The 70,512-nt window shown below is 40.1% G+C and overlaps 5 protein-coding genes and 1 pseudogene across 8 annotated transcripts; 3 read left to right on the top strand and 3 right to left on the bottom strand.

Moving 5' to 3' along the window:
* Window positions 1-21,108: 21,108 nt before the first annotated feature.
* LOC103409640 (recQ-mediated genome instability protein 1) lies at window positions 21,109-25,130 on the bottom strand. Of its 3 annotated transcripts, none has more exons than XM_008348445.4 (8): window positions 24,422-25,130; window positions 24,157-24,327; window positions 23,889-24,034; window positions 23,171-23,307; window positions 22,318-22,967; window positions 22,126-22,233; window positions 21,917-22,036; window positions 21,109-21,851 (listed from the first exon to the last, which is right to left on the bottom strand). In XM_008348445.4, exons 1-8 carry the CDS (start codon window positions 25,052-25,054, stop codon window positions 21,594-21,596), a joined length of 2,223 nt encoding a protein of 740 aa, XP_008346667.3. In that variant the 5' UTR covers window positions 25,055-25,130; the 3' UTR covers window positions 21,109-21,593. The 3 variants fall into 3 exon arrangements, with proteins under 3 accessions (XP_008346667.3, XP_008346666.3, XP_008346668.3); XM_008348444.4 differs by having other exon boundaries at window positions 21,917-22,045; window positions 24,422-25,129; XM_008348446.4 differs by having other exon boundaries at window positions 21,109-21,827; window positions 21,917-22,045; window positions 24,422-25,129.
* Window positions 25,131-25,446: 316 nt separating this feature from the next.
* Window positions 25,447-28,509, bottom strand: LOC103409642 (SWI/SNF complex subunit SWI3A-like). Its single transcript, XM_008348449.4, has 7 exons — window positions 28,289-28,509; window positions 27,534-28,081; window positions 26,943-27,437; window positions 26,522-26,691; window positions 26,359-26,405; window positions 25,937-26,100; window positions 25,447-25,822 (listed from the first exon to the last, which is right to left on the bottom strand). Exons 1-7 carry the CDS (start codon window positions 28,374-28,376, stop codon window positions 25,643-25,645), a joined length of 1,692 nt encoding a protein of 563 aa, XP_008346671.3. The 5' UTR covers window positions 28,377-28,509; the 3' UTR covers window positions 25,447-25,642.
* A 1,771-nt stretch (window positions 28,510-30,280) lies between these two features.
* On the bottom strand, window positions 30,281-33,001 carry LOC103409643 (large ribosomal subunit protein eL8y-like). Its single transcript, XM_029092736.2, has 7 exons — window positions 32,730-33,001; window positions 32,049-32,096; window positions 31,755-31,956; window positions 31,125-31,294; window positions 30,895-31,023; window positions 30,709-30,801; window positions 30,281-30,601 (listed from the first exon to the last, which is right to left on the bottom strand). The coding sequence occupies exons 1-7, from the start codon at window positions 32,730-32,732 to the stop codon at window positions 30,470-30,472; spliced, it is 777 nt and encodes a 258-aa protein (XP_028948569.1). The 5' UTR covers window positions 32,733-33,001; the 3' UTR covers window positions 30,281-30,469.
* Window positions 33,002-33,771: 770 nt separating this feature from the next.
* LOC114820997 (DEK domain-containing chromatin-associated protein 1-like) lies at window positions 33,772-38,730 on the top strand. Of its 2 annotated transcripts, none has more exons than XM_070812204.1 (11): window positions 33,772-34,722; window positions 34,814-34,847; window positions 36,033-36,112; window positions 36,235-36,294; window positions 36,418-36,528; window positions 36,626-36,706; window positions 36,793-36,873; window positions 37,300-37,798; window positions 37,926-38,023; window positions 38,113-38,143; window positions 38,243-38,730. In XM_070812204.1, the coding sequence occupies exons 1-11, from the start codon at window positions 34,234-34,236 to the stop codon at window positions 38,431-38,433; spliced, it is 1,755 nt and encodes a 584-aa protein (XP_070668305.1). In that variant the 5' UTR covers window positions 33,772-34,233; the 3' UTR covers window positions 38,434-38,730. The 2 variants fall into 2 exon arrangements, with proteins under 2 accessions (XP_070668305.1, XP_070668306.1); XM_070812205.1 differs by having other exon boundaries at window positions 33,897-34,722; window positions 36,421-36,528.
* Window positions 38,731-52,268: 13,538 nt separating this feature from the next.
* Window positions 52,269-54,484, top strand: LOC114821057 (omega-hydroxypalmitate O-feruloyl transferase-like; annotated as a pseudogene).
* A 3,933-nt stretch (window positions 54,485-58,417) lies between these two features.
* LOC103409669 (protein WHAT'S THIS FACTOR 1 homolog, chloroplastic) lies at window positions 58,418-60,281 on the top strand. Its single transcript, XM_029093151.2, has one exon. It carries the CDS (start codon window positions 58,683-58,685, stop codon window positions 59,976-59,978), a length of 1,296 nt encoding a protein of 431 aa, XP_028948984.2. The 5' UTR covers window positions 58,418-58,682; the 3' UTR covers window positions 59,979-60,281.
* Window positions 60,282-70,512: the final 10,231 nt, after the last annotated feature.

Raw genomic sequence — 70,512 nt, 5'->3', positions numbered from 1 at the left:
TCCATCACCAATAATTGTCTTTTCAGATTTTATGACATGTGGAACAACGAGAACGATTAAAAATCTTATCTGAAATTACAAATAAAATTATTTTGTATTATTTTATAACTTTTCAGATAATGCCACGTGGTGCAACGAGAACGATTAAAAATCTTATTCGAAATTACAAATAAAATTATTTTGTATTATTTTTGTAGACATCGAAATTTCGGTAAATAAATGTTGATCGATAAATCAAAGTTTCAACGCTCATGTATTACATAAATTTTACACGTAGCGTGTGACTCGACGAAAAATTGAAATGAGTTGGAAAAGTCATCAAACAGGACACGTGTCAACACCTGGCAGAAACGACTTATTTCATCTGGAATATTATATTCAAAATTAGGCATTGGAAATTTCTATAAATAGAAGGCTAATTCATTCATTTGAGAGGAACCAAAATCATTAGGCAAAATTCTTGAAGCTCTGAAGCTCTGTAACTCCGAAGCTCTCAAGCATCCAGGTTCCCGAAGAATCAAGAAAGCTCTCTTCGTTCTTCGTTCATCGTTCATCCTAAGATCAAGCCCAAACGGCCATTTGGATCAACAATCATCCACCAATTCAAGATCAAGCCCCGACGGCCCTTGAAGAAAGTGTTCTTCGTTCATCGTTCTTTCAAGATCAAGCCCCGACGGCCCTTGAAGAAAGTGTTCTTCGTTCCTCATTCATCGTTCTTTCAAGATCAAGCCCCAAAGGCCCTTGAAGAACTTCCACCAATTCAAGATCAAGCCCCGACGACCCTTGAAGAAAGCACCATCGTTCATCATCCGTTCATCCAAGATCAAGCCCCAACGGCCCTTTGGATCAACAACGTCGACAAATCCACACATCCAACCGTTCTTCAAGATTAAGCCCAAAAGCCCTTGAAGATCCGTTCATCACTGTTTTTCAAGATCAAGCCCAAAAGCCCTTGAAGACCCGTTCATCACCGTTATTCAAGATCAAGCCTCAAACGGCCCTTGAAGAAACATTCATCCTCAAGATCAAGCCCCAACGGCTCCTTGAAGATCCGCTCAAATCCACTTTCAAAGATCAAGCCCACGGCCCTTAAAGAACGTTCATCCAAGATCAAGCCTCAACGGCCCTTGGATCAATCACACATCCACAAATACACACCTTACGGAGATCGAATTTGAGAGAGATTGTAACCCAAAATCATCAAATACAAATATTTGTTTGTGCACGTTGTTCTTGTCTCTTTCGTTTCAGGAAATTTCCGTGTTCACAAATTGGCACGCCCGGTGGGACAATCTCTACCTCTCATCTCTTTCTCTGTTCAAGAAATTCAAGCACACTTCCAAAATCAATGGCATCAAGCAAAGGACAAGCCGTTCTCACAAAGGGAAGAAGCCTGAGCACTTCCACCATGAACGGAGCATCCATTGGCGCCACAACCGCTCCTTAACATGCCACTTCAAAGTTGGTGCCGCTAAAGAAGCAAGGGGAGCATCAAAGACACGAGTCCGTCATCAACCTGACCTCGCTGGGGACACCGAAGCATGATGCTGAGGCACACAAGATGACGTCCCAAAGCAGCCAACGACGTTCTTCGTCAGCATCCTGGATGTCTAAAGGAAAATCACGTCTATTGGTTGCACAAGTCATGACTATCGGCGTTACCTCCATCGAAGAACAACTGGCTCAAATGAATGAAGCGATTGCAAGGCTAACACAGATTGTAGAAGAAAAAGACTTGCAAATCGCTGCACTCGTCAGCCGACTGGAGCCATAGGACGGCGAAAACCCCAAACCAGAAGATGATCCACCAAAAAGAGGAGCTGACGAAGAAGATGAGCCTCCGGTGGAGAGAATCGATGTAAAGCTGGAGCCAGACCAAGCAACGGCACACATGGGATCTCTTTCTATCCAGCAGCTGCAAGAGATAATCACCAACACTATCAAGGCACAGTACGAAGGGAGCTCAAATACCTCCGGGTTGTACTCGAAGTCGTATTCAAAGAAGATTGGCGCCTTAAGGATACCGAGGGGTTATCAACCGCCAAAGTTCATGCAATTCGATGGAAAGGGAAACCCGAAACAACATGTTGCCCACTTTGTTGAAACTTGCAACAACGCAGGAACCGAAGGGGACTACCTTGCCAAGCAGTTTGTGCGCTCGCTGAAAGGAAACGCCTTTGAGTGGTACACGGACCTAGAGCCTGAGTCCATCAACAGCTGGGAGCAATTAGAGCGTGAATTCCTCAACCGCTTCTATAGCACCCGCCGTACTGTGAGCATGCTAGAGCTAACAAGCACAAAGTAGTGGAAGGACGAGCCAGTCATTGACTACATCAACAGATGGCGCACTCTAAGCCTCGACTGTAAAGACAGGCTCTCGGAAACCTCTTCAATCGAGATGTGCATCCAAGGCATGCAATGGGGTTTGCAATACATCCTTCAAGGCATTAAACCATGGACATTCGAGGAATTGGCCATTCGCGCCCATGACATGGAGTTGAGCATCGCTCATCATGAGAAGAAAGAACCGATCACCGACTACAAGAACGACAAAGTCCTTGGGCCAAAGTTGGAGAAGACTGCGTGGAAACCCACCAAGGAAGCAATGACGGTCAACACAGCTCCTGTCAAAATCTCTACACGAGGCAAGGCGATTCAAACCGAAGTTTTTCATGATCAAGAGATGCGTAGACGCACTTTGAAGGAGCTTGAAAAGAAAACTTATCCATTCCCCGACTCTGATGTGGTTGCCATGTTAGAAGACTTGCTGGAAAAGAAGGTGATCGGCTTGCCTGAGTGCAGACGGCCAGAAGAGATGAATCGCACTGACAGTCCAAGGTACTGTAAATTCCACCGCTTTATCAGTCATCCGACAGAAAAGTGCTTCGTGCTGAAAGATCTCATCGTGAAGCTGGCTCAGAAAGGAATCATCAAGCTAGATCTTGACGATGTGGTGAAGTCAAACTATACCACCATCACTTCTGGCTCTTCCGACTCAAAGTTTTTACCTCAACCGCCAGGGGCATCCTCCAAGACAAGCAAAGTTGAAGGATGGACTCAAGTCACTCCTAAGAAGTTGCACAAGAAGCATACGTCTCATCCACAAGTCCGCCAATCGGAAAGGGGGCAAAGCAGCTCTTATCAACCTTCAAAGCAACGTGAACGTGTTGAAGATGATGAAATATCGACACATAGATCGTCCATCCCCATCACAATGCGCGATTTCTTTCCTGAAGACTTCTTCAATCACTCGGTCAAGACTCCTTGCTATGAAAATTGCAAGGAATGCCTCTCCAGGATTGCTTGACAAATTCTCCAAAGCTCCTCGCCTGCATAAGCCTAAACTGTACATGGCACCAATGCTCCTCGTTCGCACGAGCCTAAACTGCACGAACTAATGCTCCTTGTTCGCACGAGCCTAAACTGCACGAACCAAAGCTCCTTGTCCGCACGAGCTTAAACTGTAGGACACGAGGCTCCTCGCCTGCACGAGCCTAAACTGCATGGCACAACGCTCCTGATCCGCACGAGCATAAAAGGCGACACCAACGCTCCTGGTCTGCACGAGCATAAAATGCAACACCAAACGCTCCTTGCCTGCACGAGCTGAAACTGCAACACGGCACCAAATGCTCCTTGTCTGCACGAGTTGAAACTGCAAACGAAACCAACACTCTTTGCCTGCATGAGTTAAAACTGCAAACAGCACAAAAAGAAAATACCAAAAAATATGTATGTATTTAAACTACGTTTTGACTTGATCTCTTTCTTTGGAAGGGTACGTAGGCAACTCGAATATTCAAAATTTGAGTTCAGTCACACCCAAAATAAGGAATAAAGATTTAATTAAAAGTTTTGATGCTATTACAATTTCTTTGTACAAAAAAAAAAAGAGAAAAAAAAGAGAGAGAGATACATGTTTTATGTATTTACGTAAAAAAAAAAAAAAAAAAGAAAGGAACATATTCCTTATACATATATATATATATATATATATATATATATATGTGTGTGTGTATGTATGTCCTCTATCTAGCAGCAATAGGCCCTTCAAAACCATAGACCAAATCCAGGCCCATCTCCTTCCTTGTCCACCAATTACAAATCCAGGCCCAGCTCCACAAAGCCTTCAGATGCAATGGTTCAGGATTAGGGTTCAAAGGTGCTGGGATCAAATAGATTTGCAAAGCTTCAGAGGAAATGGTAGATCTGCTCTCGTCTTCTCTCGCCAGCCCTCATCTTCCCCCGCGACGCAACTGCAGCTCAGCAGTAACCTCTGCCATACGCTCCACAGACCTGTCGCTGCAACGCCCGCGCCTCCCATGCTAGCTTCCTCGTCGCCCAACTCCACCAGCCACCAAACTCTCTTGCTTTCACGCAACCATCGAAATGAAGACAACGAACAGTGAAGAAACAGTGACTAAGTATGTCTTGGACTGGGCCGATTTGACCTAGGAGCGCCTGATCAATATCTTGGGACGGCTCACCCTGGAGCAACGATAGATAGGGCCGATGCTGGTCTGCAAGCTGTGGCTGCCGGTGTGCAAAGAGCTCTGCCTCAACTCCAACACCCCCAAGGCCGTCACTCTGCGACGCCGTCTTCTCCACCATCCCCAACAACCACAGTTCTCCCGCACCTCTGCTGCGACTCCTCCACCTTAACAGCTCTTCCATCAGGCGTCATCTCCTCCTTCAAATCACCGCCAGATCTTCAATAGTCTCCTGGTTAAAGTCCTCAGCTCCGAAAGTGTTCGAGGGTTGATGTCATGGGTTTGGTTCTATCCCCCGTCACTCTCACTAACTCCAAACGAGGCAGTAACAGCTCGCCGCCACAGGTTAAACCCGTAGAGCTTCAACCCAAGGAAGCTCCTGACGTCACCACTGCCTGTCTCTCTCTACAGCGTCAACAATAACATGTCCAAGATCATGCAATTGGAGCAACGATGGCGTGTTAGGAGCTTAATCAATCTCTGAAACTCATCCAAATCCCCGTACATAGCCACGACGTCCACGTCGTCACTAGAGCTTCTGTCTTCATCCTCCACCACATTCTTCATGCTCCAATTCTCTCCGCCACATATTGTCCTAAAACATCGACACATGTACGGTTTCAGCTGATTCGCCGTGTCGAGAATGGACAAGGCGTCATTGCTGTCCAATGCCGTTTCGTACATTAACATGCTGAAAAGCCAGGTGGACGAGCTGGAGTCGCAGGTGCAGAGAGAGTCCAAGAAAGTGAAAATCGAGACCGGCGACAACCTGGATAATCAGAGCACCACGACGTCGTTGGAGCAAACACGGTCGCCCAACTCGTCGGCGAATGGGTCTACGGGGTTCGAGATAGAGGTGAAAATAGTAGGTTCGGACACCATGATTGGGGTTCAGTCCGCGAATGTGAACTACCCATCAGCTAGGTTAATGACAGCACTGCGTGACTTGAGTTTGAGATCCACCATGCGAGCTTGTCGTGCATGAACGAGCTCATGCTGCAACACGTTGTGGTGAAGGTGCCTGACAACATGAGAAGTAAAGAGAGTATCAAAGCTACAGCTCAGCAGGCACACCTTCGAGCGCACAAGGCCTCCACGCCAGCCCATATCCTCCGCTCCTCCACGCCACCTTCCTCCTTCTTCCTTCTCCAAGCTTCTATCCCGCACCCTATATATATATGTATGTATATGTATGTACGTATGTATGTGTATGTGTGCATGAAAAAATAAATTTTGGTGCACCCGGCACTGAAAGCGAAAAAAAAATAAAAAAAATAAAATAATAAATAAATATAAAAAAATAATGATGGTGTCAGCTACCACCCTAAAATATACATATATATAATAAAATAAAATAAAAAAGGGATGGTGCGGATTGCACCATCTGAAAAGACAAAAAAAAATAATAATACTAATAATATATGTATATATATAAAAAAATTAAAAAAAAATAAAAAGGATGGTGCGGATTGCACCATATGAAAAAAAAGAAAAAAAGAATATATAAAGTAATGGGGGGATGGTGCGGATTGCACCACATGAAAAAAAAAAACAAATGCATTGAGAAAAATAAAGTCTATTTCATTGATTTCTCTGGAAAATTACAGAGAGAACATTTACATGCCAAAAACAAAAAAAAAATGTGCAAACAAACAAAAGCCTTCATTGATCAGGTGGCGCCTCAGTACTCGGCGGAGCCCCAGATCGGAGAGGCACCAGAAGGTGATTATTCAGAGCCTCAGTACTAGGTAGAACTCCAGGAAGAAGAGGAGCCAGAGGTTGATCATTTGGAGCTTCATTACGCGGTAAGCCTCAGAAGACGAAGGCAAATGTTGTTGGAACAAACCCACAAACCTCTGATGATCAAGTAAAATCTGACCATCAGATTCCTGCATCTGGTCAATCTTCCTCTTCATGTTTGTAGCATAGTTATGTGCGAGCCTGTGCAACTGTTTATTCTCATGCTTGAGCCCTCTAATCTCCTGTTTGAGACTCATCACTTCAGCCGCCAATGATTCAACTTGACGAGTTCGAGCAAATAGACGTTGGACCATATTAGACACAGAACCTGCACACTGCACACTGAGGGCCAGAGAATCCTTAACAGCTAACTCATCAGACCGTTTGGAAAGTAGTCTGTTATCTCTGGGAGTGACAAGGTTCCGGGCCACCACCGCAGCGGTCATATCATTCTTCATCATCGAATCCCCAACGGTAAGAGGACCAGTAGGGGATATGAAGGATGGGCGCCATATGTTGTCTGGAGAAGAAGGGACTACCTCTTCACCAAGGTTCAAATCAAAACGATGGTCGGAGGGTCCAGACATTTTCAAAGGTGTTGAAGAAAGAAGAGGTCAGACAAATCAAGATCTTAAAAGTGCAAGAAGGGAGTTTCTACAAGCGAAAATTCAAGTGTGCTTTGAAACGAACTGCGTGCCTCTATAAAAATCAACATTCGACAGGATTTCAGAGATCGAAGAGGCGAGCTCAGAATTCGAAAAGGCCGATTCAAAAATCAAAGAGGCAAGCTCAGAAATCGGAGAAGCATCTTGCTTTTCCAGACGCGTCAGCACCCATCACACGTAAACTCAGCTTTGCGGAAATCACGGGTAATTTGTTGAAGCGCCGATCCCAGATATCGAAGAGGTGCCAGTCTTTTTCAGCCTCGTCAACACCTGTCACATGCACACTCAGCTTGACGAAAATTACGGACAATTTGTAGAAGATTTCTGATAAAGAAGAAAGCACGTGAAGCCATACTGATCAATCACGCATTGGTTGCCGACACGAGTAAAAGAATAGTACCTCTACAGGTACTAAAGAATTTCCTATAACTGTCCACCTTCACCCTCCATAGCAAGGCAGACATACATAACCTTTCTTCATCTCCGATAACCTTTCTTCATCTCCGAGAATGCCTTCCCAACGAAGCCTCTCGAGTCACTCAGTGTTTCTTATTCCTTGGGGTACCTCTGTAAACAAATGACACCAAAGCAAAAGTATCTCATATCACCAAGGTAGAAAGCAAGAGTATCTCATATCATGCGTTCTCCCTGTCCTTTCCTTTGTCCTTGTTCTTACCTACAAAGACAAGGATAAAGAAAACAATATGCCGGAACCTCCACTCAAACTCGGGTAAGGAACCGACTGCTTGGAACCCTTCCCTGATTGCCTACCTAGCACTACTCTCGAGTACTCGTCCCCACTGCTGCTGTACTTCCAAAGAAGCTGCCACATCTGCCTGAAGAACAGATAAGGCAAGTGAAAATGGTACCTTGCAGCATATAGAGACAACGTGCAGAAGAAACAAGCAGAGAAAAATGCAGCCTGCACAGTCAACTCAGCAGAAGGAGTCTGAGATGAGGAACTCGAGAAGATGCCATATCTGCCTGAGGAACAGATAAAGGAAATGAAAATGATACCTTGAAGCATGTGGAGACAAGTGCAACAAAGCACGTGCTGATTCATCCGCTACTTCTTCAAAATCAAAAGTATCTCATATCATCAAGGTTGCAATCACTCTAGACGGTGAACTCGTTTTGACCCTCAAATTCTTGGGTCGACTTACTAGGCGTTGTGGACTGCATGTGCCGTTTCACCACCCTTGAATCAAATCCTTAAAGATCAAGTCACCAACTGGAAGAAGAGCCCATCAATCTTGAAGATCATACCGTTGACCAAAATGCTCAGGTGTGAATAAGAAAGATTGAACAGAGCAACAAGTCGTCACCTTCACCTCGTGCCTGCTTGTCATGTGTTCGAGTCAACCTTCAAGAATCAAGCATTAACGGCCCTTGAAGAAGCTTCCAACCAAATTCAAGATCAAGCATCGACGGCCCTTGAGGAAATCACAAGTCCGATTCAAGATCAAGTGTCTACCACCCTTGAATCAAAACCAGTTCAAGAATAAGCTGTGGAAAGTCAACAATTGGAGGAATCCAGAAAATCCTCCAACCTAGTTCAAGATCAAAGCTGTGGAAAGTCAACAAAGCGCAAAAACAAATACGTGCCGATTCATCCACTACCAAAGCCAAAGATCATCTACCACATGAAGCTCCTTGTGGTCCAATTTCAACCTTCAAGATCAAGCCTCGACGGCCCTTGAAGAAATCTCAAACAAAGTCCAAGAACAAGCCTCAACGGCCCTTGAAGAAATCTCCAGCCCAATTCAAGATCAAGCCTCGACGGCCCTTGGATCGACATCTACATTAAGGGACTTCAAAAACGCATCTCCTACACGCGACAAGCACATGTATACGACGCGCCTTGAAGTGGGGGCATTGTAGACATCGAAATTTTGGTAAATAAATGTTGATCGATAAATCAAAGTTTCAACTCTCATGTATTACATAAATTTTACACGTAGCGTGTGACTCGACGAAAAATTGAAATGAGTTGGAAAAGTCATCAAACAGGACACGTGTCAACACCTGGCAGAAACGACTTATTTCATCTGGAATATTATATTCAAAATTAGGCCTTGGAAATTTTTATAAATAGAAGGCTAATTCATTCATTTGAGAGGAACCAAAATCATTAGGCAAAATTCTTGAAGCTCTGAAGCTCTGAAACTCCGAAGCTCTCAAGCATCCAGGTTCCCGAAGAATCAAGAAAGCTCTCTTCGTTCTTCATTCATCGTTCATCCTAAGATCAAGCCCAAACGGCCCTTTGGATCAACAATCATCCACCAATTCAAGATCAAGCCCCGACGACCCTTGAAGAAAGTGTTCTTCGTTCTTCGTTCATCGTTCTTTCAAGATCAAGCCCCGACGGCCCTTGAAGGCCCTTGAAGAAAGTGTTCTTCGTTCCTCATTCATCTTTCTTTCAAGATCAAGCCCCAAAGGCCCTTGAAGAACTTCCACCAATTCAAGATCAAGCCCCGACGGCCCTTGAAGAAAGCACCATCGTTCATCATCCGTTCATCCAAGATCAAGCCCCAACGGCCCTTTGGATCAACAACGTCGACAAATCCACACATCCAACCATTCTTCAAGATTAAGCCCAAAAGCCCTTGAAGATCCGTTCATCACTGTTTTTCAAGATCAAGCCCAAAAGCCCTTGAAGACCCGTTCATCACCGTTATTCAAGATCAAGCCTCAAACGGCCCTTGAAGAAACACTCATCCTCAAGATCAAGCCCCAACGGCTCCTTGAAGATCCGCTCAAATCCACTTTCAAAGATTAAGCCCACGGCCCTTAAAGAACGTTCATCCAAGATCAAGCCTCGATGGCCCTTGGATCAATCACATATCCACAAATACACACCTTACGGAGATCGAATCAGAGGATCAAATTTGATAAAGATTGTAACCCAAAATCATCAAATACAAATATTTGTTTGTGCACGTTGTTCTTGTCTCTTTCGTTTCAGGAAATTTCCGTGTTCACAATTTTATAAATAAAAATAATAATAATATTTTATTGCCTATTGCCAGGGCTATTGAAGTGCAACGGTGGAGATGCAAAAGGCGATTACTGTTCATTAAGGGCAGTTACTGGTCACTAGGTGGATAATATAGTGTATTGCCTGGGGGGTTCCCACGTTGGAACTGCTCTTACACTAGGCTCTAGTCGATCAATAAAAAATAAATAAAAGAATATTGAGAGAATGGACGGACTTGGATTCGTCGTCGCCGGTGCCGGAAGGGTTTTATCCACCTGCCTCCCGACGGACCTACTCCCGATACCTTCGAACATGTCATTATCTGCCCAACCGCCTTTCTCAAAGCAGTTCCACGATGGGAAAGGTCCCCCAGGGCTATCCACTATTTAATCCACCTAGTGAACAGTAATTGTCTTTAATGAACAGTAATTGTCATTTGCATATCCACCCCTACACTTAAATAGCCCTAGCAATAGGTAAATAAAATAATAGTATTTTTTGCAACTTGCTCACGTCACTCCCTCTCTTTCCACTCATCTTTCTCACTTCTCTCCATTTTTCTGAAGTTCCTTTCCTCTCTAAGCTCTCGACACTCTCACTCTCTCTAGAGCTCCGAGAGCTCTCACCCACTTTCCTCTTCGAAAATTAAATAAATCAAACTCCAAAACCATGAAACCTTAATCTCTGGGACTAAATGATCCTAGCTATACCGTTACATGCATCATCAGATCATCACGATGTAAACCACCATTGAAGCCGAGAGCTTCAACATCTGAAACTCGAACCTAGGTGAGGTTCTCTATGCAAATCTTGTTTCATTATGTCTTAATGTTGTTTGGGACAAGATTTGTGGTGATTTTCCAATTCGAAACTAGAGGTTTAACCCCCTGCAATTTCTCTGAAACCTTGCCCAGTTTTTGGTCTCCTTATCGGAGCAAACTCCAACAAGTTTGTGGGTTCTGGAGCTTTTGCTCAATTCGGAAACTTTAAGCTGACTTCATCCTCTGCAGAGCAGTGGTACTCATACGCGAGCTTGAGGAACTCAAACCGCCGCAGAAGTAGGAGAACGAAGTCGCGGTCTTGGCGGTTACGTGATCCACTCTCCAAGGCGGCGATGGTCACGAGGCGGAGGCATTGAGGAGAGTCGTCGTCGCCGCCGCCCATCCATCGTGAGACGACGTCATTCAAGAACCATGAAGGTTGACATAGAGAAAAGGAAGTCCCACCACGTAGCTGACGTCGTTGTCATCCTGACGTCAGCCCATGTCAGACTACCTTCGGGAGCTCGGGCCGACACAAATTGACAGGCCTAGCGCTCGAGCCTGCTCAGGCTGTCTCACCAGCCAATACTAGGCTTCCTCCCTCAGACAATCAAGCCCTATTCCACAACATGTCCTTCGAGCACGAGTTTCCGCTGGAGCTGCTCTCAAGATGCTCGGCCACTGTACGTTAGAAAAAAATAATATCATTGAAATTATGCAATTCATAGTTTTTGGTTTTGTTTGAATTTAGAACGTATGTAATTTATTGATGGATATGTTGAAATGTAAATTGTTTTCCTGGTCTTCACCAAAAAATAATTGTTTTCTTGGTTGCTTTTTAAATTAAGTAAAAACAATAAATGTAAGGTTTGGATTCATTCCTACCATGAATGACTCATATGTCCTAGATGTTAGACAAATGTCATGTCTTTATAGATGGAAAAGGCTCCTCTCTGGATCCACTTTGTGGGGATCCTAGGGAGCCCCACATCCTAGCCGTTCATCATACATCGTGCGGTTATTTTTTGTTAGATATTATTTGTGTTTAATTTTAAATAATAAAAATCAAATGATTTATGACCGCACAATATACGATGAACAGCTAAGATGTGAGAATCCCTAGGATCCCCACAAGGTGGATCCAAATGGGATCTAATTCCCTTAGAGATGACCTAAGATGTAAGGCCTAGGTTGTTTTACAGGTCAGGTATATATATGGAATGTTAGCTGATGTGCTCTGCTATTGATATTGTGTGCCTCATTTTTTGCATAATGGGGCTTTATCTTCTATAAAGCTACTACATTTATAGCTTTAACGAGAAATTTCATCCTCAATGAGTAGGAAAATAGTACTAGACCCACCATTTGGGAATTAGGCTACATCTAGTCTAAAAAAACAGTGAGTCCCACGAAAAAAGTATCAGTCTATGTACGCCAAATTCTAACACCTCTCCCCACTTGTGAATATAGTTGTACTCACCTTTTCTTCCTTTTTTTAGTTCTTTTTTTACATGTTTTTTGTTCCCAAGGTCCTTCTCCATTTTATTTGTATGGTTACGCTTAAGACTTAAAATGATATAAGATGTTCTACTGCTTACTTTTATTAATTTCCAAATAAAACCACACAATGAAATTGAAAGTTTAGAGACATTAACTGAAAATATAAACAAACAACATACTTAAATTGCAAAGGCATTACAACTTAATTATAAGATGAAATTTTATCTTGTCTTATTTCAGAGAAACAAACCAACCCATTCACATCCCCGTCAGAGCTTTGAAGCTTTGAGCTCGCGTGGGCCGTGGCTGTGGTGATGAATCTGATACAAAGCGCGCGTGAAGTGTAAGGTGTTAAGAGTAGTGAAACATTTTGAATTTTTTTGCTCACCGATGCAAGTGGAAACGTTGGCTGTTAAAGATTAAAGTGTCCTTAAAAAAATACATATATATGTGGCGCAAGGAAATACATACATACATATATGTAGGGCATGCCCTAACAATATTGTAACGCCAAGTTGCCAACCCAATTTATCCAAGACCACACAAATTCTCTCTCTCTCTCTCTCTCTCTCTCTCTCTCTCTCTCTCTCTCTGTAGGTAAAACCGTAGAAAGTAGACTTGCTAGGTAGAGAAGAGAAGCCACAGGATTCGATTCACAAAGTGTTGAACGTAGTCGTCCCTCTAGTAACATTCATTGGATCCCTATTCTTTCTTCCATATTTTCTCGTTTACAAGCTTATTAGTTTCATATATCGATCGAAATCCACTGAAAACATAGTCGAAAAAGTGATCCTCATTGTTAAGATAGCTACAATGGCAGAATTAAGAGAGAGAAAGAGATCGAGATGATAGAGAGAGAAACGTATATCAGTGAAATGCTTTCTTCATTAGTTTGTAATATTTATAATGATCAACCTATATAGGTGTTTCAATGTCAAGCTTGCAGAGCAAGTATCTTCTTTTAACTACCTACCAACTAAGACCTAGTTTGGGAGTGAGGTGCTTAAAAAAAAAGCACCTATGAAAAAAAGCTGTGAGGGTTTTAGGTGTTTGGTAAACTGAAAAAAATGGCTTATTTTGGAAGCTGCTGTGAGAATAAGCTGAAATCAAAGGAAAAAGCTGAAGCTAATATTTGCAACTTTGGAAAACTGGCTTTTTTTCAAAGCACATGGAGCTACAGTGCTCCTTTAATGAAAAGACCCACTATCAGACTGCTTTTTTTTCCAAAAGCACTTTTACAAAAAAGTTTACCAAACGCTCTGCTGCTTTATTTCACAGCCGCTTATTCTCACAGCACAGCCGCTTATTCTCACAACAGCTTTTTTTCAAAGCACAGCAATACCAAACCAGCCTTAACTATATCTCTAACCACCAATATTCTAACTATCATAACAACCTATTTAATCTTTTGACAAATGGCTTTATTTTAGCCATTGATATCCTTCTCACTTGGATCATTGTTTTGTACTTCATTCTTCTTACATCCCCCTCAATCTGATGTTCGAAGGCACTAAGCATTAGATTGTCGCAATGTTGTTGAAACAAAGGTGTAGACAAGCCCTTTGTAAGTATGACAGCTGACTAATCTGTTGAAGACACATGTTGAACTTGAAGATCTCCTCAAGTGACTCTCTTCCGCATAAAATGATAGTTTATTTCAATATGTTTGGACTTAGCATGAAACACAGGATTTGTAGATAGTGCCATAGCTGAAACATTATCACAGTATATCATTGGAGATGAATGTAAAGATATATGCATATCATATAATAGTTGTCGAATCCATGCAAGTTCAACAGCAGTAATTGCTAAAGCTCGATACTCGGCTTCTGTGGATAAGCGAGACACCATGTGTTGTTTCTTAAACGCCCAAGAAATAGGATTTGACCCAAGGAATACCATAAAACCTAAAGTTGATCTCCTATCATTTGGATCACCTGCCCAATCTGCAGCATTATATGCTTGCAGATGCATTAGTCCTGGTTTGAAATGAATCTCATAAGCAGATGTTCCTTTGAGTTATAGAATGATTCTCTTGACTGCAATGACATGAGAGACCATAGTATTATGCATGAACTGACAAGCTTGATTGACTGCAAAGGTTATGTCAGGCCTTGTAAAAGTAAGGTACTAAAGTGCACTAACCACACTCATATATTGTTCAGGACTTTGATAAAGCTTCCCATCATCCTTGAGTAACCTATGATAAGGTAGACATGGTGTGTTACACGGTTTAAAGTCCTGTAAATCCACTTTATCGACTAACTCATTAATATACTTTGTCTGTGATACAAACAAGCTATCTGATGTATAACTGATCTGCAATCCCAAAAAGAAATGCAACTGTCCCAAATATTTCATTTCAAACTCTTCAGTGAGAGCTTGTATAACCTGGTTAATCAATTGTGAACTGTTACCTGTGAGAATCACATCATCCACATGCAATAGCAATAACACAGTCCCTTTTGAAGATTGTTGCAAAAACAAGGAAGGATCAGCTTGAGAAACTTGAAACCCCAAACTCGGCAAGAAACTGGTGAATCTTTCATTCCAAGCTCTAAGAGCCTGTTTTAACCCATATAATGATTTCTAAAGTTTGCACACATAGTTCGAGGGATGTGTTGCACTCTCAAATCCTGAAGGTTGTGCCATATAGACTTTTTCTTGAAGTATGCCATGTAGAAAGGCATTTTTAAGATCTAGCTGCCTAAGAGACCACCTGAATTAAGCAGCTAAAGCAAAGATGAGTCTTAGTTGTAGGTTTTACAATCGGACTCAACGTTTCCAGATAATCAACACCCTCTTCTTGGCTATACCCTTGTGTCACAAGTCATGCCTTATACCTTGCCACAAACCCATCTGCATTCTTCTTTATTTTGTAGATCTATTTACATCCAACTAAATTCTTATTAGGTGGTAATGGAACTAAAGACCAAGTCTTCTGAGAGTGAAGAGCATCTATTTCATCTTTCATTGCAACCTGCCATTCTGAAACTTGAGATGCAGTTTTGAATGTCTTGGGTTCTGAAGTGACAGTAGCAGTGAAAGCTTTCTTTTTGAACACCCCATTTTTAGATCTGGTTTGCATAGGATGTACATTCATTGGTATTGGTAGAACAACACTTAGTCGCTCATGTTGAAAGTCAGGATCCATAGGGATAGGGTGTTGTGTGATGGAGCTAGTTTAAGGCAACTGATGCATTTCAGAATCACAAGATTGGTATGTCCATTCCACAGAAACACACAAGTTGCAGTTTTAGGATGAAGTTAGAAGTATTGTAGGGTTTTAATAAGGGAAAACATGCACACCCAAACACCCTTAGATGTTTAATCTCTAGAACTGTGTTGTATAACTTTTGAAATGGTGACTGCATATGTAAAGAAGCACAGGGCATCCTATTAATCAAATAAAAAGTAGTTGCACATGCATGAAACCAGAATTGATTAGACAATTTTGCAATTTGGAAGTGTAATTGTTGTTTCTACAAGGTGTCGATGTTTTCTTTTTGCCAAACCATTTTGTTCAGGTGTGTAGGGGCAGGATTTCTGATGTAAAATTCCATGTTGTGATAGATATTGTTGAAACTTAGTACTTGTAAATTCCCCACCACCATCAGATTGGAATATTCCAACTATAGCAGAAAACTGAATACATAGATAGGCATGAAACTGAACAAAGGTTGCAAACACTTCTGATTTTATTTCTTAACGGAAAGATCCATGTGTATTGAGCACCGTCTATGAAGGTTACATAATACCTAAACCCTTCATATAATAGTAAGGGGGCATGTCCCTATACATCACTGTGTATTTTCTCTAAAGGTATTACAGATTTGGTTACAGGAAAAACAAATGGTAATTTTGTAAACTTTCCCTCTAAACATGGAGTACATATTGATGAACATGGATCTATTGATGTAGGAACTTGAGATTGATGTAGAATTGCAGAAGTGATTGCATTTGATGTGTGCCCTAGTCTTTTGTGCCATATGCTCGAATGAATTGGTTTTGCAAGGAATCAAGAATGCAATGCAGGTAGTGTGGGTGACTTCTTTTGTGAAATGTTGAATGGTATAAGGTAATAACTAACTCTACACAGCCTCTTAAGTAGTATCTTCCATGTGGATTTGTCCTGAACCCAGAAAGAAACATCATCACAAATAAATCTGCACCTATTGTCTTTGCAGAGTTGATAAATGGATAATAGATGCTGTGAAAGTTTTGGAACATGTAATACATTCTTAAGTGTGAGAGACTGATGTGGAACTACCAATTTAGAAGTACTAATATTGGAAATATGCAAAGCTGCATCGCTTGCAGTGGTAATAGTATATATTCCCTGATATGGTTTAGACATATCCAAATTTGCCAACTTAGATGTCATGTGTGCTATATCACCAGTGTCTGCAATCCAAAACTGATCAGATGGTGCTGATGGTTAGTAATTGGCATGCATAGCAGTGAGATTGACAGTTAGAGGCCTCCCTTGACAAGCAAAGTTACTTCTGTGGTAGCATTGGAGGGTTGAATGTCCATATTTCCAACATGTTAATTAAGGCAGTTGCAATGGCTATGCCAAACTACCGATGTCTTGTTTTAAGCTTTCGGTGACTACGTGCAAAGAGATGGAGCTAGAAATAGCGAGATTATGGTGGAGGGGAAATAAAAAAAAATCGGAATACCTTGGATTGCATGGGAAAAATTGAAGAAGAGTAAGGCGGGGGGCTAATTGAGGGGTTCAGGGACTTACAATGTTTCAACTTTGCGTTCTTGGCTAAAATTGGGTACTTACATATATACACACACACACACACACACACACACAAACACACACAAGAATATTAATTAACCTACAATCATGCATGATTCTTGTAATAGATTGACCGTCAAATAATTGGGAGACATCGCATATATTCATAAATAATATTGCCGTTAATATAAAAATACATGTTAAATGTACTTATAATGGTATTTAATTGTTAGAAAAAGAAAATTATGACAAATTTCTTTTTAATTTTCAAGTTGTTAAAAAAATGGGTAGACAAGTAAAAAAAGAGTAAACGGGTTAAAAACGGATAAACGGGTACGCGGTTATGGTTAAATGGGTATGCGGTTATGAGTAAATGGGTATGCGGTTATGGGTATAGTTAACCATTTATAAACGGTTATGGGTATAGGTATACCCGTTTATGTAAATACCCAACGGGTAAACGGTTATGCGGGTAAGAGCTTAAACGGTTATGGGTAAATAACCGTGGTTACCCGCCCGCCATAACCGTTATCCATCCCTACCCAAGACACCCTATTAACAAACAAACAAACAAACAAAAAAGGGTCCAAGACTAAAAAAAAACAAATAGAGAAAAGCCCACATAAACATTAAAGCCCAAAAAACTGCACTACAGTCGAGAAACCGAGAAGCTTCCACTGCCATTCCACCAATAGCATTCCAGTCTATCTAAGCAAAACCCAGTCCACTGCCGCCGAGCAATACCTCACCAAACGTCGTCTCTGAGCCCGAAAAGTTACTTGAGCATATCCATAAGCAGGGGATAGTTGACAACAAAGTGAGAGAAGCCAACTACCCGAGTGAAGCTTGTGGAAACCCACTAGCGATACTTCCGAAACCAGCAGATAACAAAGAGAAAGTGGTGGTGTTGGAAACACCCGAGCCGGAGTAAACCCCAAAACTCTACACACGATCTCAATAGGAAACATGACTGAAGATTGGACCATGGGATAGCCGGGATAAGGAATACCTTTTGGGATAAAAGAATTAGCCAGATCAGATTTAAGGAGAAATAACAGTAAAAGCAAAGAAAGAAGAAGGAAATGGGACAGAAGAGGACACAACAACCGACCCCAGCCGAAGCTAGGGTCGGTGCCTCTAGAGAAACTTAGGTTTAAAAGTCTCACACAAACAGTGAGAATGACTCTCAGTGTGGAGAGAAAATCTCCCACCCCAGAGAGAAAAATTCCAAAGAGTTAGCCTTTGGTCGATGAATCCAATATTTCCTTGGACCAAAAACTTCTCACTGAAGAAATACCTAATAAAGAAAAGAGGAATGAGGATCTTGGGGATCCTCAAATTGTGTCCGTTTATCGTATATCGTGCAGTTAGTTTTTGTTTGGTACTGTTCATGTTTAATTTTAAATAAAATTATTTAAAATGATTTCTGGCTGCACAATGCACAATGAATGAACATGATTTGAGGATCCCCAAGATCCTCACAAAGAGGATCCGGAGAGTAATGCTATGAAGACTAAATTTGTAGATAAAAATTGTAAACTAAATGATGTGTCACCAATAGAAAATAGCATGTTTAGCAACGTTTAAGTAATAATACAATCATCAACTTATATGTCATTTAGTTTTCAAAATTTAATCTACAAATTTAGTCTCTCTAACTTACCCCAAAGAAAAAGATAATTGAAAGTGAGTTTATATGCACGAGGAGAGCTTGACTCTTTAAGATTATGAAGAGTTCCCCTTTAATAGATTTTGTGATTATTTCACGAAATATTCCATATATAATGAGAGCACTATTCTAAAAATCTCCGTCTAGCGTTGCCTAGGCCCCTCCTAGGCGCTAGGTGGCTGGCTACCGCCACGATTAATGCCTAGGCGTTTGAAAATTAAGAAAGTGCTCCTAAACCTATTAAGGCGCCCGCCTAGGCACCTGCCTAGCCCACCCAAACCCATCTAGCCATCCGCCTAGGTTGCAACTCACTTAGACAGAAAATAGATTAACTTTTATTTTGCATTTTATTTTATTTTTGAAATAAATTGTAAGAGACTCGTTGCATACTTAAATGAACGCACATTATATTCTTGTTCCCCATGTTTCAATACTTCATAATATATTTGTCATTCTACTTTGTAGTTTATTATGAAATTATATATATATATATATATATATATAAGCAAGCATTTATTTATATGAAATATAATAGATTTAATTAAATCTGCCTAGGCCTGGCCTAACCGCTTAGGCGTTAGGCCCCAGGCCGCCGCCTGACTAACTCCTAACATCTTTTAGAATCTTAAATGAGAGCTGCTTGTATTATAAATTTCTCTACGAAAATGTTCTCTACAAAATTAATTAAATTAAATAGTTTAATAAATTAATTGTAATCGACAGATAGATGGTTCGTAATGCTTTTAGCATTTTTTACTTTTTTTTGTCTCTCATTCAATGATTCAATGAACTCATATTTTATTATTTTATTTTTTTTTGCAGAGATCATATTTAATCTTTACATAGTAATTTACAATAGGAATTTTTGTTGAAATGTCATATGAACTCATATGCCTTTTCAATTTGTTATATGAACTAAAATATTATAAGCAACTTGTTATACCAACTTTTTCAAATCATTAATTTGCCATTCACTTTGATTTTGTCAAGTTTTCCATCCAAAATAAGTTGTGTGCAAGGCATGTAACTTGTGTTCAAGGTTATTTCATACATTTCAACATCTTACTCCTAAAAAGTTGTCTTACACAAAAGAGGAACGACTTGCTCGCTTGTATGTGTTTTGAAGTGATGATAACTACAAAGTATACTCATTGCGGATCCTCCAAATCTGTGGTTAAAGTTGATAGATATTCTTTATGTTGAAGTGTACAAAATAACCTTAAATACAAGTGATGTGAAGCATGTAACTTATTTTGGATTAAAAATTAACGGAGTGCTCGTTAAATACAACCGATGGCTGGCCAGAGGGCTCGTTTTAGCCCTCTGGCCCTCCAAGATTCTCCAAGATATTAATATTTTAATGAACAGTACAGGGCCATATTTGCCTCCGTCTCCAACCGAGGGCCAGAGGGCTCGTTTTAGCCCTGTCACAAAAAACCGTCTCCAACCGAGGGCCAAAGGGCCATAGGGCCAAACATAATTTATTATTTAAAACCTACAATTTAATGTTGTATAAATGGCCTAGGAAGTTATACGAAAAAAATAGAATTGAAAAAAAATATGAAACAAATTTTGTGAAATAGAAGTTATAGGAAAAAAAATATGAAACAAAATTTGATTCATATGAAAAGGAAAAAAAAGGGAAAAAAAGAAGTTTAAATTCATTAAAAAGGGAAAAAAAGAAGTTTAAATTCATTAAAAAAAAAAGAAGTTTAAATTCATTAAAAAAAAAAAAAAAAAAAGAGGCCTAATAATCCAACGGCTACTAGCCGTTATATTCAAAAGCATTTCAAACTATTAGTGTCGGTTATAACCGACACTAATAGTAGAACTATTAAAAAAAAAAAGAATACCTTTAATGCTGTCGGTTATAACCGACAGCAATAGGAAATCATTAAAAAAAAAATAGCCAGCCCGGGGCTGGCTGGCTGGCCGAAAGCAGCTAGCCCTCCAGCCCTCTCCGATCCCGTGGGGCCCTCCCAGATTCCAGAGCCCTCTGGCCTAGCCCTCGGTTGGAGACGGTTTTAGGGCTATTTTCGGCCCTCTGGCCCTCTGGACCCTTCGGTTGGAGATGGCCTAAGGTAAGATGACAAATTAGTGATTTTAGAAGTTGATATGACAAATCGATTAACATTTTAGTTTATATGACTTGAAAAGGGTGTATAAGTTCATATGACATTTCAAAACTCTCATTATAATACGAAGAATTTCTATCACAAGCATGAAGTTCCATGAAAAATAATTTATGATATGAACAATTTCGATCATAAGCACGAAGTTTTGTGAACTCAATAACATGAGATTTTGAGGAGGAACGCCTCGTTCATTGAGGAGCCAAGTTAATTCCTTCAAGCACATTGCTTATACAGTGAAGCAAACAGATGTGAATAGCATGGAAGTAGCCAAATTAGATTTTGGAAAGTTAGTTTTCTCGTATATTCATTTTCTCTTTTTGCACACCTTTTTTCTATTTATGCTCTCTTATTTTCTTTGATTTATTAAGGAAGACGGAAATAAATTTGAAAACTCTGCCTTCATTCGAGGTTTTGAATTCGATTATCCGCAAATCACTCGCTATTGCATGTTTGAAAAAATGACATTGTCTGATTTTAGTCAAGTTTTTGGAGCACATGTGAGCTGTTAGGATTAGCTAATCCTATTCGAGTTTCCTTCCCAAATATCACTTGCAATCTTCACTCACTCACTCACTCTCTCACAATCTGCCGCCGAAGCATCCGCTAGTTCTAACGTGCAACTCCGTTTCATCTCTTTCGATCACCCTCATATTTCAGTAAGAGGAACTTCAACTGTAATAATTTGACTCCGCTATCGTTCATCGAGGCTTGTGTTCTTCAACTTGGAGATCTTTTAGACCATGAATCCACCTTCGAACAATTCCTTCTCCCAACTTCTTTCTCTGGACGCCATAACCGCAATTCTTGCAAGCAAGAGCATCATCGAACTAGGGAGTTTTTCCACGATGTAGCATTCCCATTGAGAACAAGGCCACACATAAACCATGAAATAGAATAAATCCAGAACTAGGGGGATATCTCAATGGGGTACGACTGCGAGGAGAGATGTTGTGGCGCTCGACCAGGAGGGGAAGCATGCCGTGATGTTGGAGCGGCAGCGGAGGCATGCTGTGATGTCCGAGCTGGAGAGGAGGCCTTTAGTCTCCTCAAAAGCAACCACGCATCAGATTCAGCACAACCCTGCGTCATCTCAATGGCAATTGGAAGATCATGCAATCTCATCTCTATAAGCATTATGCCCTGAAAACATAGAGGTCCATGATGCTGAAGGGATTCAATAGTAAAAATGACCTTTAAACGGTAAAAACTACAAATTGATTAGGTATTACCTCGAAATTCGTTAAGAATTTTTGAAACTGCCTCATTTTTGCCTTCATATTCCGAACTTCTGTATTGTCTGGAGAAGAAAGAGCAGCTCTGGCTTCCGCAGGAGAATGACCTATCGCATTCTGTACAACCTAAGGAGCATACAGCTAGTCAACATATCAAACTCCGATGAGTATGTTCATCATGGATAAAAAACTCAGCTCAAACTTACATTGTGATCAATGAGAATTTCAGAAATGAGAGTCCCATCATCAACATACGCTCCAAGCTCGTACATGTCACCTGTGTATTGGAACTTATTCACACCAGTCAAAACACACTGCAAAATTTGTTCACGTTTCAGTAATATGGTTATTATAAATCTATCATCTGATGGAAACAAATAACAGAATAGTGTGTTCACCTTAACCTTCCCCTGAATAGAACGAATGTTCATCGTAACCAACTTGGTTGACAAACTAGATAGGTAATCGAAAGGACGTTCGCGGTCTCCAGATAGTATTTCTGGGCGGTCGAATTCATTAACAACATCGGTGTCCTCATCATTCAAAACAGCGTCTGAGGATGCGCAAGCCCTATGAGTTTCATTCTCATCAATCATAGTGATATCCTCATCATTCAAAATTGAATCTCTGGTATGATTTTCTCCCCCAAAATGAACAGCATCCATTTCAATATCTTCAACAGCATCCTCAAAGGCTGGGTTAGGAATGGCATTTTCAGGTACTCGACTTTCCCTGCTATGACGAACACTAGACCGAACTGTATTTAAATGGAGATTCTCAACACCAAAATCATCCGATAATGGGTTAGGAATAGCATTTCTTCTGCTATAGGGAGTGGTATCCATAGGCATCTCGTCGACACCACGGCCACCAGTAGATGATGGGTTAACAACAGAATGTTGTCCACTGAGAGGAACAGTAGACTCTTCAGCAGTCACTGGGCTGCTATTTCTAGAACATACAGAGCTGGTAGTTCTACCAGATACAGAGATGGTGTTTCTAGAAGATACAGAGCTGGTATTTCTAGCAGATACAGAGAAAGTAGCACCTACATATAAAAAAAGGATGCAACAAAACTTAGAATAGAATGGAAAGACATAATATCATAAGCTATAGTTGTCAACAACTTCACAAGTAATGACAGGAACTAACTGCCATAGAAAGCGAGACAAGGAATTCAAAGAAACTAGACATGAGTTGCTTATGCTCTACAAAGCCCACAACAACACGCAAATGGAGTCATTGATATACCTTGGTTGGGTGCTTGAACGGAGGTCGGGGCTTCCATTGTTGAATTATCGGTGTGTCCAGCAGCATTAACAGTATTGGGAGGCCATGCAGCAAGAGCTAACCTAGTCGATAGAGGAGGAACTACTCCATTCCTGGTCCTGCATAACAATAACACATATTATCAAGTTCATCAGTTAAGTTAGTTAGCTTGTATAAAGTGTGTAAACTGTAATAAATGGTAATGTAATGACCTCCTGTAGTCCAGTATTCCCTTACTAAAAGAAATTATGAACCCGAAGAAAATTGGAAAAAATAACAACCAAGATTGACGAGCATATTTCCTAGCTTAAAACCTTAAACTGCAAGAAGAATAAATATTTGCATTCCAATTCGACAATCAAACTATTTTGATGTAAGTTAATCATCACCTAAGAAAAAAATCCATCTTGCAGTTCACCAACCATGCAGTCTGTTATCAGTTATCCAATATCATCCACCAAGCTTGTTTATCCAATACCACTATAAACTTATATGTTGCTAGAGCTTTTAAAGGCAGCAGTGTTTTTTATTTCTTTTTATTTCCATCTATAATAAGCTAAGGCAAAGTTAAATTCAAAGGCATATCTAGTCATGGTAAAATTTATAGCTTATACGTCTGAAAATTAATGGTCCGACATGAAAATCAGTAAGTTGTAAATCTTCAGCACTGACTACTATATCTTAGATACTTTATAGTTACCTGTTTCCTCTTGGAGGCTTATTTACTTCTTCAACAAGCCGTTGACGCGCAGCATCGAGTTCCTCAACTAATCCTCCTAGAACTTCAATACATTCAGGGACCAGCATAAGAAGCCCGTGGCGTATATGCACATTACATATAGCAATCTAGAGTTTAAGAGGATAATCTATGTTTGAGTCAGAAGAGCAAAATAAGCCTTATGGTGCAACGAAAAGGGTTGAACGACCCATCATTTTCCATTCAATAAGATAGCCAGAGAAAAACAAACCTTCAACCCAGCAGGAGCCAAAGCTTCTAGGGCCTGAATAGGCCTGTATTCCATAGCAATGACGCGTTGAACACCGTCTGTCAACGACAATTTGAGGCACCTCTTGAGCCCAACAGCAGTTTTCTGATACCTATTCTTCAGAGGATTGCTGATGTTAACAATCTCATCAACCTGCGAAAAGCTTCAAGCTTTATGCATAAGCATTACCAAATCAAATTCATTTCGAATGGTTTGGTTTAATTTGTGCAAAAGGTTCAATCTTTACCTGCAAAACATAGGGTCCAGGAAGATCAACGAGATGAAGAGAAGCTACATTTTCCGGAAGCACGCCGCCGCCAGTTCGATTCATATCCGAAACCAGAAACTGCTCGAAGCAGAGCTTCGCCTTCGTCTCCACATCGAAGTTTTGAAATCCCGGTACGAATTGCCGGAGTCCATGGACGCAAGCATCGAGCCACTCCCTCTTTAGCCTTAGCCCTAACCTCTGGAGATGTTCGCTTATTGGGCAGCCGTCGTATCTCTGTGGAGGTGGCCAATTTTGGGGTTCCGGTGCCTGAGCCATGGGAGGAGAATGTGACCGGGAAACAGGTTCAGGTGCCGGAGCCAGCGGAGGAGAATATTGCCTAGTATCGGGTTCGAGTACCGGAGCCGGCGGAGGTGACGGCGACGACAGATTGTCGGAGACATCGATGAATTCTTCGGAGGAGGAGGAGGAGGTGACTGGGAGTGGATCGGAGGGGTAAGGGCATGGCGTGTCTAGGGTAACGGGCGGGTGAGTGACAGTATGCGATTGTGGCCCAGGTTCTTCACTTTGCTGTTGTTGTGATGGCGGCGGCGGCGGTTGTTCTTCTTCGTCGGAAGAGTAGCTGAGGCGGAGGCGTCGTCTGAGCGTACTCATTTGGTGGCAAAATAATTTGGGGATTTTGGTGGGGTTTTAGAGAAGACGGTTTGCTTTTGCAGGGAAAGTCAGTTTGAACTTTTCAGTTTTGTTGGGCGGTAAAGAAACCGATTGGGCCGAACTCACCGGCCCAGCCCATCAAAGGCCCAATCCAGACTAAATGTGCCTTCTGGTATAACTTCCCTACATCTAGAATCCCCGGGGCAATATTACGGTGGCAGTATCGCAAACCAACCATACACTGCAGTTTGAAAAAGATAAAATGCATGACAGTATGTAATTAGTTTAAGATACTTGTCACTGTTTAACCACCGGCTCGCACTATCGTTAACCCGAAAGCATAAACGGACTCGACAATCATTCTGGAAACACCACAGAAGCAAGATACAGGATTTGCATGGAACCTTGGAACATAAGCATGTGAAGAAACGATAAGATCCCAATTGTACAAAGTTGTTCTGTTCCTCAACCCTAATCTGCTAACCAGCCTAACCTCATCAGCAAGAATTAGAAATCGCCTAAAGATACAAAGGAAACACATCCTGCTCTAATCTACTCTACTCTACAATTAACAATACAACAAGCGTTTCAAGATTTCATAGCGGGATGACCCCTCCATCTAGGTACACTGGAGTCGAATGTTCTTTGCAAGACATTAATCCGCTCTTGTACGAGAAAATCTTCTGCGTCTTCAATTTGAGCGTGTTCCTTCTTCATGATTTGCTCCAGATCTTTGACGTAATCCAGTTTGAAGTGCAGCTTTTTCATCTACGTAAACATTCATGACAAAAAGGGAAAAGGGATAGGTGTTTACACAGCAAGAATTGCAGCAACTGGGAAGAATGAAAAAGGAAGGGAGAAGAAAACAAAACTACTATATACCTGTGTCCCAATTATGGTTGCCATTAGATATTCAATCTGTCTATCCTCCTGATCAGCCAATAATTTTGAGTGAGCGGCAGCTGCTCCGAGAGTTGTTCCAATGGCAGCTTTAATTTGCAAAGTTGGAGGTATGTCATCTTTTCTGAAGAGTGCATCCTGACTCTCTGAGAAATATAAAAACGCAAATTCAAATAGAGATGGTTAGGACTGAAATCATGCAATAACTAATTAGCCAGCAAAATAATGAAGCAACTAAGTGAATACAGAAAGCTGTAATAGAAACCAACCACCAAAAAAGAGGAGTGAAACAACAATCACCAAATACTAACTTTAGTTATACAAACATCTCCATTATCATGTATTCCAATTGATTGTAGTAAACTGTAACAATCGTGTCTTGTAAATGGCTTTACTGCAAATACCTGATCCGGTTGGCTTTTCCTTCATTTCCAAATCCCCGTCTTGGACTCTGAAATTGATAACAAACAAGACATTTCAGAACTTTAATACCAAACATAATACAACAACAAAAAGATCTATATCTGAAGCATCAGTTGGAAAAGCATATTCCAGTGGATAAATAACCTCTCTGTCTCATAGTTTTTAGCAGGAGACCACACGCCATTAGTAAGAGAATCGTCATCAGTATCAAATATCTCCCTTGAACATGAGGTTTCCTCACAAATCACATTAACGGCCGCATCAGCTGCGGCAGCTGTGATTTGTGGACCAACCATGGTTGATATGGCAGCTACCTAAAGATGAAACAACATTAATATTTTGTAACAGAATAAAAGGCCATAGTTAGAATATGATAGCATGAAAAATAGTTATGAAAAACGTAAAGGAAGCAAAATAATGAAATCAATCTCCACATTTTTCTTTCCTCATTCATGTGTGAATGTACAAGTATGTTTCCAGCCTAGATATGTTGAAGCATTAGCAACTTAACTGGTGCCCTCATAACCATTTAGCCTAAACTTTATAGGGTTGGGAAGTTAGGTACCTGTTCAATCAGAGATGTACTAGCATCCGAAAGAGAAGCAATGCGCTGTCTTTTCAAAGGTGGACCTTCACTCAAAGTGTCTCCGTTCTGCTTGCCATCATCTGTCTGCTCATGCAACTGACCCTTGGTTATGATAGTCTCTTGACACCCTGTTGAAGATAACTGAACTTGCTTCGTAGAGTCCAAATTAGCACTAAAGCCATTAGAATTGTCTTTTCTGTAAGCAGAACCCAATACAAGCTCCCCAAAAGGCAGATCAATGAGCTTAGCAATACAATCAAATTTGGTCTTGGTCTGAACATTTTGAGCAACAAGCTCCCAATCATCCCCATACTTGAAAACAGATTCTAAAAGTAATAGGGTTTCTGATTCAGTCCATTCAACTCCATTAATCCTGCTATTTTCAACTGCCTCGTTGAACTTGAAATCATCCCTTAATTTGTTCTCCCCATAGTTTCCACTTTCAAAACACTTTACGCAAATCAGAAAATCACCCTGCCAATATAGTAGTTCAAACAGATACAGAAGTTACAAGTTTCATAACAAAAAGCTAGCGAAAAATTTATTACAGATAAATTGAACAAAAAATACCTTGCTATACTTGTAGTGTCCAGAATCGCAATGTCCACCACAGTTTCCACAAACCAACCCCTCCTTCTTCAAATCACCAAAAATATTAGAGTATGATGCCAACGGAGGAAACCCAACTCTACTCACACCTCCACCACCCCCAACCTCCCCAACTTTAGGTTGACCCGAAACCTGCGAAATGGGTTTAATGGAATTCGGCATTGCAGCCACCCGGATCCCATTGGGAACTCCATCCTCAACCTTAACCTTACACCTCTCATCACCCCCAGCAACAAAACCCCCTCCACCACCTGAATTCGCACCGAAATTAATCAACCCCCACTTCTCCAAGAAATTAAACACCTTATGAAGCAAAGTAACATCACCCACAAGCGACTTTCTAACCTCAGTGAATGTAAGCTTCCTAGAAGGATCTTCCCTGTACTTATTAATGATAAAATCCCTGTATTCCTTGTACGTTTTCGGCGTTCTCGATATCGAGCTCCCATCAAAATACTCTTTCAACGCAATTCTCTCAGTTTCATGAATCTCATCCCACAGAAACCAGCCTAAGAACAAACAAAACCAAAAAGCTCATACCTTTTTCTCAATCACACACTTTAACCAACAATTCAATAAAAAATTAACGGACCCAGTTGACAATTTGGGATGATTGCTTCATGGGGAGGAGCAATTAGGGTTTTGAAATGGGGATATGTTAGGGTTTTTGAAAAGATGAAAAAAAAGAGAAAGGGGGTGAGGATGCGGAAACTTACTAGAGTGGCGTGGGATTGAGTAGAGTTCGAGCTCTGGTTCGTCGGGTCGGAGCGGATTAGAACCCGGGTTGTGTGGAGCGAGTTCCATAACTTCGGACCAGGTAATTGAGCCGAGTCGTGTCGTTGAGTTGGGTCCGAATGAATTCTCTCTCGCTCGCTCTCTAATCTCAATAGTTTGTGCTTCGATCAATGGCTTGATCAGATACGGACCAATCGGATGTATATCCTGCCGCGGAGGTGTAGGCTATGTTGTGTAGGAATTATATGGGATCGGGCCTTTAGAGTCCACATGAGCTTCACGTGACAAAATGAAAAAATTATCTAAATTGCATATTAATAAAATTTTATTTGTTAATCAAAACTCCAGTAAATTACTACTTTAATTCTCTCATCAGAACTGAATAAAAATTTTAAAAAATGTGGACAATTTAGTAATTATGCTTAACACAAATTTCAATGTTTTTTTTTATACTAACATCACAACCATGTAAGTATATCATATTTTATTTAAAAATTAAAAAATAAGTAAATAAACCCTAATTTTCTCCTCCTTTTCCTCTCCTACATTTTCTCTTCCTTATGATTATGCTAAATAAGAAAATTGATTTTTTTTCCCTTAAATATTATGCAAACATGGTACTTTACAGTAGGCCTGTAAACGGGTCAGATCTATTGGGTTCGGGTCAGGTTCAATTCGACCCGTTAATTTAACGGGCCATCCAAACTTAACCTGTTAAGCTAACGGATCACCCAAACCTAACCCGTTAAGCTAACAGGTCTTAATGGGTCACCCGTTTCACCGTTTTTTTTTTTTTTTTTTTTTTTTTTGTATATAGACAGAACAAAATAGGTAAAGTTATAGAAGCTCATAGTGAATGCTCTCCTGGTTCCTCGACGCTCATGTCACTCTCCCTTTTCATTCATCATTCATTACTAACAATAATGGCCTACCAAGAAAACAAAACTCGAAACAAGCAAACATATAGACTTCTGAAGGAGACCCGTTGACCCAAAGATTCTTTCTTCAGGCAATCTTGTCTGCAGATTCATTTTTGCATCAGATTACTATAAATTTCACTGCGTTTAGGTGCGAGGCAACGAGACGAATGGATACTTTTGTTTCCAGGAAGAACGAAGAAGAAGAAATTTCACTACGTTTTGGTGCGAGGCTGCGAGAGAGAGTTAGGAACCTGAGGGTTTTGGATTAGGGCTGAAATTACACAAAAGTCCTTACAAACAGGTGTTAACGGGTGGTTAACAGGTTTCGCAGGTTCACCCAAACCGACCCGTTATTTAACGGATGATTAACAGGTTAACCCGTTAACCACCCACCCGAATACTAATTTTAACGGATCGGGTTAACGGGTTGGATTGTAAATGCCATGCCTACTTTACAGTAGTGACAAAAAAAAAAAAAAATCCTAATGCGGTTTGATCTCCACTGATTCTTCTACCTCCTAACAACTAAATAATTAACCTATTAACGGTATCGTTCTACGCAAAAACAAGACACTGTGTTGTCTTTGGTGGAATAACTTTAATTTGTTTTTCAGCCAATATTTCCTTGTTTTTGATCTATTCAACAATTTCAACCCATGAGTTTCATATGGAGAAGTGAACATTCATCGTCTCTCCAAGTGAAAATTGAAAACAATGTGCCTACTTTCTTTTAAGATAAGTACATGACCAATTGGTCAAAACGCGGCCTAATTTCCACTTGATTGTAAGCATTTTTGGTGAATTCAATGTTATAGCACAAAGTGGAGTGTAGGCTGATTAACCGGCATCTTACTATCATTGTACTCTAAACTTAAAGGTGGTTTGTTAAGATGGTTTGCTTAATTTACAAAGTTAAACCAGTGTAACCAGGTTAGGGGACACACACTATGAGCTCGTTTGAAAAAGGCTTTTAAATGAGTTATAACACTGCACTTCAAGTGCTTTTTGAACCCAAAATCATTTTATCTAAAAGCACTCAAAAGCAGACAAACATTGTGGTAATGGATGGAGAACATGAAGAGAAATATAGATGCTACAAATGTTTTAACAAAAAGCATATCCACACTCTAACCAGAGTGATATAAAGTTGAACTCGATTTGTAAGTGATTATACGGGGAACAGATTAGTCTCGAAAGGAAAATACAAAAGCAAGTAAAGAGCACCCTCGATGGACGACACTCTTAATTCAACCTCTGCGCAGCTTCCTTGGCTAAGAGCTTCTCCTTCGCCTTGGTCTTGGCCTGTGATTTGGCGCCCATGATACCGCCTCCCCACTTCTTTCTTAACTCTTCGTACTTATCATTGAAGTTGGCCTAAATCACATACAAGTAACGATGAGGAGCGGTAAATCAAGTGTTTACAATCTAACGGGTAAAATTGTCAAGCAAAGTAAAAAAAAAAAATCAATCTTTCAACATACCTTGATAGCCTCCAGAATTTTGCTGAACTCAAGCTTATCCTCATTCTTAACAGTTGTCAAACAAAGTGCAGCAGCTGTTTTCTTGTGGAGAAGCTGTCAGTGAGGCAAAAGATACATTAATACCTTCCAAAAGACGTAGAATCCATTGTTTGATTAAAAATAACAGACAAAATTACAGATCTATACCGCTCCAAGACGGGATTTCCCCTTCACAATGCAGTATGGGATCTCCATCTTCCTGCACAAGGCAGGAAGCCATACAACCAACTCGATAGGGTCCACATCATGAGCAATAACAACAAGCTGAGCCTTGTTCTGCGAAGGCAACATCTTACTAGTTAGCATAACTTACGACGTATGTCAAGGTTCATTCATTGAAACCTAGAAGGAACAAATCGATATGATGTATTACCAACCTGCTCAATCAGGTAGGTGACATGGTTAAGTCCATATTTCAGAACAATAGGCTTCTTTGTCTCAACGGTTTTTCCTTCAGATTCCTCTTGAGCTCGTTTCAGAAGACGTTCCCTCTTTGCAGCTTTGTCTTCGGGTCTGTACTTCAGAAGCAACTTGAAGAGACTTGTTGCTGCAAGTAGTGTTAGAAATATTATAATTGTTTGTGGGAGTAAAAATAATTTAATACTTCAGACCTCCTCTAAAACGACTCCACCTTCAATGTTTCATAAAATCAGACCATATAAGAACATGAATGGAATAGTCATTAACCACTCAAATCAGTAATTTTAAAGCTACAGATCCTAGAATCAACTATCAATACTATTATGTGACTATCCAATCAGATACAGGATGGGATGTTCATCAAGAAACACGACAAAGGGCGTAGAGGTAGAAATCCACAAGTGTTGGAAAACTTTTCCATTCCCAGACTAGTAAGCAGTAGGTAGTGAACGTATGCTCATCTAACCAACGATAAATTTTTTGTGATGGTAAGAATTTACATATACTTTTTCAAACAATTAACTTCAAATGATCCTAAACAATCACATTACTCAAGCAGCAAGAAATCACAATGGTCGGTTTCATACCAAGGTTCTTGTCCAGAGTCTTGGTGAACTGGTTAAGTGCTGGTGGGACCTTCAAACGTTGCTTAAGGATCCTCTTTTTCCTCTGGATACGGACAACCTTGGGCCACTTCACAAACCGGTGCAGATCTCTCTTAGGAGGCAAAGCCCCGCCAATACCAAACTGCTTGGTACGCTTCTCAAATAGTGGGTTCACAACCTTCTCCTGAAACATTAATTAAAGAAATATTCAATAATTGACAAGTTTCAAAAACATTTATAAGATAACAATCCATAAACAAATGCAATAGATCATACAGTTTTCTTCTTAGCAGGTGCTGCCGGTTTCACACCTCTCTTGGGAGCCTGCAAGACAAAAGAATATGGGAAAATTAAAACAAATGAAACCAATCAAAAGGCAACCACAATTCCGATCACGTCCCAAAGTTAATTGGCGTTAAAACTCAATCACATTTAACAAATGATATAACACCAGTGCCATCCAAAGCGTGCTTTTCATGCATGATTGAAAGCATTACATTTACTGAATAGAAACCTCAGTAAACATTCAAATTCTGCTTAATTGGATAAACAAATGAAATAAAATTCACAGTTCAAAAATCCCCGAAAACAGGGTGCACATAATGGTCTCCAAATCTATCCCATCCCCAGCTGACAATTCGAAGTCTTCCGCCTCTCGAAAAACAAATTCTCAGAGACTAATCACACCATTACATATACATACATGCATTCATCAAAAGTAAGCATCAAAGGTGATAAAGCTTAATCAGTACCAATTAACACAAACAAACACCTCGATTGTACTAATTAATCAGATTTCAAGCCCACAGATTAACTGATAATCTACATTTCACACCAACGGATGAAAAAAATCAGAAAACACAGGCATGCGTACATACAAGTGAAAATTATTCGAATATAGCATAAGGTTCGAGCATATGGGAGAAGAAGGGGATGAAACTAGGGTTTGGAGCATACCATTTCCGGGTGGCTGAGATCTTCACTGACCTTCTGGGGTTTACAGCGAATGAAACCCTAAAGCTAAGCTGAAGCCCTCGGGTGGCGCTAAGTGTGAACTATATATAGGTGGCCCTATTGCGGAATTTGGGTTTTCATCCGATTCGTTGGTTCGGGTCGGATCTGCCTGGGACTGTTCGGCTTGAGCTTGTGTTGCTTTTATGGCGGGCCGCAATCATGGGCCGTATTTTCCATTTTTGAGTTGGGCTTCAGTTTATATTGATTCAATCTGCCTGGGACAAGCATGAAAAATGAGGCTTGAACGGTACAATCTCTTTTGTCACCACGTGATGAAAGGACCGATCTCGTAGTTCTTGGTTTTGGAAGAGATGTTGTTAGATGATTTGTTTTATTTTCTCATTGAATCTGAACCTAAACTTGTGCTTGAGAGATAGACGTCCATACACTAATAAAAGGACGTATGGATTCAATTATTACCAAATCACTTGTTTTCTCTTTGGAAGATTCACTGTGTATGTCAACGTCTTCTGAAGAAATGGCTAAGCCGTAGGAAGTTTCTTCAACCCAAATTACAACAAAGTTATAGCTTTAAACATGTCTGTTTAATGTTTGTAAAAATAATAAAAAATAATAATAATAAAAAATGCAAAATTACCTTAACCTCATCAATGCCGGGTTTCTTCCAGGTCGGAGTTGCTTAAAAACATTTACTCATGCATTCGAGATCCAATCTTGTCCTTCAGGGTGCGTTTGGTACGCAGACAGGACGGAACGGGACGGGACGGGACGGAACGGGACGGAACGAAGGTGTAATTTTTTAAAAAGACATGGGGTGGTATTTGTCTTAAAATGGTAAAACATTGTGTTCCACAGACGTGGAACAAACCCGTTCCAGGGGGAGGTGGGACGCAAAAACACCAAAAATCTGTCCCGTGGAACAGCCCGTACCACCAATTTTTGACGCACCAAACGCAGGACGAAACGTCTCGTCCCGTTCCGTCCCGTTCCGTCCCGTCCCGTCCCACGTACCAAACGCACCCTCAAGGAACACAAAATTGAAATAAAGATAAAAGAATGAGGAATTCCCACCCAACAATTACCAAAACGACATTACAATGGACACGTGGCAACCACCCTCTGAAATTCTTTGGTGCGTAGTGAGGAGCTCACTATTAGTAGTAAAAAGACAGAGAAGCCCGCTCTCTCAAAATTTTATGGCGTGAAATTTTGAAACCCTCCCTCCCTTTACAATTCCACAGCCCGCCCAATCTCCCCAAAAATTCCGAAATTAAAACCCCAGAGATTTCAATTCCCCCCAAATTCCGAAATCCCCAATTTGCTAAATTCCACCTCCCGTCCCTCTCTCAGATTCAGATTCACGTAGCCCTCGTAGCTCCCCCTCCAGCTCTGTGATTCCTAGGGTTTCCATTTCCCAAACCCACAAATCTAGGGTTTTAACAGTTCTCCGTCCAATCCTCGATCCTTGCTTTGCTGCTCGGTTCCCATGGCGTCCGAAGCCCTAGAGGAGAAGAAACCGGAGGACGAAGCTCCGGTGGAGGAGAAGCCGGAGGCTGAGGCCGAGGAGAAGCCGAAAGAGAAGGCCAAGGAAGAGGAGCAAGAGAAAGATGAAGAGAAGGAGAAGGAGAATGAGAAAGTTCCGGAGGTTTCCGAGAAGGTGACTGAGAACGAGGAGGAGAAGGTTGTTGAAGAAGGCAAAGAGGAGAAGGAGAAAGAGAGTGAGGAAACTCCGAAGAAGGCTAAGAGAGGTCGGAAGTCTAGCTTGAAGAAGGAGGACAGCGACCAGACTGAGTCGAAAAAGAGGGGGCGAGACTTGGCTGCGAAGAAGAGTAAAGAAGTTGAGGCGGAGAAGAAAGAGAAGGAGCCGGTGACGCCGGTGATTGAGAGGCCCACAAGGGAGAGGAAGCTAGTTGAGCGCTACTCAGCTCCGGATAGCGGAAGGTCTTCCGGGACTAAAGCCTTGAGCATTGAGAAGGTATGGTGGTGGGAAAGGATGCCTTTTTTATTTGTTATTTGTTGGCCTTTTGTGGTCTAATTTGAATTATGCTTGTTTTCTGTGATTTCAGGGCCGCGGTACAGAGCTTAAGAATATACCAAATGGTATGTTTTCTTAATTTTTGAAAGCCTTGATCTTGTTAAATTGTTTGTTGATATGGTATAATTGCTGAAATCCTTTGATAACTTGACATACCATGTTGATCTGTTGTTGCATTCAGTGATAGTGAGACTGGAGTTGTCCTGCTAATTGGCTTAGATTTAGATTTTCGGCAGAAAATTTACATGCACATGTTATGTGGTGGCTGCTTTAAGTTCACTAGTTTAAGTTAGATCCTTCCCTCATTAACTAGAAAATCTAAAAAAGAGGTTATAATTCCCTGTACGCTAGTAGTTCATGTGTTATTTCACCTGGTGTACACATGACAGTGGCTCTGTTTTAGCTTCAGTTTCACATTTGAATGAACTAGTCACTGGTATATACATTTTATCTTCCAGTTGTAAACCACATATAAGCTTTCCTTTTTGATGGTCGGTCCTTCACTGTTGTCCGTGTATTTTTCTATTCCACTGCATCATTATTGACAAGCTAAGCAGTGGTACAAAAATTTGTTTTGATGATTTTAACTGATTTGGATCTATAAGGTGTAGTGGCTTTCTTTGAGTTGAACTTGTGTCGGATGGAAAATTGAAGTGTATACAACCAAATGAATCATGTTCATCTAGCTGCTATGTAACAATGAAAATAAATAAGTGGAAACAAGAAACAAAATTGTTGTGAAATGAATTTCATTGTGCTGTTCCTCTGGTTAGAGTTGTCATAAGCAATGCCTAATATCCTTGTTAAAACAAAGGACCTGGGCATATATTCAGAAATTAGATTCTAGTTCTAATTAGAGGTTGTGTACGATGGAGGATTACATTCGAATTTACCCAAATAATCGAGCACCCCTGGTGCATTTGATCTTATTTACATTGTCCTTTAAGTCAATAAAAGAAGAGCACTGTGAAGTTGGATTGATTTAATGGCAGTTATTGTGTCAATTAGTTGATTTTGACATAGTTCATCAGTAATTTTCTTTTATTTGATTTCTTATAAACTTTCGCATGTCCAAGGGTACCTGCATGTACTCTTAAATGAAAGGGATACCTGTGTGTTGTGGGGTGGAATTTTCTCATGTTGTATGTGGGAAAATAATATAGTTTGCATTTACATTGTTATTCACTTATCTTTAAATTTCTTGTTACCGCAGCTTGGCCTACTTTTGTCTGATATTTGAACTATTTCAGTGGCTTTCAAGATGTCAAAGAGAAAAGCAGATGACAACCTGCAATTACTTCACACAATTCTTTTTGGAAAAAAAGCTAAGGTGAACTTTTGTGTGTCTGTTTTTTTTTTTGGCTTAGTGATTTTAGGTGCTTTGTCTTCATACTATCTGTGGCAGTTTTTATTATCTTTTGATGTCTTTTATTTGTTGATGTTCTTGTGCAGGCTCATAGTTTAAAGAAAAATATAAGTCAGTTTTCAGGTTATGTGTGGGTGGAGAATGAGGTATTATATGTTTTATGCTTACCTTTATCAATTTTGCATATTCTGCAAGGTCTTCTTGGATATTCATGCAGTCCAACATTATTCTTAATGCTCACTCTATCATTCTTATTTTTCTGTTTGCAGCAGGAAAAACAGAGGGCAAGGGTAAAGGAAAAGATCGATAAGTGTGTTAAAGAAAAGCTGATGGATTTTTGTGACTTGCTTAATATTCCGGTTAAGGGCACTACAAAGAAGGTAAATATCGGAAGAAATGTTTTTATATTGCTTGAAAAGTTTTTTATACTGCTTGAAAAGTTGATGGGTGATCTTATCTGACATGCTGTGCTTACAGGAAGATCTTTCTGTCAAGTTATTGGAGTTCTTGGAATCTCCACATGCTACAACTGATGTTTTGCTTGCTGAAAAGGAACAGGTTCGGTTTTTTTCCCACTAATTTTTACTTGTTCTCTGTGCACTTTCACATTGGTTGTTAAACCATGGTTCATCTCTGAGTTTCAGAAAGGGCAAAAGCGGAGAAGGAAGGCTACACCGAGTAAGGCTGCAGGTTCTGGAGAAGCATCACCAGAACCATCAGCCAAGGTGTGCATTCATTACTCAATATTAAATTATGAATTTCTCACCAACGCCATGGATGTAGAAGGAATATTGTTTCCTGATGCATTAGTTACTTGATCCATTTTTCTCTTATTTTCATTAATCCCTGTGTTATGTGCATAGTTGTCATCCGTGTTGTAATATGGGTTTACACCTAAGGATTCTCCCCAGATGAAAATAAAGGCGACAAATTGTTTACTTCTGGTTTGACTTTAGTGTGCTGATTAGATTGATTTACTTGTTGAACCTTGTATTCTCATCGATAATTTTTTTAACTCTGATTATGATACTTTGGCAATGCACTTTGCATTTGATGATGTTTTGCAATGCACATGTCCTTCCCACTTGGTCATGCATTTTCTTCTCGTGTCAATACTTTGTAGTCTAACTTTGTGCCTTCTTTCTTGATAGAAACGAAAAGAAACACCCAATTCTGACAAAAAGCAGGAGTCATCCAAAGCTGACGAAGAGGAGGATGATGACAAAGTTGAATCTTCAGATGTGAAGGATGATTCTGGTGAAGATGATGATCACAATATGGTTAATGAAGAAAGTGACCATGAAGAAAAATCCGATGAAGAGCAAAAAGAACCAAAGGACCAGGTTTCGAGTCCAAAAAGTTCAACCAAAAAGACTGTAAAAGAGGGCTCAAAGGCTAAAGCTGGTAGCAAAACAACACCTTCTAAGAAGAAGACCCCAGCAAAATCTGCCAAAACTCCTACAGAATCTGCAAAGAAATCTAATTCTACTTCGAAAAGAGGTGCAACTGATGCTGAAGGAACTTCTGGCTCAACAACTAAAGCAAAGAGATCAGCAAAAAAACAGAAGACTGAGAAGGAAAAGCCAAAGGATACCAAGGAAAAAGCCACTGGCAAGAAACAGTCGAGCAAGTCCCCAGCCAAGGATCAAGGTGATTTTCTTTGTGTTTATTTTCTGTGGATACTTCAATATTAGCTAGGGTATCGTTCCATGAAGTGTCTGTCTTCAAAATTTTAGGAGTTTCTCTTTTGATTGTATCAAATTCGTGCATGAACTAGGAAAAGGAAAAGCTAGCAAGAAACCGAAGCCAGAGCCCACTAGAGATGATATGCATGCCGTAATTGTTGATATTCTGAAGGAAGTGGACTTCAATACTGTAAGTTTCATCATTGTAACTTGACATTGAGTGGATGGTTGAAGTTGTGTTAGTTCTATTATTAAACCTTCCACATTTACGTTGTGCAGGCAACTTTATCAGACATTCTCAGGCAACTTGGTAGGGTTCCTTTCTGTGTGCTTCAGTTTATTTTTTATTTTTCTTTTCTTTACCAACTCTTTTATTTAGCTAACTGTAAAACCGTGATTTACTCCTCAGGTATCCACTTCAGTGTTGATTTGATGCATAGAAAAGCAGAGGTGAAGGCAATAATTACAGATGTAATTAACAACATGACTGACGAGGAAGATGAAGGGGATGAAGAAGCAGAGGAGAATGCCGAAGCTGGTGATGCCTCAGACAAGGATGAAGAAAAGGATGGTGATGATAAGGACGACGATGATGCTTAAATCATAGTTGGCCAGAGCTTATACTTGACCGTCTCTGGTTGTGCATTAACCAAGTAATTCATAGTTTTCTTCAGAGGTGTGCCATCAGCAGTTTTTAAGAATCGATACCTTTGGATGTCCGGGGTCCTGTACCATATTATTCAACTTCTTTGTAGTGTTGAGCTGACCTCAGATTCATATGTTAGGTTGGTTTGTTTTCTTTTATAAGTTAAAACCCCTTCCTATGAGAGTTGTTTAGCTGTAGCCGTGACTTAATTTTCATTATAATAGAGTAGTAAGTGGGTTTTTTTTTTTAAATCTTAATCTCTTTTTTTCCTCTCTTTGTCTCTTAACTTCAATATTTGAGATGATATCGGCGTTTGGAGTCTTCAATGCTATACAACTCCTTCCATATTGACCCCGAGAAGCTCGAAAATCTCAACAATCAAAAAATGGCCATGAAAGATGGGGTTCTTGAGAACTGCATTACATTTAAAGCACTCTCCTCCATTGTTTGGAGAGCCTGAACTGAGGCCTTGAGAATGAAACCAGTTCTGAACTGAGGCCTTGAGAATGAAACCAGTTCAGAAAACGAAGCTTCTTTTAGCTGTTGACGGGCGCTCAAAACTTAAGCCGCCGATACCAGAAGGGTTACACTTTGGACTACAACTTGGTCTGGGTTACGGCCATTTCCAACCGAAGGGTTCATAGGGCCGAAAAATGCCTCGAAAATTATCTCCAATTAAGGGCTAAGCCAGAAGAAGGCTCGTGGGCCCTACGGAATCTAAAAGGGTCAAAGGGCCAACTGGCTGGCTACTTTCAGCCAGTTCGCTAGCTAGCCCAAATCCTTTTTTTTTTTTTTTGTTCTTTTCCATTAGCCCAACCTTTTTTTTTATTTTTTGGTTCTTTTCCATTAGCCCAACCTTTTTTTTTATTTTTTGGTTCTTTTTCATTGCCCAGCCCACCACTTTTTGTTTTTATGCTCAATAGCCTTTTTTTTGGACCTCTTTTTTTACTTTCTAATTTTTTCCTACATCATTTCTCACATATTTTTCACTATTCTATATTATCTTACCTCATTTTATTTTAATTCTTCACATTCCATACTATCGCCCTTTAGCCTTTGGTTGGAGACGATTTTTAGTGATAGGACTAAAACGAGCCCTATCGTCCTCGGTTGGAGATAGTAAGAAATATGGCCTTGCACTATTCATTAAAATATTAATTTCTTGGAGGGCCAGATGGCTAAAACAAGCCCTCTGGCCAGCCTTTGGTTGGAGATGGCCTAAGTTTCCACACAACTGACTTCGGTTGGGGAGAGCTTGTGTTTTCAGGGCCAATGGATTTTCCTGAGAAAAAAGTTTGTTTGTTCCTTTCTCATGGGGAAGATAGGAAAGTCATATATGTGCTATTGAGGCCATCTCCAACCGAAGGCTGGCCAGATGGCTCATTTTAGCCATCTGGCCTTCCAAGATATCAATATTTTAATGAACAGTACATGGTCATATTTGCCTCCATCTCCAACTGAGGGCCAAAGGGCTTGTTTTAGCCCTGTCACAAAAAATCATCTCTAATTGAGGGTCAAAGGTCTATAGTATGGAATGTGAATAATTGAAATAAATTAAGGTAAGACAATATGAAATGGTGAAAAGTTTGTGAGAAATGGTGTTGGAAAAAATTAGAAATTAAAAAAAAAATCCAAAAAAAAAAGAACAAAGTGGGCTATTAAAAAAAACTGGACTGGGCAAGTGGAAAAGAAAAAAAAAAGGGCTAGTCAGCCGGTTGGCCTTCTGGCCTGTTTTTGTCCTGTGGGGCTCATGAGCCCTTTGGCCTAACCCTCGGTTGGAGATGGTTTTTGGGCTATTTTCGGCTATTTGGCCCTTTAGACCCTTCGGTTGGAGATGGTTTGAGTTTGCCAGCTTTTACTATGAAGATCTTTGAAGATTTGTGGAGGCACATCTAAAGGGGAAGAACTTACATACGCTTGGTGACCAATAATACAATGTCATATGTTTCAACTATTTGTTATGTTATATTTGTTTGTACCATACTTAGGGCCTCCATATTTAGATCTCGTATAAATACTCTGGGGACTTAGATGTAATTATGTAATAAAAGGAGGGAGGTCAACTCTTAGGCCTGAAGCCCCCTCACCCTTTCACATCCCCTCTCACATTACAGAGGTTCTCTCCCTCACAATCCTCTCAGAGAAATACAATATCAGTGTGGACGTAGCCCAAACCTTTGGGTGAACCACGATACATCTTGTGTTATTTTACTTTCTTGCAAATTCACGGTCGGATTTACGTTGTTCCAAGACCCCTCTGGTTTTGTGCATCAACATTTGGCGCCGTCTGTGGGAATCGATACGAAAAGTTGTGTCGGTTCTCTTTCATTTTTTCACCTCCACAGTGAATATGCAAAATGACAAAAACCAAGAACACCTCTCTCTCTCAAAATCCTAAGATTTTCTCTCTAAATACCCAGAAAAGCCCATCTCTCTATTCAAACAAGATAATCGACTACCCTCTCATCATTTACTGTGCTTTACGATCTCCCTCAGTTCTTCACTTTCCAAAACCACCCTATAACACACCGGTAATTACCAAGGAAGCCACTCCAGCAAAACCTAAAACGCCATCCGATGGATTTCACGCTCCATTCGCAGTTGTGCCTAAAAAACTCGAAGATCTCAGAGACACTGTCTGTGTTTTAGCCATGGCTCCAGCATCACTGTTTGCTAACGGCGGTGCTGCCGCCGCCGTCGAGGCAGTTCCTACTTTAGTCACCGGCTGAGTCACCTCCGTCTATAGCAAGGTCCAGGCTAGTCGTATCGACCATGCGTTTCCTCTCCCTTCGGTGCTCTAAAAGCCCTTCAAGATCGTCAACGATCCCGCCAACTCTGCTGCCGGCAATTCAGATAAGGAAAGTGCAGTGGACAGATCTCCACATGTTGTGGAATTGCTGGTGAAGATCTCTCGAGAAAGTGCAGTAGTACCGTGCCAACACTTAACACTCTCGAGAAAGTGCAGAAATTTGACATCTGAAAAGCCCAAGGCGGAGGAAACAAATTGAAATGGATGAAATGGGTGAGGAAGTTGTGCAGGAATCAAAAGGAGGGAACTTTGGGGAGGCGATGGAATGAGTGGCCTCAATAGCCTTTTTACCGTGTAGGTCCCTCTCCGGCCACTTCATCCACCACCAGGACTCTGTTAACGTCTGCTTCGACCTTCAGGGAACCGTTATTGGACCTGGTCGACCCGCCCGAGTCATGCGATGTGTGCCTGTATGAGTTCGAGAGCGAGGACGAGATACGACAGCTCACGAACTGTTGTCACGTCTTCCACAAAGGGAGGCGGTAGATCAGGACATCATCAACACCATGTCATCATGAGCTGCAGTAGCTGAGGCTCGAGCAATATCCACCATTTCTGTGTGTGTGTTTGACCCATCGATGAACTAAGCGATCTAGAAAATGTTGGCAGTGTTCGACAAGTCAGTCGCCAAATGCCCGGAGGCGCTACAGAGCCCTCAGTCCGGATCAGCCTCTGCCCTGAAAGATGGGTTTTCTGGCGTAGCAGTTTGCTTCTGTGCATCATTCCTCCGTCACTATCAATCTTGGCGCTTCTGGTCTAATCGAGTTTTAGCTAGGCAACTGGGTTTGCCTCTTCATAAGAACCTACAAGGTTTTTAGCATATGCTATTTGTTGATGCTAGTAGTCGACGGTGGGTGTTGCTTTGCTCTGAGCTCAACCTCGCCGTGCTCAAAGAGGTGTTGGTACAATTCTGGGCCCTCAAAAGGTGCAAATTAGAGCGTCTGACGAAGTAGTAAAAGATAGTGTGCACATGCATGACAGCAAAGCAGAGACAGAAAGCAGAAAAAGGAAAAGAGGAAGAGTGAAAGCAGAAAAGAAAAAGAAGAAACAGAGACAAAAGCGAAAAAGCAAAAATCAAAAGGGAGGCTTTCCTCTGCAAGAGCACATGGGGACACTGCAAAAGTAAGGAATAAACACCCCACCAGAATGATGTAATTTATTTTCCTTATCTTTCGGAAACATCTGTATAAACCCCATCAGAGGGTAATAAATAAATAAAAAATAAACCGGCAAGCCCAAAATAAAAGGGCTGGAATGTTGTGTGGAGGTCCACAAGCCCAAAATAGCACCAACCAGGTGACCAAAAGTATGTCTAGTACTACAAAAAATTATTTGGCACCCTGCCGCTATTATCACCAACCAGGTGACCAAAAGTACGTCTAGTACTACAAAAATTATTCGGCAGCCTGCCGCTATTATCACCCACTAGGTGATCAAAAGTACGCCCAGTACTCCAAAATTATTCAGCAACCTGCCGCTATTATCACCTACTAGGTGATCAAAAGTACGCTCAGTACTCCAAAATTATACATGAGCATCACTCATGTCATTCATACATAAACATTCATGAGCATCACTCATGTCAATCATACATAAACATTCATGACCATCATTCATGTCAACATTCATGAGCATCACTCATGTCAACATTCATGAGCATCACTCATGTCAATCAACATAAACATTCATGAGCATTACTCATGTCAATCAGCTTCAAAAGCTTCATTTACAGAGCTCTAGCTTCAAAAGCTTTATTTACAGAGCTTTAGCTTCGAAAGCTTCATTTACAAAATCTTCATTTACAGAGCTCTAGCTTCAAAAGCTTCATCTACAGAGCTCTAGCTTCGAAAGCTTCATTTACAAAAGCTCTAACTTCAAAAGCTTCATTTACAAAAGTTCTAGCTTCAAAAGCTTCATTTACAGAGCTCCAGCTTCAAAGCTTCACTTGCAAAGCTTCACCTACAAAGCTTCAGTGCAGGGTATACAAATACCGCCTCCGAACAACCACCACTTCGGCCCATACATAGATTCAATTTGAAGTCTCCAGCCAACAGACTCTATTGACCGAAGACTTGGGGGACTACATTAGGTACCATATATTGGGCCTCGTGAAAAATACTTGGGGGATTCAGCCCATTATTTATGTTTTGAGGACCGATCCCTTATTCTATAAAAGGGACTCCCTCACTTTCATTAGAGAGCACCCATTATTTATGTATTGAGGATTGAGCCCTTATTCTATAAAAGGGACTCCCTCACTTTCATTAAAGAGCACCCATGATTCATGTACTAAGAAGCGAGCCCTTATTCTATAAAAGGGACTCCCTCACCATCATTAGAGAGCATCGCCGCCTGCTGAGCAACTGCCTCGCCGCGAGCATTAACTCTTAGCCCATCACTTATGTATTGAGGAGCGAGCCCTTATTCTATAAAAGGGTCTCCCTCACCATCAACGCCATAAGCCGAGCCAACCAAGGCAACATAAGCCACAAGCAGAGCAGCCTCGCAACATGTGCTACTTCTAGTTGAGCATCATTTCACTTTAAGTACCGCCTCATATCAAGTATCAGTTCAAGACGACATCTAGTTACTTCGGCCCACATATGGACTGAATTTCAAGTCTCAAGCCAAAAGACTCTATTGACTGAAGACTTGGAGGACTACTGTTTGTACCATACTTAGGGCATCCGTATTTAGATCTCATATAAATACTCGAGGGACTTAGATGTAATTATGTAATAAAAGGATGGAGGCCAACTCTTAGGCCTAAAACCCCCTCACCCTTTCACATCCCCTCTCACATTACAGAGGTTCTCTCCTTCACAATCATCTAAGAGAAATACAATATCAATGTGGACGTAGCCCAAACCTTTGGGTGAACCACGATACATCTTGTGTTATTTTACTTTCTTGCAAATTCACGGTCGGATTTACGTTGTTCCAAGACCTCTCCGGTTTTGTGCATCAACAATATTATTTGCCTGGTACACCATAGCAGCATTCCAAGGTGCATATGTAAGAGCTTCTCTAGATATTAGGAGGTGGAGAACCAATAGTATTCAAGACACGAATTTAATTCAATATGTGACGAAAGAAATCTTGGGAATAAAAAGGTTGTAGCAGGCAACTTAATACTATGATCTGGTGGTATTCCTCTTCACTTGGAAGTGAGAGGTCTTAGGTTCGAATATCGTGAATGGCGAATTCGATACCAAATTAGGTTGCCTATTGTGTGGCTTCGCCGAACTCTCTCTCCCCATAGTGTAAAAATATCGATATACTAAAGAAAAAAATTGTTGTAGAAATAAAAAAACAACAAAGCCTTATCCTAATAAGTTGGATTGGCTGTATGAATCCTAAAACCTCAAGGTTCTTTCTTTTGCGCCAAACCTTTCATTAGCTCCAACTTCCAAGTGCTTCATGTCTTTTCTTAAGTCACTTTCAAAGTTTTCCTAGCTCTTTCTCTACCCTTTTTGCTCTGAGCCTTTGTCTCATAATTGTATTGTAACCGGAGCATCTATAAGTCTTAGGTTCACATGTAAAAACCATATTAACTAATTTTCTATCATCTTATCTTCAATTGTGGCTACTCCTACTTTACCTATGTTATCCTCATTCTTAATTTTGTTATTTCTCATGTGCCCGCACATCTACCGAAGCATTCTCATCTCTGCTATACTCATGTTTTTCATGTGTTGGTACTTGACCGCCCAATAATCCGTGTCATAAAGCATTAATGGCATTATCGCCGTTATTATTATCCTTTGTATGATCATATCTTTTTTTATATATTTCATTTTATTGCTTATGGTTTTTGTGTGGGAAAAGGATTTTCTTCGGTTCCCTTTCCACCAAATCCACCTAGTCAGGGATCCGGGCCATTGGATTTTGATCCAACGACTACAATTATTATAACTTTTAAAAGGGCCCCCTGTTTGGAGCCGTTAGATCAAAATACAAAGACTCGGATCCTGAACTAGATAGGTTTGGTGGAAAGGGATTCGGAGAGGATCCTTTTCTAGAGGGTTACATTATGTTCAAAAATGTCGGAGCATAGGTCTACGATTTTTTTTGTTCAATATAAGCATCTACCATTTCTTTGAGTATAAAAAAAAAAAAAGGAAAAATGTGTTTTAGACACAAAATTGATTATAGCTTGTATCATTACTCCCTAACCAAAACCTAATTCCATTGACCATTTGTATTATTTACAGCTCGAAACATAATTAGATTGATTTTTTCTTTCTAAGAATTGGCTTTATTTTCAACTAAAGTTTGATTGTAACTATCTTTGTTTTGTGATCAACAAGAAGAGAATTCAAACCCGGGACCTCTTCAAATATGGTTAAAATGAGAAACCATTACACTAAGAACTAGTTGGTCTTAATGTTTTTTTGGTTATTAGTTTTTTTTTTTTAAATAAAAATAAAAATTGTGATAGGCTTAAGTTAGAATCATTATTTTTTAAGAGATAAATGAAGAATATATGACTTGGGGATATTTTTTTCTTCTTTTCCCCAATGATTTAATTTTGTCAAATATATTTTTCTTTTGATATCAATAGTTGTGTGCGTCTTGTTTTCTATTTCATTGTCTCCTTATGAAGGCTTTCTTATTAGGTTATAGCTTCAGTGGTAGAACAATGAAGGCTTTCTTGAATTTGATGCAAAATTCAAAGGCTTAGAATTCCTCTGTCCCACATCTATCAGAAGGTTTGAGAACAAGCCTTTTAAATAGAATTATCTCACTCTAACTAACATCGATGCCTTTTGTATTAAAACTCCACACCTGACGGATTGGTCAGGTGGCCAAGTGGGAATAATATCAGTGTTGTTGGAGTGGGCCCATGGTCCGTCTACCTAAAATTTAAGATGGTATTAGAGCCAGGGGACGGGCTCATACTGCCACGTGAATGGGTGGGTCCCCTTTGACCTTGCAATAATGGGTGAGCCCTGACTTGGCTCCACGTGATTGCTGATGTGTTGAACTTCACGTGTGAATTCCTTTGTCCCACATCGGCCAGAAGGCTTGAGAACAAGCCTTTTAAATAGATTACCCCACTCTAACTAACACCGAGATCTTTTGTATTAAAACCCCATACCTAACAGATTGAGCAAGTAGCCAAGTAGGGACAACATCGATGTTGTTGGAGTGGGCTCATGGCCCGTCTACCTGAAATTTAAGACATATGATTACAATTCATAAAAATAAAAAGGACGACCTAAGCCAACAAGGCTTCATCATAAAACCAATTGGCAATAGCTCGACCCTTTATTATAAGCATATGTAAAGTCTCGCAAGATTCCCACTCTCAAAGTAATTCTTTTATAAGAAAGTTCCCAACCCAAATCTAATTGAAACTTCTAGTTTCTAACTGAGTGATTGGTTGAAACTTGTAAGCAAGCCATTATCTGTTCAAATTCCAATCAAGAAGATTTATAATTAATCATATATACGGCAAATGAGTTCATATAATTTGACTCTAATTATGCTCTAGGAGAGATCTTGGGTTTTACTGTTAATAGCAAGTGCACCAAGCAACCTAATGCAACTTCTAGATGCCCACCACACCAACCCTAACCCCTTAAACTCCATTGCCGGTATGCGTTCCAGTCACTGTACATTTGCACTGCCTAACACCGCACAATTTGCAGAGAAAGATCACACCGTTGTCCAAAATACTTAGATAGACTTCAAACTTTATGAGTTAGCAATAAAAGAAAATGGTTTCTTGAATTCATTCTTTTTCCCAAGAGAGGGGCTATTCCACTAAAAGTGTTTTGCGTATGAGCCCCCACCATTTCCTTTTCGTGCTGCAGAACTTTGGTCAACCAAAACAGTCAATGGCGTCGTAGCAAGCAGCAAACTCATAAACTAGTGAATTGAAAATTATTGTATTTTGTGAATGGTATATTCATCATGAGACAATCAAGTACAAGAGATAACAAATATATATGTGCTAGAGGGAAGAAAACAAGACTACCTATCCCTCATTGATTTACGTCTAAAGCTAACAAAAAAAGAACAAACAAGACACATCCCTTGAATTAAGGGAATTGACAACAAGACAAATAAGACACATCCCTTGAATTAAGGGAATTGACAACAAGAGACACATCCCTTGAATTAAGGGAATTGACAACACTATCTATCACCCTAAAATCCTTTGTACGGTGAACATGCAACCAAACCTAACCCTAATTGCCATTCTTTCTTCCAATACTCCCCCTCAAGCTGGATCAAAGGGATTAATTGATCCAAGCTTGAACAAAAGACGCTGAAAATTAGCAGAGGTTAATCCTTTTGGGAAAATATCCGCAAGTTGATCATGACTGCGCGTGTAGTGAGTATCGATCACCTTGGATTGAACTTGATTTCTGACGTAGTGACAATCAACTTCAATATGTTTAGTTTGCTCATAGAATACAGGATTCGATGCAATGTGCATCGCGGCCTGATTATCACAGTGTAAGGACATGGGTTGTTGATGAGGAAAACCTAAAGCCAACAGAAGGATTTTGAGCCAAATAAGTTCACAAGCAGTTGACGCCATAGCACGATACTCTGCCTCTGCACTAGAGCGTGCAACAACACTTTGTTTCTTGCTTTTCTAGGTAACTAAGTTGCCTCCCACAAACGTACAAAACCCAGTGGTAGACTTGCGATCGAGATAATTGCCTGCCCAGTCAGCATCGATATAGCCTGAAATCTGAGTGTGACTATTGTTGCGCATAAGAATTCCTCTACCAATGGAACCCTTAAGATAACGTAGCACACAATGAACAATCTTTAAATGATCCATGCTTGGAGAGTGCATAAACTGGCTAACAATGCTGATGGCATATGATATATCAGGACGTGTGATAGTCAGATAAATGAGTTTGCCAACCATTCTTTGATAGTAACTTAAATTGGGAATTGGATCACCGTGAGTTTTTAGCTTCAAGTTGCTATCTAAGGGGGTACGAGCAGGCTTGCAATCTATCATTTTTGCTTCGTGAAGAAGATCCATGACATACTTGCGTTGGTTGAGGAAGAAACCCTTGTGAGAGTGTGCCATCTCGATGCCCAGAAAGTATTTGAGAGTGCCAAGATCCTTGATAGCAAACTTGTTGTTGAGATACTGTTTAAGAGCATTAATCTCTGACATATTATCACCTGTCACAATTAGATCATCAACATAAATGAGCACAACTAGTTTACCCACTGAGCTGGAACGAACAAATAGGGAAGAATCCGCAATACTTCGACAAAAACCAACCCTTTCCAGAACATGACTGAGCTTAGCATACCATGCACGTGGACTTTGCTTGAGACCATAAATGGATTTATGGAGTTTGCACACCATTTCTGGATTGTTTGATTGAGGATGACCTGGGGGTAACTTCATGTAACCCTCTTCTTCAAGTTCACCATGCAGGAAAGCATTTTTAACATCCATTTGAAATAGAGGCCATGCATTGTTAATTGCAACCGACAACAATACTCTAACAGTGTTCATTTTTTCCACCGGAGCAAATATCTCTTTATAATCGACGTCATAGGTTTGTGTAAAACCTCGAGCAACCAAGCGAGCCTTATTCCTTTTGATTGTGCCATCTGAATGAAACCTAGTTTTGTACACCCAACGACTCCCCACCGCCTTCTTTCCTTTTGGAAGTTTCACTATAGTCCATGTGTTATTTTCATGGAGGGCTTGAATCTCCTCTGCCATAGCACCACTCACTGTGAAGATTGGGTTCTTGAAAACTTTGAGGTTCTCGAGCTTCATTAATGGCACTTAGGAATGTAGCAAAAGAAGATGAGACTTTGCTATAGTCAATAACATCAGTCACGGGATACCTGGCAGTGTAGGTCACATAATCATGCAACTTGGATGGAAGTTTCCTCTCTCGTGCAGGATTGCGACGAACTGTAGGAGATTGAACTATAGGTATTTGAACAACATCATGGTTGGAAGGATCACTGGAAGGTGCATTGTGAATCTCTGATGAGGAAGGGGTTTCATCTTCAAGATGTTTCATCGAGTGAAGATTAACATCATCCGGCACATGATCACTAGGAGTGCATGTTGCATCTTCTCCGTTTGGATATGGAAAAGGAAATAAGTCCATCAAATGCTCCCCCTGTCTAGAGTAATCCAGTGATTGTGAGAAGTAAGGAACATGTTCTTTAAATTTAACATCCCTTGAAACAACCATTTTTCTAGTTGTTGAATTATAGCACTTGTAACCTTTTTGGGTAGATGAATAACCTAGAAAGACACATTTGGCAGCCCTTGGGTCTAGCTTGACACGATTTTGAGCTTGAATGTGAACAAAGCATGTACACCCAAAGACTCTTAAATGGGAAAAGTTGATCTTTCTATTTTTCAAGACCTCATAAGGTGATTGAAAATTCAACACTTTACTAGGCAATCTACTGATGAGATATGCCGCAGTAAGAACTCTTTGAGACCAAAACTTCTTAGGCACATTCATGTGAAACATAAGAGCTCTAGTCTTCTCAAGTAGATCTCTATTCTTTCTCTCGGCCACCCCATTTTGTTGAGGTGTTCCAACACAGCTTGTTTGGTGTAATATACCATGTGTGCTCAAGTAGTGTGACATGTTATGAGACATATATTTTGTGTTGTTATCTGATCGTAAAATATGAATTTTTGAAGCAAATTGGGTGGCCACAAGTCTATGAAAATCTTGAAAAACTTCCATCACTTCACTTTTAAATTTCAAAAGATACAACCAAGTAATCCTTATGAAATCATCCACAAAAGTTACAAAGTATTTGTATCCATCAAAAGACTCTAGAATTGGTCCCCAAACATCGAAATGCATGATTTCAAAAGGATTACTAGCCCTAGACAAAGAGGAAGTAAATGGTAATCTAGTAAACTTAGAAAAATGACAAACATCACAAGGACTTGTAACTTTGCACATGTTTGGGAACAAGGTGGATATAACTTTTTCAGAAGGATGTGCTAGATGTTGGTGCCAAAGTTGTTGTTCTTGAGCTAAGCTTGAAGTGACTTGAAAAACCTTGGGAACTTGAATATGCTTGGAAAGATAGTAGAGACCATTTAAGAAAAATCTTTCACCAATCGTCTTCTTGGTGACTACATCCTGAACGATCACATTTTTGGGATAGAAAATGGCAAGACAATTTAATGAGTTTGTGATCTTGCCAACAGATAAAAGTTGAAAAGGGAATGAGGGAACATAAAGAGCCTCAGACTCGACATCACTTAAGATCAAATGTATTTTTCCTTTTCCCATAACCATAGCATTTTTTCCATTGGCAACTGACACTTGAGATGGAATAGAAAATTTTTCAAATTTATGCAAGTTTGTAGACTTGTTAGTCATATGATCAGTGGCTCCAGAATCTATAATCCAATAATCATGCACATTACCAATGTTGAGAGCAGTTGAGAAGGAGTGTAAGATATCTGGGATGTCCCTTTGTACCACGCCTTCATTTCCATCCAGAAAGCCAGCAAACTGTCCTAGTAGTGCAATTTGATTGTTGTCACACTGATTTATTGGTCCTTCACTATCTCCAAGACCTTGTTTCTTGTGAAGAAACATAGCAAACTCTTTGAACAGTGCAGCTGGATTAGTGGTGAACTTCAGTGCTCTCTCAAAAGAAGTTGTGGTAACATGATTTGCCTTGTAAGAAGGGTTGTACGAGCCTTTCGAGACACCTTTGTTATCCTTAGGAAACTTTGGTTTTAACTCTGGATGAAGAATCCAGCATCGGTCTCTTAAGTGCCCACCAGCATCACAATGGCTACATTTTAAGCCAGTTTTCTTTCCTTTGTAGCCTCTCTCCTCACCAAGTTTTTGGTTAGAGAAGTAAGCCCTAGCTTCTGGTATATTTGCCTTTATGTCCAAGGTCATGACTTTCCTTCGAACCTCTTCTCTTTGAATTGTGGCACACACACTTGAAAAAGAGGGCATGTCGGGATTCATGAGGATATGGCTTCGAAGATCTTCGAATTCAGGGCTCAGGCTTGCTAGGAGTTGGAATATTTTGTCTTCCTCGGCTCTTTTAGTTAGCACAGCAGCATCGATGGTGTGTGGTCGATACACATTCAGCTCGTTCCACATAGTGGTTAGCTTTCCAAGATGTTGCACAAATGGCTTCCTTTCCTGTTGCAAACCAGCAATGTCCTTCTTTAACTGAAACACACGAGCCGCATTGTTCTGATTTCCATACATTTCCTTGAGATTTTTCCAAAGAGTCATGGAGGATTCAGCATAGCTAAAAATTTCTGCAATTTTACGATCCATGGAATTGATTAGCCATGACATGACCAACTGGTCTTTGCATAGCCAAGCATCATACTCCGGTGAGGTAGTCTTAGGCATTGGAATAGCACCATTAACATAACCAAGCTTTGATCGTCCTCCCAGAGCAAGAGAAACTGCTCTCTCTCATGGAAGATAGTTAAACTCATTTAGCAAGACATAACTAAGACGTTGATTTGGGTTGATATCAATATCTGAGTGTGGTGATGGTGGAGTAGCATGAAAGCTGTCTCCTTCCAAATTTACTGAGCTTTCTTCAGCCATGATTGAAGGACAAGAAGAAGCTCACAAATCTCTCAAGAGAACACCACAGAGACAGGCCGGTTAGGGTCACTGCTCTGATACCATATTGTATTTTGTGAATGGTATATTCATCATGAGACAATCAGGTACAAGAGATAGCAAATATATATGTGCTAGAGGGAAGAAAACAAGACTACCTATTCCTCCTTGATTTACGTCTAAAGCTAACAAAAAAAGAACAAATAAGACACATCCCTTGAATTAAGGGAATTGACAACAAGAGACACATCCCTTGAATTAAGGGAATTGACAACACTATCTATCACCCTAAAATCCTTTGTACGGTGAACATGCAACCTAACCTAACCCTAGTTGCCATTCTTTCTTCCAATAAAAATACAGAAGATATATGACCACAGAGCTGCAGCTGCAGGAGCATTTAGTATGCAGCCCCATTTGCTCCCTATATAATTAAACTACAACCCCATCTGAGAAGGACTGCAAATCCGAGTTTTCATCATAACCATTCATCTCCCCTTGATATCTTACATCCAAGCATTGCAGGTACATTTCAATTTGTAGTTCTTATTTCCCTTTTGGGGTTTTTTTTTTCCTTTTAAAGCTAAGTTCTTGGTTACATATACATATTTACAGTTATTCTCTGGACAGGACGTCTGTTTTTCTTAACGAGTGAACACATTTTTCTTACTTTTCTAGATTGTACAGGGGTTTTTTGAGTGATGGGGGATATCAGTGACCAAGCCTTTGAGCTTATTGTAAAGAAAGAAGAACCAACTTTGGTGCCTCCTGAATCCGAAACGGAGAAGGGTCTGCACTACCTGTCGAACCTGGACCAGAACATTGCGGTCACAGTCCGAACCATGTACTGCTTCAAATCGGATTCAAAAGGGAACGACGAAGCAGCTAAAGTCATAAAGAGTGCATTGTCAAAAATTCTTGTTCACTACTACCCTTTTGCAGGAAAGTTAATTATCAGCACAGAAGGGAAGCTGATTGTGGATTGCACAGGAGATGGTGCTGTGTTTGTGGAAGCTGAAGCCAACTGTGAAATGGAAAAGATTGGTGACACAACAAAGCCTGATCCTAAAACTCTTGGAAATCTGGTTCATGATATTCCTGGCGCCAACATACTTGAGATTCCTCTCTTGACAGTACAGGTTTGAGTTTCCAAACTAATTTTTCCCTTTGAGAGGGCAATTTTGCTCACCCGCCATTGATGTAACATCAGCGTCTCGCTCAACATAGTCACACTTTACCTAGGATGAGTATTGAGTAGGGCTAATGCTACATCACACGGTCATACTCTCTTTAATTTTCTAGAAATATATCCGCTCCTAAAAGGATGTCTAGTGCTTCAAAATATATCACACGGTTTAGACTCAAAGTTTATGCATAATACTATTAGGCCTTTTCGGATTGAATGTTTCGTAATTTTTGTTCAGATTGAACGTTTTGTGTTTTTCAATTGTTAAAATCTAGCATAAATAATTTTACTAGCAGGTAGAGTACTTATTTTATGTCAACTGTTAAGTTGATTGTTTAAATAATTTCAGGTGACTAAGTTCACATGCGGAGGGTTTGCTCTGGGGCTATGCATCAACCATTGTACGTCGGATGGGATTGCTGTAATGGAATTTATCAACTCGTGGAATGATACGGCAAGAGGCTTGCCGCTCAAGGTTCTGCCATTTCTCGACAGAAACATACTCAAACCGAGTAACCCACCAAAGATAGAGTTTCCTCACGACGAATTCATTCAGATCGAAGACATCCGAAAACTCCAAGCTCTATGAAGAAGAACTGCTATACAGCGCCTTCTGTTTCGACCCCAAGAAGCTTGAAAAGCTCAAGAAAATGGCCATGGAAGATGGGGTTCTTGAGAAGTGCACAACATTTAAAGCACTCTCTGCCTTTGTCTGGAGAGCTAGAACTGAGGCCTTGAGAATGAAGCCGGATAAAAAAACGAAGCTCCTTTTCGCCGATGATGGGCGCTCAAAACTTGAGCCGCCAGTACCAGAAGGGTTCTTCGGGAATGCAATTTTGTTGACACATGCACTGTGCACTGCTGGGGAGCTAATGGAGAATCCGTTTTTGTTCGCGGTTGGGTTAGTTGATAAGGCGGTTAAAATGGTGACGGACGGTTATATGAGGTCGGTGGTCGACTAATTTGAAGTGACAAGAGCTAGGCCTTCTTTGGCAGCAACCCTTTTGATAACAACTTGGTCCAAGCTAAGTTTCCACACAACTGACTTTGGCTGGGGAGAGCCTGTGTTTTCAGGGCCAGTGGGTTTGCCTGAGAAGGAAGTTTGTTTGTTTCTATCTCATGGAGAAGATAGGAAAAGCATAAATGTGCTTTTGGGCTTGCCAGCTTCTGCTATGAAGATATTTGAAGATTTGATGAGGCAGATTTAAGGGGGAAGAACTTTTAATAACAACACACACCCTATATATGACATTTCAGACTAATAATACAACGTCATATATGTTTCAATTATATTCCACGTGAAATTGTATCATTAGTCCAAAACACCACATGGCACTCCCGAGTATAAGTCTATCTCGATTTCAGGAGGAAGTGATGAAAGAAATCTTGGGAATAAAAGGGTGGTAGTAGAAAGAAATTGCCGGTTTATTATGAATATTTGTAACTTCATCTGTATTTTCTGTATCTCATGTTAATGGGGAGTTTTATATTATGTTCATTAACTCATGAACATGATCAAGTCAACATCTGAATTAATCAGGTTTTGTTGTGTTTTGTATGCTTATTAGTTATTACAACTTGTGCACTTTCTTTTCAATAATAACTACCAATTGCTTGTACTCATCACATCCATACCACAAATAACTAAGAAAGCTTTCATGTAAACAAGTGGGAGGTGTGTGTAGGGTATGATCATAATAACAAGAGAAAACAATCCCGGATTTTGCTATGAACACTCGACTACATGCATTCATACGATTTATGACAATTGATCGCATGTAATGTTACGATGACAGTGACTTGACTTGAGTAACATCACAATTCGTGTAAAAGTAAAATAAACTTGTAAAAATCGTGGACATAATGTTGATCCCAAAGACGGGTACTACTCGTATCATATGTAGCTATATGACCTAACCAAATAAAGGGTGGTAGAGAGACTGGAGACCCTTTACCAGGTCTTCTGCAACTTGTAGATGGTTACCTCCAATCGCCAATAAGTTATGTCTACCTTTCTGTTTATATTTGTATAATTCTAAATATGAACGGAGAGGTAGTTGTGATAGAACTCAGAAAGCCATCTAGCAAACATGTTCATTTTGTTATTTTTGGTGTGAGATCAGAAGATCAAAACACTTTAGGCATTTTGAATTTGGAATGCGCAATAGAGGTGTAAACACGAAATTCCGAAATTTCTACAAGAGGGTTAGCTAGGGTTCATGGCTAGTCCTTTACTGCAACTGATTGGCCCAAGACCTCTTTTTTTCACCTACTAGAACATCATTCTTTCAGAATCCAACATAGCAAAAAAAAAAAAAAAAATCTAGAATACACTAATGTATGACTTACGTTGTTGAATTTCACGGGTAAATGTAATCCACTACAAAGACTGAGGAGAAAACAATCATGGCAGCTTGATCACCAAATTTATCTGCTCACTTTGTGTCGTTAAAGATTGGACATGAGTATTTTATGAAATACACTCTACCTAAACAAAACAATCACATTTATTGTACCTCACAGGAAATGAATATTAGATGTTACTTCAACTCGTTTTTTTTTTCTCTCTCGTGAAATGTTTATAAAGGGTGATGAAAAATTGCAGCTTTGCTAGTTGTATATTCATCAAATTATTCGAAAGTCCTTAAACAATAGATAATTAGATTTTTTATTTGGATGATGTAATGTTTTTTCGTCCTACTTGCTATTTATTCATTAGTTAATTAAGATATTGGAGTGGAGGAAACTAACAAACTTGAAACCACAAACCATTTCAGGTAACCATCCAAAAATAAAAAAATAAAAAAATAAAAAAACCTTCTTGGAATCTCATCATATAAAACTAACACTATATTTGGATGACAGAAATAAACTTGGAATTGTGATAAAAATCATAATTTATAAATTGCCATGCACCAATTCCTTTGTTTGAATTCATAAACATCGAAATTTGGAATTTCTGCGTAGAAAAAAACTTGGATTGGGACCTCCAATTCCCAAGTTTAAATTCCATGTAAATATGTGTCATTTCTCAATTTCTATGATTGAGAGTTTAAAAATAATAAATTCCTTATTCAATTCTATTGTTCTTTTAAGTTAACCAAACAAGAAAATTCACAAATTCTAGAAAATAAAATCCCGTCATTTCAATTTCAGTCATTTTAAAACTTCTTAGTAATCTTAAATTTCTTTATTCAAACATAGTGTAAAGGTTTGAAAGCTATTGAAAATCAAGTGAAAAGACTAAAATCATGTTAGATTGTAGATCGTATTCATCATATTATATGAGATGCGAGAATTTGTATTCATGGTTGAGCATTAAATAAGTAGGATGTATACCACGTAAATAAGTTGTATGTTAGTCCAGTCAAATCTATGCATATGCTTTTTTATGTTTATAACAAATCGTTTTTAAATTTTAATTTTAATTTTTGCAAATGATAATTTGAGCATTGTTGTTATTTCCAATAAGAGTGAGGGACTTCAAGATTTAGAGTTTAAAATTAATCGTGAATGAAAACGAATGGCAGATAGATGTTGGCTTTTGAATCACCTAAAGTTTAAGGAGGTGGATTGTCTGTCATTCCATTTTCATACTTTTTTCATGTCCTCTTATTTTGTGTGATCACGGTTAAACCACGTCAACATTTTATATTCTTATTACTTTTTGTTTTCTTTTTATAAAAAATTAATATAAAATATTGACGTGACTTAATCATAATCACACAAACAGAAAGGGATGTGAAGAATATGGAAATGGGAGGCAGACAATCCACCTCCAAAGTTTAATCTCAACTTTTCATTACGATTAAGAGTATTGTTGTCCTATGAATCTAAGATTCTTATTTTGTTTTGGGCCTCCATAATCAAATACAAAATCTAATAAAAGACGGACTTTTATATTGCCTAAAGGCCCAATCTTATTAAACTTCTACACCGAAATGCCGAATTAATTTAAGTATTAGTTATCGGTAGATAAGTAATTTTTTTTATTTAATAAATAAATTTTAAAATTTAAACTGATTTAACAATAATATTTAATGGGTGCTAATACTCAGTGGCGAAGCTACGTGAGGGCGAGGAGTGGCGGCCACCCCTCCCCTCGCCGGAAATCAAGCCCAGGAGTGGTGGTTCCGCCCCTCCGGTCTCGTTGAATGTGATGAAATTCCATATGGTTTTCGGTCTTTTGGATGTCCCTGCTCTATCCCAGCACAGGCTGATCGCGTGCTCTCTTATTTTCCACAAAAAAAAAAAAACATAGGCCAAAGAAAGGAGGAATGAAGATCTGCATTTTGCAGTTTCTGGAGAAAGGAAAATAAGTTATGGAACTCTGGTTCTAACGAAGAAGAAGAGAAAGGAAGAAGAGAGAGTCTCTCTCCCATCCCACCCCACGTGACCTTTCTTAATTACAATTTGTTTTTTTTTTTAAATATTGGCCAATCAATTGGCACCACCTAACCTGCTTTGTTTTATTTTTTAATTATTGTCAGATTTTTATTTGACCACTCTTTTAATATTTTTTAAGCCATTTGTTTGACACTATTATTTATCTTAAAATTCATTATAAATTTATACGAGCTTCAAAAAATAATTTGTAAAATATTACGAACTCCTCATTATTTTATTTCTTTCTCTTCCCATCAAATTCAACAAAGTAATAAAGAAAATTTGTCAATATTTTTATATATTATATGTTTTATAATAAATATTTTTTGGATATTATAAGCTATATAATAAATAGACAATTATTTATACGGTATATAATAAATTTATTCAAATTTGCCTAAGCCCTTGCCTAAGTGTAAAGTCATGTCCATCGCCTGATTAGAGCTTAGCATCTTTTAAAACTTTGCTAATTATACAATTAAGTAATAGGACGATACAACGAGAAACGGTGCTAAATCATCCTTCAAATAATATTGTTGTTCAAACCCTCCTTCGACTATTTTGAATAGTCCAAATCCTCTTTTGAATATTTCGCCCCTCCTTCAGAAAATTCCTAACTTCGCCACTGCTAATACTCATTGTCAATTTGTAGTGATGATTCTACGATTTGGTTTGAAAAACTCCTGATGATATAAGGAATGCGTTTTACTAAAATTTGTGTTCTGGTTGAATTTTCTTTATAAATAAAGCTATCGTTTTTCTTAAAAAAAAAAAAATAGGATTAAATTGATCTGGTAATTGAGATTTCGAAAAGCCAAAGAAACGAGTTGTAACTAATGGCATATGATGTACGACAAAAAAAAAAACACACTAAAGGCAATATTGAATATAAACCGTTTGATCGATCGAAAGGCTATTAGAGAGCCCCGCAACTAACTCCCGCCTTATAAACCCCGTCGTTATATTAGCCGCGGCGTCGATAAAGGTTGATGGGGGAGAAGAGGAGCTCCACAGTTCTTATTTCTGGGGCGAGATTCATGGTTCCAAAACCAGATCACCCAAGTCCAAATTTTCACCTCAAAGTCCGACCCATGGTCTAATATCCGATAAATTTCATATCCACAAACTCCCCCTGTGTTTCCAACCAAATGTTGTATCAAACGGCTTCACTGTGGCATTTCAACAAACACCATATGTGCGTGTAGCTACATTGCTTCCCTTTGTTAAAACAATATGTTTGTGAGACGATACTGGTCCGGTGAGTGGTGGTCAATGAACCAGAAGCGGTTCATGACCACCAGCAAGAGGGTGCAAGACAGAAGCAAATTGAAGAGGATTCATGATCTCGAGATTGTGACTGAGAAATGGAAGATAGCATCCAAAGTGTTGTTCTTGATGGAAATTCTGAAAAAAGAGCCCGAAATGATCATTCCCGTCAGGCAATTGGATCAGTACCGTAGCCAGATTAGTCTCCCGAAGCCCCACAGGGTGTCTGATTTTATTCGAAAATCGCCGAAACTGTTTGAATTGTACAAGGATCACAGAGGGATCTTATGGTGTGGGATGACCAAGCAAGGTGAGGAATTGGTACAAGAGGAGGACAGAATGCTTGAGGAGCATCAAGATACCGCGGCCGAATTCGTGACACGCTTTCTTATGATGTCTGTCGATAAAAGGCTGGCATTGGACAAGATTGTCCATTTCAGGAGGGATTTTGCTCTGCCAGTTGATTTCAGGACTAATTGGGTGCACAAATATCCCCAACATTTCAAGGTGGTTAAAGATAATGAGGATGTTGAGCATTTGGAACTTGTTAATTGGAATCATGCGTGGGCTATAACCGAGCTGGAGAAGAAGACAATGGGGATCACTGAGGCCAGTGATGATCATGTCCCGGGCTTGCTTTCGCTCTCTTTTCCGTTGAAGTTCCCCCCAAATTATAAAAAGGCGTACAAGTACAAAGGAGCCATCGATCATTTTCAGAAAAGGTCTTATTTATCTCCATACGCGGATGCCAGGGGACTCAAAGCCGGCTCTAAAGAATTTGACAAGAGGGCAGTTGCTATTATGCATGAGTTGCTTAGCTTTACTGTGGAGAAGAGATTGGTTACTGATCACCTTACTCATTTTCGACGCGAACTTGTGATGCCACAGAAGCTTATGAGGCTTCTGCTGAAGCATTTTGGCATCTTCTATGTTTCTGAGAGGGGGAAGAGGTTTAGCGTGTTCTTGAAGGAAGCTTACAAAGGTTCGGAGCTGATTGAGAAATGCCCTTTGGTGGTTTGGAAGGAAAAAGTCCAGAGCCTTATCGGTTATAGGGGAAAGAAGAAAATTGAAGCTTTCAGTGACATGGAAGACATGGAAGAGAATGGTTTCTATGAGAGCAGTTCAGAAAGTGAGGACACCATTGACTTGCAGCATGAGCAAGAGGAGAAGGTGGGTGAGTTGGAGAATGATTCGCTTGCGGTTTATTCTGAAATGGACATTGAAGAGATTTGCAGGGCATATGAGGATACAAAAAGATGTTAATGCCTACAGGGGGCATATACCTCCACTCATATTTGTGAGACGGTATTTGTTATTGCATAGAGGAGGCTTTAAAAGAAGGGATTTCTTTTTTTCTTTTCTTTTTTTTTATAAAAATGAATTGTTATTAGCACTTCAAAAATTTCATTCTACACTTCAAACTTTGTATATTTGGAAAGAAAAATACACTTGTGAGAAGTGGAGAATGAAACTTTTGGAATGCCAATTACACTTCCCTTGTAAAATTGGGAATTAATTGTGGAACCCACACCACATCGAATTTTAACGATCTGAACCGTTTATTAAGTTGTACCTCATAGACTATCCTTGCAAAATATTGGCCAAATTAGAAATATCTAAGGCATCTAATTTAGTTGAAGGGAATTGACTAAGACTTTGTTTTACGAAAAACATTGAAATTTAATCGTGATAATTAAATAGGTAAATTATTTCATATAGCATTGAATTTTTGCAAAGATGATCTATAAATCAAGACTTACAAAATAGACGGTTCAGATAGTTGAAGTTCAATGTAAACTAGGTCCCAACAACTAATCTTCATTTAAAAAAAAAAATTTGAGATCACTCCCCTTAAAAAGACTGATTGCATATAGATATAATCATATAACACCCAACATTTCTCTCAATTTGAACCCTTCTTTGGCTGTTCTATACAGGTTAAATTTGCTATACAACAGTAAATAGTTAACCTGTAAATGATGTAACAATTTCACATTTTTGGTTAGAATTTAAAACATTTTTTATTTATTGCTTTCTTAAAAATTAATTATTTATTTATTTTCAGATATATATTCAACTGAAAATTTTCTTGGGCCCGACTACAAATCACTGTATCCATATTTCATGTCATGTTTTTAGGTTTGGACTGTCTGTTTGGATTGTTCATGGCCATGTTATGGTACCGTGGTGAGGAACTACGTATGACACTCAAGAAACTGTCCATATATGATGTTCCGCTAACCATTGGAAATGAGTATTTCATGAAATACAGCCACCTAACAATCACATGTATTCTACAAATAGTGTCATTTCTCTTCATCAAATGTATATAGTTGAGATGAAAATTTATAGTGTAAATGTTCATTCGTTTAATGTATAGCTATTTTGGTGAGTTGATTAAGATATTGGAGGAAATTTAACAACAACAACAACAACAAAGCCTTTTCCCACTAAGTGGGGTCGGCTTTATTGGAGGAAATTTAAAAAAAAAAAAATTGTTTACTCTACCCTTTTCTTTGTGCGACTGTGTCACCGATGAATAAGGTTTTTAGACCTAAAGAAATAATGCCAGGAGAAAGGGGAGGTGTAAGCATGTCAAAACTAAAGCCATAGCACTAGGAAGGTAAAAATAGGGTCTAATTGCTATATTAAATTACATAGAAAATTAAGAAATAATTCATGCATTATATATCAAAATTAATGCATGCACATGAGTAATTAACCAATGTTAAATGAACATGAGATAATGGATTAGAAAAACCTGAAATATGGTCGAGGTAAGTGTTGGACACTTTGTCCTTAACACGGTGCTTATTACGGTGCTCATAGTTGATCAGCGCTTGTCTCCTAAGATACAACGACCACGTCCTTGTGATTTGAAGCGACCACATCCTTGTGATAGTAGCGCTTCAAATCACAAGGCTCATGAACCACGATTGTGTTGAAAACCCTCTCATATCCTCTCATATGGACTCAATGAGACTTTCTAATATTTAGTGCACTCTATGTATGATTATGTAAAACAATGAAAAGCTATTAAGTGATTACAGGGCTTCCCTATTTATAGAATGTGAGACACCTTTTGGAAACATGAGACTATTCATGAAGAGTCAAAAGTTGAAACTCTTCATTTGAACAAACACATCTTTCTACCAAAAAGCTCCACTACTAATTTCTATTCAATTAATAAATGTAATATAATAATAACAATATTAAATTTTAAAACAGTAGGTTCATTGAAGCTATCACAACGGTATGCAATTGGCTTCTGGATGGCTACATGAAATAGAGTTTGTAGATGCATATAAGTCATTCATGCAATGGGATGCTGGATTTGTGGATGCAAATTTCTTTATCCTTGATCTTGGACAATTTTGCACCTACAAAACAATTAACATCTTAAGTTAAGGCCAAGAGCCTCACGCGCCCACGATGAATGGGGGAGGCTTTGGCCGAAGAACCTCCGATGGCAAAGTTAGAATTTAGAGAGAAAAAGTGTTTAGAGAATTTTGGGATTTTTGCCAAAGTGTTGGAATAAGTGTTTGGTGAAAATGGGAGCCTATTTATAGGGTTAGGCCGGTCCACTTAGGAGAGAAAGTGGCCGGCCAACTTGTGGATTTTTTGTTGAATTTGTGGTTTAATTAGCCAATTTATTGGCTAATTAAATATGAAAGAAATAAATGGGGGGTTATCAAATTGGATGACTAACTTTATTTGGGTAATAAAGTGGAGAAAATAAGAAAGGTAAGGAGCAAAGGGAGGTGGCCGGTTTTGACTAGCTTTTGGGATTAATTTGGGTGACTTATTTGATATAATGGGTGATTAAATTGGTGATTAATGGATTAATTAGGAATTAATCCATTAATAATCTCTATTTATATTAAATAATTTATAGGTTATGAAGTAATTACCTAAGATGAGGATGTATGATATAACTTTGAATTTGTTACCTTTTTTGGGCACTTTTGACTTGGTTTAGGGATGATTGCCCGCTGCTCGCATGCAGGAATCCCAGTATGCCTCAAGGGTATTTTTTTCCTCTTTTACCCAAGAATCCACGTGTCGCCTTGTGATTATTTTTGGCTCCACAAATGTTCCCACACCTGTTGGGCTGCTCGCAGGAAAGGGCAACAGGTGTAGAGATTTTCTCGCTTTAGGAAACTCTGAATTGCTTCCTATTTTGTTGTTGATTCTCTCTTTTAATAGGAAATTAGATCTTTCCAGGAAAGGGAAAATAAATTTCTCTCAAACCCTATTTAAGTCCACCTTAAGTGGGTTATTAAATCAACTTTGGAGAGCGATTTATTCTACCCTACAAGAGAGAGAAAGCTTAGAGGATATTTGTTCCCCCTCCTCTAGCAATCTTCTACATCTTACCCGTGCAAAGGTTCGTCTTTCATTGATTTCTTCGTCTTCTCCGTGCTGCACCGATGTAAGAAAATTTTAATTTTTCTTGTCTTCTTTTTGGATAGTGCTGTAGCGGGGAAGCTGTCAAGGTGATGCAACACGTCGACTGGTAGGGGCCAGGAGTCGGTTCGACATGGGCCGATGAGGTGTTGTGGCAAGGGCCACTACTTGGGTTGCTTGGCTTGGCTAGAGCCAAGGGCAGCTTGAGCAGTTTGGGCCGCGAACTGAGGCGCTGGGGCGCAGTGCTAGGGTAGTCGCATGGCTCATATCCTTTAGGCCCTTGGACCTGACGCGGGCTAAGCTGGTGATTGAGAGAAATGAGAAGGTTGCGGGCTTTATGGGTTGCTGGAATGTTGGGTATGCAGACCTCCTACATGCTAGAATGCTGGGTTGAGCTCCTCTGCTGAGTATCGCAAATGGCGTTAGCTGCTTAGTCTTCTTTGTCGGGAGAAAAATAGGCTGCTCCCTAGAGAAAAATAGGCTGCTCCCTAGAGAAAAGGTAAAGAGGATCAAAGCGGATGCATTGGCTTGTCTGAACGCTGTTGTGTAGCCTATTATGAATGAAGGTGGAAAGAAGAGATATTTCTGCCTGCTCAAGAGATGCCAGTTGAGAAAAACTGAAGACTTCATCTGCTGCTTGTGAGGGCCCGCCTGCTGCTGAGAGGCCTGTGATGGACATGACTTCTTCCAATGGGAAGAAAAATGAGGTTGCTAGATCTGAGCATGTGGTGTCTGCCATGCCGAGAATGGCTGGTACGATTGCTGATAGAATTGCTCAACGTAAAGGTCATTTCATGCCCCTAGTGCCGAAGCATGTACCAAGATGTCCGTTGGGAGCCAAGTCTGGTTCACCTTTGGAGAAGCTTGCTATTATAAAGAGCAATAAGGTGGACTCTGTTGCTAAGGTAGCGCCAAGGCCCACTTCTTCTACTATCGAGACGGATTCGCCCACTAGGAAGGGAGAGACTGCTAGTATGGGCAGCTGTGAGAAATCCATTAAGCCTGATTCTAGGGAGGCTGATGAGATCTGTGTGCTCTTGAAACCATATCTGCTTGAAGACACGGACGCTTGTGCCAAGTTTGTTGATGACGTTAGAAAGGTTTGCTTGCCCAAGTTCCTTTGCAAAACATACACAATATAGAATGACTGATCTGTTTGCTTTGATGTAGATATAACAAGGCTGCCAAGGAGGGTGGCGAAGACTATGGCAGCTGAAGCTTATTCCTCAACCAAGGAGATAAAAGAGGTCGGATTCTGAGCTCGTTGCTTTGAAGGGGTCTAATATTTTTGCCCCCCTTCTCTGCAGCTTGAGACCGCTTGCCAAAAGATCGTTGTCTTGAAGACTAGGCTTGACGCAATCCAAGTTAAGTATGAAAGTGCAAAGAAGGAGATTGGATGTTACATACTTCAGATTTAAGATCTTGAGTTTGCAATTTCTGAGCTTCGTTTCACTGCTTATGCAAAGGATGAAAAGTTGATTGCTGCTTATAATCAAATGATCCACTTCAAGAGAATCGTCGATAAGCTTGAACCCCAAGTGTTGGAACTTTAAGATGTACTGAAGATCAACAAAAGTTTGAAGAAGGAAATGGATGAGCTGCAACGTGTCCGTGTTGGTCTGCTTTAGGAGAATGAGCAGCTGAAGGGTGAGAAGGATGAGCTCGAGGTTTCGAGACCTTATCTATTTTTTCGAAAGACTTGCTTGCTTTTACTTTTGAGGCTTCCATTGGTGAAGTAGTTGGAGAAGTTGGTGCCCAAGTTGGGGCAGCCGGGGGTGAAGCACTGGATAATGACGTTGCTAAGAGCGTCGCAGCTGCTGAAGATGTGGCGACCGAATAGTCATGGGATGTCCAAGCTGCTAAAGTGTAGTCATCTAGGTAGCCTTTAGGATTTTATTTGTTTTTCCTTGTAACTCTTGTTTTGCTTGAACTCCTTCGGCTTTTGCTAATTGTTTATAAACATGTTTCCTTCGTTTTTTTTCATCTTCGCTTCTTTTGTTGATGCCCTAACCTTTAAACTTTATAGTCCAATGGCAGGCATGCTACTTTTTTATAAGCAAACAGATCCGTGTAGCTTATGTAGCCGTATGTGTTGGTGTAGAGCTTTGCAAAGTTGTTAGCCATAGGGTTGGCAGCCAGATGCCTTACTTACAAAAACAGACAAGTCCACGTAACCATTAGGTTGTTAACCTTGGCTTTCTCCAATTCTGTAGGTTGCGTAGCAAGTATCACAATACTTTAGGACTTGGTGCAGATTGTTCCGCGCTTGGTACAGGTGAAGTTTATCGACCACGTAGCATGTCGGCAGTGGATAAAACTTCGTATATACACGCTAGCTTGTTTAACCTTTCACAAGAATGTGCGGCCGTATAAGTCTAGCTTGGTGTTACTACTCGATGGGCAAGCCGTAAGCAGTCTTCCTGGAAACCGTAGGCTACCTTAGTGCACTCAGTAGTAGCTTTAGGGTTCCAAGGCATCCGTCTGTAGGGCGTACTGCGTAATGTGCCCCCTCCATCTCTAGGGCCTGGTTCCCCACAGAGTAGGCCAAGAGACCAAAAATCCTTCAGTTAGCTAAGCCTTGAAAAAGACCATTGTGGCTACTTCTAGGAATCCTCACGCAAGCCATCATGCATCTAGTTATACTAGGGCAGCCTGGCTCATCCACGTCTAGATATTCGGAGTGTAAAGTTTATCCTCCCGTCTTAAAGAGCTGACCCATGTGGGTGTCAGGGAATTGGTTTACCCTCTCGCACTGGAGAGCATGGTTGATCCCTCGGGGGGCGCAATTCCTACGATGAGTCCTTAAGAAGGGCACAATCTTCTTTTGAAGTGCATGAGTGATCAGTTGTTGTAAGCATACAGCCAAGCCAAGTTATGATTGTTTTGAATTCCTCATTGAAAAACGAGTGAAACGAATGAGAACTTAGCTGTAAGGTAGGAACTGCATAATAACTGGATAGTCATCGGCTTGTGAGGTAGTGCCCGTCGAGCTGCTTGAGTCTTTAGGCTTTGATGTAGCGGGAGGTCACACATGGTACTTCATCAGATTGTAGGCGTTCCACTGCTTTTTCGATCTTTTTGTCGTTTCATGGTGAATTACTTTTACCGCCTACTCTGCTGATCTTGTATGGACCTTCCCAGATGAGACCCATCTTTTTGGATCCTTCTCTGCGGGCAATGATGAAGGCTTTTCTTAGGACTAGATATTTGGGCTGGAATTGCCGGATCTTGGCCTTTTTGTTTTAGCTAATGAGGAGCTGCTGCTGGTAGGCTATAATGCGAGTGCTGGTCTGCTCGCGCTTCTCCTATGCTAGATCTAAGCTTGTGACCATCTCCTTACTATTCTACTCAATGCTTGGTAGTAGAGCGGTGATACTTGGCTTGATGACATTGGGATGAATGATTGCTTCCGAACCAAATGCCAAAGAGAAAGGAGTCTCACCGGTTACTCATCGTTTGGTGGTGCGATATACCCATAAACATCTGGGGAGTTCGTCTGGTCATTTTTCCTTCTTGTTGGTGAAGGATTTCTTGAGGCAGTCGAGGATCATTTTGTTGGATGCTTCGACATGCCCATTGCTTTGAGGATGTCTCGGCATGGACATGTGTTGCTTGATGCCATATTCTTGGAAGAACTTCTCCAAATCTCTGCCTATGAATTGCAGGCCGTTGTTGGTGACGATGGACTGAATGATGCCAAATCGGCAAATGATGTTCCTTTATATGAAGCGCTCTATGTCCGTTTAAATTTTGATCATCATGGGTTCTGCTTCTATCCATTTGGTGAAATAGTCGGTTGCCATAATCATCATTCATCTGCCCCCAATAGCAGGCGGCATAGGTTCTACTAGGTTGATTGCCAATTACATGAATAGCTAAGGACTCGTTTGCGGGTGTAGCTCGTTGGCAGGCAGTGCTAGAATCGGCTTATAGCGTTGGCAGCGATTGCACTTTCGTATTAACTCCTTAGCATCTTGGTGTATGATAGGCCAATAGTAGCTTGTGGCAAGAGCTTTTTGTGCTAAAGATTGACCTCCGGAGTGGTTTCCACAAACGCTTTTGTGGATTGAGCTTATAACCTTTAAGTTATCGGGAGACACTAAGCAGGGGATATGTGGTCCGGTGCAGGATCTTCGGATGAGAATGCCATTCCACATGTAGTAGCGTGCCGCATTGATTTGGAGTTTCCCAGACTCCAATCTTTCGGTGGGGAGTATGTCGTTGACCAGGTAGTCTATAATAGAACTTTGCCAGGTAGGAGTTACACTAACCTATGACACTTTGGCTGCCAGCTCCTTCTCTATGGTTGGCTTGTCTAGATATTCCACCGTAATAGAGCGTTTGAATTGGTGGTTGAGAATGGAGTCCTAAGCCGGCTAGCACATCTGCATGGTCATTGTCTGCCAGGGGAACTTGAGTGAGAGTGTAAGTCTAAAATGCCTCAAGCTGCTTGCGTACTTTCTTTAGGTATTGCGCCATCCTCAGATGTTTTACCGTGCACTCCCTAGTAGTCTGGCTGGTGATTAGCTGGGAATTAAAGTGAAATGTGAGATTCTTTACCGCTAAGTCTTTTGTCATTCGGAAGCCTGCCAGTAGGGCCTCATACTCTGCTTCATTGTTAGATGCTTTGAAGCTTAGAGTGATCGCCTACTCGAGCATTGAGCCGTCTGGGGTGACAAGAACCACGATTCCTTGCGAGCCTTTATAGTTGGATACGACGTCGACATGCAAATGCTAGAAATCTCTATTGAGGGAGCAGGTGCAGCTTAAGTGTGCTCAGCTAACTTCGGGGCGTCATTGGGCCGCTCTGTTACGTTGTTAAGGCTAGGTGTGAAGGCACGGCAGGGAGCCGTGGAGCTGGGGCCATGTTACATGTAGCAGGAGATACTCAACTTCTGGTATTGGGCCACTCTAGAGCTGAATAATGGAGCAAGGGTCGGCTAGAGCCGTGTGACACGTAGCAGGAGGTAGTGCTCAACTGCCGATACATGTTACTCTTATGTAGAATCTTCTAGGGCGACAAGGACAAAACTTGCTTCTAAGTGTTCCTTCCAGTGTTCTTCTGCCCTTGGCGTGTCTTTTAGGCCGAGTTGTTGCGTTCGAGAAAACTTTGCATCCGCCAAGGTTTACGCCTTTATTGTCGCTAGGGGTGGGTTCAAAAAACCGAAAACCGAACTGAACCGAAACCGAAAAAATTGAACCGAACGAAAAAACCAAACCAAATTGAAAAAACTGAACCGAACCGAATTCTTTTGGTTCGGTTTGGTTGTAGTGATATAGAAACCGAACCAAACCGAACCGAACCGAATTAATAAATTAAAATTTTTATTTAATTATTTGTTATGGGTATTATTTTCTAAACCCAATTTGTAAGTTAAAATGTGCTAAACCCAATGTGTTGCCAAACTTTAAGCTCAAAATATTAAAAAAAAGGCCTATAAAAGAATCCAACACACACTAAATAAATCCACCCACGCATTACTTTTACTAATCAAGTTGTCAACATGCAGTTACAAGCAAAACAACCCTGATCTTTGAACAACATCATACAATTTAACTTTTCTAAGTCATTTGTACGATTTTTGTGTTGTGAGGTTGTTAGTTTGGACTTTGGAAGACTTGATTGATGATTTTAGTTCAACTTTAAATGTTTATTTTCATTGTCTTTGATTCTAGTTAGAATGCTTATGTTATGATTGTGTAGGATATGTTAAAATTTAAAATTTCAATGTTTTTCATTTTTTGAAAAAAACAAAAAACAAAAAATCGAAACCGAACCGAAAAAAAAATGAACTGAACCGAACCGAACCGAAACTTCGGTTTGGCTTCAGTTTTGGCAAAAGACCAAACCGATTTAAACCGAACCCACCCTTAATTGTCGTGTGTCTGGATTCGGCGGAATAGTGCGTCATGATGATGACTGCGTGCGTTTGAAGGTAAAACTTAAGCTTTCAGGTTACAACAACTATTGCCAAAGTTAACTTTTGAATTTTTAATAGCATCGATGAGAGCTTTTGAACTGTAGAACACAGTGTAGAATACAGGTAGTCGGGCCCCCAGCTTTTCTCACATGATGATAGAGCTTATTGCTGCTCTAGATACCGTCAAACATGCGAATAAGTCCTCCGCTGTTTCCGGCTTGGATAGTAAGGAGGTGACGTCGCGTACTTCTTCAAGTCTTTGAATGTGCATTGGCGAGCCTCGTCCTAAAGTGCATGCTTCTTTGCCAGAGCGAAAGAGTCTGCCAGAGTTAGATCTTCTTTCATGATCAATTTTCCGAATAGTAGGTGGTCTGCTAGAAGTCTTTTTTGGAAGGCTGCTAGCTATCAAGTCGTTGCATCCGACTATCCTTGCCTTCTCTGCTTTGAACCTCCTCACATAATCGCTAAGCAACTCCTTTGGGTTCTTCTTGACGTCGAACAAATGGTCGGACTTCTTTTTTATCGAGCGATCGAATGAATATTCTTTGGTGAAAACCAAAGAAAGTTCGTCGAAATTTCGGATGGATTGTGGCGGCAATGTGTAGAACCAATCTTGCGTCTTGCTTTGTAAAGTGGTGACGAATATCTTGCATATGAGATCATTGTCGTTTCGATAGAGGATCATTGAGAGGATCATTGCGCTTTGGTAGTGCTTTGAGTGTCTATCCAGGTCTTCATCCCCTTTGAAAGATGTGAAATGTGGCATGCTGAACTCGTGTGGAGGCTTTGCCTGCTCGATCTCGTCCGTGAAGGGTGACCTTCTTATGTTGGTCATGTTCCGTTGTAGTGCCTTATCGGTGACCTCATTGCGTTGGAAATTGTGCAATCGCTTAGTCAAGAGTCTCTCTACTTCTTCCAGAATTTGTCTTCGTTGGGGTAGCGGAGCTCTCGGCTGCCCCCAACCGTGACTTGTTGGTCTAGGCTGCTCTTCCATGTGTTTGGCTCGTCTATGCCGCGGATATGGTGCATGTAGCGCGTTCCTAGCAGGTGAGTGAGTTCTTCGCAGGCTACCGTGACTAATTTCAACGATTCAGCCGATAAACTTGTTTGTATATGCTTCAAGATCAAATCAGCAAAAAATCGCAAAAAACAAACATTCAGAAATCAAGTAACGGGACGAAACTTTACGACAGTTTTAAAACAAAAAATCACGATTTAACGGTTATTTTAACTCCGATTTTGATGATTTTTTTTACAGCTACACAAGTTGACCCTATATGAATACAATAAATGAATTTGATTTTCAATTTAAAATATTTACACTAGTGGATACCACAAAATATTATGTTATACTTAACGAAAGTATAAATAAACTCTAAGTGTTAATGAATCTATCGTTTTGATGAGATACGAATTCTATGAAACTAATTTCAACGATTCAACAGTCAAACTTGTTTGTATATGCTTCG

Source organism: Malus domestica, chromosome 14 (assembly GCF_042453785.1).
Source record: "Malus domestica chromosome 14, GDT2T_hap1".
In the NCBI taxonomy this organism is placed as follows: Eukaryota; Viridiplantae; Streptophyta; class Magnoliopsida; order Rosales; family Rosaceae; genus Malus; species Malus domestica.
The sequence above is the reverse complement of the archived record's forward strand: the minus strand, read 5'-3'. Positions and strand labels throughout refer to the sequence as shown.

What these genes read in the sequence shown, in the direction of transcription:
- LOC103409640 (XM_008348444.4), bottom strand. Translation starts at nt 25,054, where the DNA reads ATGAGTACGCTCAGACGACGCCTCCGCCTCAGCTACTCTTCCGACGAA. An exon ending in TGGCTCCTGCTGGGTTGAAG is followed by an intron (nt 24,035 to 24,156) that starts GTTTGTTTTTCT and finishes CTTAAACTCTAG; the next exon opens with ATTGCTATATGTAATGTGCA. An exon ending in AAGCCTCCAAGAGGAAACAG is followed by an intron (nt 23,308 to 23,888) that starts GTAACTATAAAG and finishes ATTGTTATGCAG; the next exon opens with GACCAGGAATGGAGTAGTTC.
- LOC103409643 (XM_029092736.2), bottom strand. An exon ending in CACCTGCTAAGAAGAAAACT is followed by an intron (nt 31,957 to 32,048) that starts GTATGATCTATT and finishes TTAATGTTTCAG; the next exon opens with GAGAAGGTTGTGAACCCACT. An exon ending in GGAAATCCCGTCTTGGAGCG is followed by an intron (nt 30,802 to 30,894) that starts GTATAGATCTGT and finishes CCTCACTGACAG; the next exon opens with CTTCTCCACAAGAAAACAGC.
- LOC114820997 (XM_070812204.1), top strand. Translation starts at nt 34,234, where the DNA reads ATGGCGTCCGAAGCCCTAGAGGAGAAGAAACCGGAGGACGAAGCTCCG. An exon ending in TGCTTGCTGAAAAGGAACAG is followed by an intron (nt 36,707 to 36,792) that starts GTTCGGTTTTTT and finishes TCTGAGTTTCAG; the next exon opens with AAAGGGCAAAAGCGGAGAAG. An exon ending in AGACATTCTCAGGCAACTTG is followed by an intron (nt 38,144 to 38,242) that starts GTAGGGTTCCTT and finishes TTTACTCCTCAG; the next exon opens with GTATCCACTTCAGTGTTGAT.
- LOC103409642 (XM_008348449.4), bottom strand. Translation starts at nt 28,376, where the DNA reads ATGGAACTCGCTCCACACAACCCGGGTTCTAATCCGCTCCGACCCGAC. An exon ending in CTCAATCCCACGCCACTCTA is followed by an intron (nt 28,082 to 28,288) that starts GTAAGTTTCCGC and finishes GTTTGTTCTTAG; the next exon opens with GCTGGTTTCTGTGGGATGAG. An exon ending in GGAAAAGCCAACCGGATCAG is followed by an intron (nt 26,101 to 26,358) that starts GTATTTGCAGTA and finishes TATATTTCTCAG; the next exon opens with AGAGTCAGGATGCACTCTTC.
- LOC103409669 (XM_029093151.2), top strand. Translation starts at nt 58,683, where the DNA reads ATGTTTGTGAGACGATACTGGTCCGGTGAGTGGTGGTCAATGAACCAG.